Source organism: Fringilla coelebs (genome assembly GCF_963513975.1).
Source record: "Fringilla coelebs genome assembly, chromosome: 27".
NCBI classification, from domain to species: domain Eukaryota; kingdom Metazoa; phylum Chordata; class Aves; order Passeriformes; family Fringillidae; genus Fringilla; species Fringilla coelebs.
Window position 1 is genome coordinate 3,987,016 of NC_140053.1, and position 70,102 is coordinate 4,057,117.

The following is a 70,102-nucleotide window of genomic DNA, read 5'->3' on the forward strand; positions in this document are numbered from 1 at the left end:
CTGTTCCATCACTCCCTCTCCTCAGCTGGACAGAGGAGAAAAAATACAAGAGGCTTCTGGGTCTAAATAAGGACAGGAAAGATCTCTCAACAATTACCCTCATGGGAAAACACAACTCAGATTGGGGAAATTAATTTGATTTATTGCAATCCACTCAGCATAGGGTAATGAGAAGTAAACCTAAAATCTAAAACCACCTTCCCCTCCACTACTCCCTTCTTCTTCAGCTCAACTTCACTGCTAATTTTCTCCTCTTAAATGATAGGGATTTGGAGTTGTGGTCAGTTCAACATGTCTCTGTGGAACGTTTGTCCTTAGGAGAAGCAACTCCCACACACTTCCCCTATGCCAGCATGGGCTCCCTCCCATGGGAAACAGTACCCCCAAAATTTCTCCAATGTGAGTTTTTCACATGGGCTACAGTTCTTCACAAGTCCTGCCTGCAAACCTGTGCTAGCATGGGCCTGTCACTCACATGGCCAGAGGTCCTGACATGACCCTGATCCAGCATGAGCTTTTATGGGGTCACCTGGAGCACCTACCTCCCCTCTTCACTGAGACTGGTGTCTGCAAGGGCTGTTTCTCCCACATTGTCTCTCCCCTACTTCTGGCTGCTGTTCCACAGTAGGTGTTTTCTCCCTTCCCAAACATGTTATCCCAGAGGTGCTTCCACCATCGCTGATGAGCTCAGCCTTGGCCAGTGGTGGATGAGTCTTAAATCCATCTGGTGTCGGCTCCCCCACAACCAAAACCTTGCCATGCAGCCCAAATCCAGAGGGTGCAAGGCAAACAGAGCCAGGCACTTCTCTGAGGTGCCCAGTGATGGGACCACAGGAAACAAGCACAGGCTGGAACAATGAAAGCTCTGTGTGAAACATAGGAAAGCCCTTCTTATTGTTGAGGGTGACCAAGCACTGGTTCACATTGCCCAAATGACTTGAGAATTCTCCTTCCTTGGGAGGACAAAAGGAGAGCTTTAGGGGCAAGAAAATGAAACCCAACAGTGCAGCCCAAATGCCTGAGATTCTGAACACAAACGAACACTGGAGCAAGTTGGGAGGCATGGAGGAAAGAGACATGGCATATCATTTTGCAATGGTATCATGGCATATCTCTGGGTGACCAGTCAAGGCTTGAAGCCCTGGGAGCAGCTGTACCCCTTCCAATCAACAAGGCCACAGGCAACACCACCAGTGAGCTCCAGGCCAAATTCATTTCCCTGTATGCACCCATCCAGCACTTGAGCAGAGGATTCTGCAGACACTGACACATTCCTGCCCTGGAAATCCTGAGGCGTCTCAATCACCGCAGTCAGAAGAAGCCTCCATGAAGAAATGTCTATGACATAAGCCAGGAAATGAAAAGGTGGCAACACGGAAAACAAGCACCCAGCCCGTGTCATTAGCTGGGATGTTTTCCATACATCATGAGCACCTTAGGAAATTATCACTTTCATAGAAGCCACCTCTGGGCCTGGGGCAACTCAGAGTGACTATAAAAGCCTGCCTGAAGTTGTGCTCTCTCATCCACTTCTCCTGCCTCCTTCTCCTTGGGATCCAGGTGAGTCCAAAGCCCTTTCTCCTGTCCTTTTCTAGAGAAGCAGATGCGTGTTTCTATAGCCTGTGAGAGGTCTTAGTGCTGCTGCTGAGGGGTCAGAGAAGAACTAAGGTCTTAGTGTCAAGGGTTTGGCTGAGGGAGCTCTTTATTGTAGAAATAATGTAACGCTTTGCAGCACTGTGTCAGGATGAGGCTGAAAAGCCCTTTCTCTCACTGCCCAGTTTCTCCCTTCTGGCTTAAGCAGGTACCATTGCAATTCTTGCAGTGGAATGGATGATGGATTCATGGCTGATGGCTCCTCACATGTGCCTGTGCTTTGCTTCCTTCCCTTCCCTGTCTCTCAGGTGCACCTGCAGCCCCAAGCCATGTCCTGCTACAGCCCGTGCCGGCCCTGCCAGCCCTGTGGCCCCACTCCTCTGGCCAACAGCTGCAATGAGCCCTGTGTCAGGCAGTGCCAGGACTCCACCGTGTTCATCCAGCCCTCTCCCGTGGTGGTGACCCTGCCTGGGCCCATCCTCAGCTCCTTCCCACAGAACACCGTGGTGGGATCCTCCACCTCTGCTGCTGTTGGCAACATCCTCAGCTCTGAGGGAGTGCCCATCAACTCTGGGGGCTTTGACCTCTCCTGCATCACCAACCGCTATGGTGGCAGCAGATGCCGTCCCTGCTAAAGCCACTGGTGCAGCCCTCACGAGGACCCCCAGGAACCCAGAAGCTGATGTTGGACTGAGGACAGAGCTCCTGGCCATCAAATTCAGAGTTGCTGAGGAACCAATGCTGCTCTTCTGAAGGAGGGCAGGCAGGGCTCTCTGAAACCATGGCCAGTGTTTGCTTTCCCTGCCTTACTCTTTCTTCCACCTCTCTCTTGTCTTCCATACTTCTGGACTGTAAGACTTTCAGAGCCTCTCTGGGGGATCTGCTAACCCCTGTAGGGCAGGTGGATGGATGCCCCGTTGGCTCTCCAGTGTCTGTGTCAAAGTGGGCCCAGACTTGCTGCAGTTGCATGTGGTCTCTCACCACCACCATCAGTAGCCTCCTCTATAAGGGAACTAATTTCCCACTTCAATGACAATAAAGCTTTCTGCATCTCATCCTCAGCCTCCATGTAATCCTTTTTTGGTGTCCTTGTCTCAAGTTGCTGAGACCAAAAGGTGTTGCCATGGGTGGTGGAGGAAAAGGTGGGGACAAAAGTAGACCATTGATTATTCCTAGAGGAAGGGGAGGGTGGGAAACACAGAAGTGAGGGCCATTCAGGCACTGTTCCTTGGAGCTGAGGAAGACATCCCTGACTTCTTCACAGACAGCAGGGATCAGGCTCAGCCTTCCAACATTTCTGCTCAGATATGACTCCTTGGTCTCAGAGCATGTCCTGCAGATGGGGAGTACAACTCATCTTCAGGAGACTCTGTAGACTCTTCCCAGTCAGTGATGGGACATCAGGTCACCCATGGGACTTAACCCATCCCAAAGCAAAGCAGGTGTGCCAGGAAATGGCAAGAATCATCTTTCTGGAGACACAAATCCTGCAGCTGACCAGTGGTGGCCTCTGAACTGCCCAAGTAGGACAAGCTCACAGCAGGGCTTACATTCCTGGTCACGTGTGCATGGCTTGCTTCATTAAGCGATCACAACTGAACCCACAGGCTCCAGCACCTCCATCCCATGGCTAAACCCCACCACCATTTCCATGGGTAAGACACATAAATAGCAGGGAGATGGCTTCATGGTCAGCAAATAGGCTCAAGCTGACAACTTTACTCCCATTAGCTGCATCTCCACCTCAAACCAAGTACAGGTCAGTTTTCTCTCAACCACACTGAAGCCTGGGACACAGAACTCGCAGAAAATATCTCTGCCAAGTCCAACACCTGTGTGGTGGTCCTGGACAGCGCAGACAGACTCTCTCTGGAGGTGAATCTAACTCAAGATGTCTAGAGGATGAGAAGTGTGTGTATGGTCTAAGCCAGCTGACTGGTGTCAGCTTGAGTGTCAACAGAAGAAAAATAGGTGTCTGTAAGACCTTTATTACCTCATCTGTAAGAGATCATTTTTTGTAAGGGTTGAACTAAGTCTTGAGAGTACCTATTTCTCTCAGCTGATGATGAATGGAGCAAAGATGAGTACCTCAATAGAAGACACCTTTTCTGGAGTCAGGGGAAATAAATTTTCCTCTACTAACGTCTTGTCTGATTTTGAACTTAGATCTTTACTTAGTTCTTCACTTCAGTCAAAACTGAGGACAGAGGCCTTAACTGCATTTAAAGGCTCTGAAATGAGGTAGGTGAGTCCTTTACCTTACTATCTCTGTCTTCATGTGCCCATAGTTGCCTTTACTTACTTCTCACCCTGGAGGTTTCACGACCTCCTTAGTACTCAGCAAAAAATGCTTGACACCAGTCTCTTGGAACATGACTATTTCAGACATTCCCATGTCAGCTGAGTTCCTGACAAGGTTCTCATACCACAGCTGCAGGTAGGAGGCAAACACCCAGCCTAGCAGCCACTTGGGGAATTGCTGTTCTTTAATTGGCCTGTGTGAAGAGAGAGTACTATTCATCTCTAACAAGCCCATAAGGCCTCCCAGAGGTCAGATTCCCTGGAGCACACCAGAGGGAAAACAGAAAACAGTCTCCAAGGTGTGGCCATCTGGAGCTTCATTGTGTTAATGAGGTGGGTGTGGGGATGTTCTTATGCTAATGATGCTGGCGACTCTCTGGTGCATGACCTCATTATATGAAGCTAAGCTGAAGAGAGTTTACACTTTTTGTGGGCACACAAATCTCCCTTTAGTGGAATTACAGTGGTGGCAGCGAGAGGGGGAAGATCCAGAGTGGAAGCTGTCAGATCCGACTGGATGGAGAAGAAACCAGGTCAGGCAGCTGCCATCAGCTCGAAGTGAGTCAGCAAGGGGAGAGCGGCTCATCCACACACCTTCACCTGAATCCAGAGTTCCCCACAATAAATCTTCCTCTTTCCAATGCTCTCCATTAGCAAAGGGGACCATGGCTACCTTGGGAGGACGGTGTATGAAAAAATGTCATTTGGATCATTTCCACTGGCAAATCTGGTGAGTGAAGCCTGCCCAAGATGTGTAGCACAGACTTCCAATGCCTTGCATGTTTAAGGGAGATTTCTTTATTCTTTAAGTACATGAGATTTCTGGTATGTATTGCTGTGGAGGGAGAGGAGAGTAAGGGATGATTCAGGTGGTGATTTAGTCCATTTGTCTTCCACATCCACCTGAAAATATGTTTTCTCTAGAGAACTAATTAAGAATTTTCCCTTGTCTGCAGGAACAGTACAGCAAAGCTACCTTTAATGGGATTCAACTCGGAGGATTTTGCCTTTAGTCTCTGAGGCTGAATATCCCTGCCCAAGTTGAGATGTCTAACACCCAGGTGCTTACTAGACTCCTGCCTTAGACCTCAGAGACAACCCGGCACTTCTAGAGAGCTTTTAGCCTTGCTTTTAAGACAAAATGAGCCATGTCTCCCTCATGCTTTTTCTCTGTCTGTGAAAAAAGAAGGGGGGTAAGCTGAGGAGCTGAGATAGGAGTATTTCACCATAGATATTTCAGCTTAGTCAAGCAGAAATCCTTCCTCTGACTCTGAAATGGCAAAATTGCAAAGAGGTGGATCACACCCCTAGTAGCTATGCTGAGAAGCAGACATCAGTGAGGGAAATGGAGGTATTTGCAAAAGCTTCCTGTTCTGAGGCTTAAAAGAAAGCAAGTATAGGAGACCTTGAGTAGTGACTGACATACCAACCTGCTGCCCTGTGTGGCTGCAGCTCAGTCTCGATCCCTTGTAATATACTGACATAGAAGAGGTGGGAAAATCTTTTGCAGTGTCACATTATCATGACAGTATTTGTATTCCTCAGTGGCATTTGATGATACCACACCTCAGTATTGCCTGCCTTGGAGACTACAGGATATGTTACTGCCTTCCTATTTGTAAGAGCTTTTTCCATAGCTGGAGTGCCTCAGCCATATTTTCCTAAGTGGGATTTTCATCTCACAGAAGTGGCTACATTCCCCATACTGTAAAGGAGATGCACAATCTGATAAACACTTCTCCAAGTGTTCATTTGTTGGGGTACTCCTGATTTTCAGGGTTAGATCTAGTTGTCCAAATGTGTTTCATCAGGGGAGGATTTCTGTGAAAATTTTAACATAGGAAAAATGCCATTTTCCCATACTGTGCACCAACTGCATTTTCAGGGATGGTGATTTTTTTTTTTACTACTTGTAGCATCTGAAGGACCAGCACAAGCATGCAAATTTTCACAGAAACTTCTCTTGCTTTGCAGACAGACCTCAACACTTGGAAGAACATGGCAAATGGGACAAGTGTAAAAGAATTCATCCTTCTTGGCTTCCCAGGGACATGGCAATTCCGAGTCTCCTTTGTGGTGGTGTTTGCACTGATGTACACCCTGACAGTGATAGGTAATGCCTCCATCATAGCCCTTGTGTGGAGAAGCAGCAACCTACACACCCCAATGTACTTTTTCCTCTGTAATCTCTCCTTTCTGGAGATCTGGTACACTACAGGTGTTGTTCCCAAAGCCATAGGAGTCATGCTGGGGACTAGCCAGACCATCTCCTTCAGGGTCTGCATCTTCCAGTTGTTTTTTCTTCTCTCTCTAGGCTCCAGTGAGTGTTTTCTCCTGTCTGTCATGGCCTATGACCGCTACTTAGCCATATGCTGCCCCCTGAGATACAGCTCCCTCATGAGCAGTGTCCTCTCTGTTCGCCTGGCACTCAGCTCTTGGCTGGGAGGCTTTTTGGCCATTTCCCTGCTGGCCTTTCTGACATCCAGGCAGACTTTCTGTGGGCCAGATGTCATCAATCATTTTCTATGTGATATAGATTCCTGCCTTGCCCTCTCCTGCAGTGATACATGGCCTGTGGAGCTGGCAACCTTCCTTGTCTCCATAATTGTTGTGGTGGCCTCCTGTGTGGTCACCCTGGTGTCCTACGTGTACATCATCGCTTCCATCCTGCGGATCCAGTCAGGCCATGGCCGGAAAAAGGCCTTTTCCACCTGCTCTGCCCATCTCAGTGTTGTCACCATCTGGTATGGCTCCACCATGTTCCTGTATGTCAAGCCATCAGCCCAGAACTCCCTGGATCTGAACAAAATCGTGAATACCTTTAACACAGTGGTAACTCCTTTGCTGAACCCCTTCATTTACACGCTCAGAAACCAAGAGGTGAAGCTCGCTCTGGGACGGGCTTTCCAGAAAAAGTAAAGTGACTTTTCACAGGGCATCAGTTGAACAAACAGATTCATCCCTGCCCTCCCATGACTTCTGCCCTGCAGAAGATCCCCTCTGAAGTGTAGGTCTGTGTGGACATCCCAGGCAGTGAGAAGCCACTAACTGTCCAATGAGCTCATATCACCTTACAGCCAACTCTGGCTGGGCTGAGCCTCAGTTCTGCTCTCCCACCACCCTCTGTTCATTCCCAGGTAATTCAGAATGCCTCCCAGTCCTTTAAAGTGGTGTGCTTGGAAAGGGTCACAAACCCTGCCCATAAATGGTTCTGGAACAGAGCTGGAGGAGTGGTACTTCCACAGATTTCTGCCCCAGTTTGCCAAGTGGTTAATTTTGTCAGGGTTTGTCTGAATCTCCTAAACAAATCCCAGCAACTTCAGGAAACATTGCTTTAGGAAGTAGACATGTGTTTTTCCATTTAGCCTGATGTTTTGTGATGTATCTATGCCACATTCTTGTAGCTATTTCACCCAATCATACTCTGATTCAAGATAAAATTTGGCAGTGTCTGATATCTCAACTTACAGCCATTATTCCTAGCATAAGACTGCAAACAAAATTTGCATAATTCCTCTTCTTTCCTCTCCTTGGTATCTGAATATACTCTCTTATTTTTAATTAAAATTATGCAAAATTGTGTGCTTCATACTAGACGTGTCAGGGCATTTCCACATCTAAAACCCCACATAATTTTTAGCAGTACATTGTTCCACCCATTTTGGGCTTTGTTGTGGAAAAACTTTAATGTGATTGGCAAAGCACTCAAAGTGCAGAGCTGTGGAAGGCTGGCTGGGAAGCAAGCCTCTCTTTACACTCATTGGGAGAACATTAGGACTTCCAAACAGCACTTGCTTTTCCCCTCCCAATCTTAATTTCAGAACAGATTAACCATGTTCTCAAAGCTTTTCTTTTTTTTTTTTTTTTGTACACTGACAGTGAGGACAGTCCATGTAACCACTTCATAATGAGGAGGCATCAGCTCCTCATCATGGTAAACACATCTTTATGGAGGGTGTGGGATTCATTTCACCTGAGTGTAGAGCTCTCCAGTTGAGATGATTGAGTCTGAACTGAACATCTACTCCTCCCTTCTAGAAGCAATGGCACTTTTGGAGGAGATTCCCAAACCTCCTGCATCCACCTGGACACTTGGCACTTATTCCTGTATCCAGGCCCAGGCACCACTGCCCAAGGTGGTGCCTTGCTGATTCCCACCCTTTGTCAGCTGTGCTCCTTTTCAATGGCATTTGGGAAAATGCCTGGGACAGCTGAAAGAGTCTAAGACTGGATTTCTCCTCAGACAGACATTACTGCTTGACATTTCTGCCTAGGAATGATGCATTTTGGAAAGAATTGTGTATTTGGAGTGTCGAATCCCTCTACAGTCCTAGAAAGTAATAAAAAGCACGATTTGAAATGTCCAAGAAATCCAAGACACAACAGAGTGTCTGAGACCTGCTGTGAATTCCTCATCATCACTGCTTAGAGCCCTCTGAGATAAAGAGCAGCATGCAAAGCCTCACACAGGGCTGTCAGAGCAGTTCCTTGTCACTTGAGAGAGGCAGGCTATGCTGGAACAGCAGCAGAAAAACAAATTAGTACCCTGAGATTTCTTGGGCAAAAGGGGATGATGCTTCATGAGCAACAGATTCCAATTCAAAGGGTGGGATCCATCTGGAAACTCAGCACCCTTGAGCTGAGTTTCCAGAAGAAGTGCTGTAGTGGGGTTGCCCAAAAATAGCCCCCTACAACCCTTTCTTTAGCTCATGGGAGGAGAGGAGATCACTGAGATGTTACCAGCTGTTGGACAGAGAAACTGGTCCAGTCTCAAGAACATGGGAGCTCCCTCCAGAACTGGTGATTTCCCTGAAAAGGAGAGACATGAAAAAGAGTGGGACTACTCTCTGGCAGTGGATGAGTGCAGGAAGAATCTTGTCCAGAGTCTGGCTGGTAGCTGTTTTCCACTTGCTGATGCAGGGTAAGGAAGAGCCCTTCCCATCTTGTGCTTCTGTGACCATAGTGTCAAAACCATAAGAGCAATTGTGCTTCCTACCAAAGGCCTCATTCTCCAGCTGTGGCCATCAGTGAAAGCCCATGGAGATGAAACAGGAAGAAGAGCCAGTAGGCTACTTGCTCTGAGAATTGCAGTGCTATTATAAGCAGAGAGCATTGACAAGGCTCATTTGGCTTCTTTAGCCTCCAATAGATCTGCCCCAAGTGTGGTTTATTGGACAGTTTTTACCATCAAAATCCTTGGGTCTAGAAGCACCTGTGAAAGTCACATGAGAATGTGCTTCACAGCACCACAGCATCCACTTCCAGGGATGGAGCAGCCACAGCTTCTCTGGACAACCTGTGCCAGGGCCTCACCACCCTCAGAGGGAAGAATTTTTTCTTAGTAAGTAGTACAAATCTATCCTGTTTCAGTGGGAAACCATTCCCCCTTGTCCTATCACTCAATGACCTTGTAAAAAATAGAGAGTTCATCTCTCTTGTATCGTCTTTGGGCACTGGAATTTAAGGTATCCCCAAAACCATCTTCAGGCTAAACACATTCATCTCTCCCAACTCTGTCTCCATAGCAGAAGGGCTGCAGCCCTCTGAGCAACTTTGTGACCTCATCTAGACCTACTTCAGCACCTTCACACTGGGGACCCCAGAACTGGACACAGCACTCCAGCTGGGGTGTCACAGGAGCAGAGCATTGGGGGAGAACCACTTCTCTATACCTGGTAGTCAGTCTTCTTCTGAGGCAATACAATTCTGGGATACAATTCCAGGGCTGCATGTGAACATTGCAGGCCATGTCCAACCTCTCATTCACCAGCACACCCAAGTCTTTCTTGGCTGGGCTGTTCTCAATTTACTCATTACCCAGTCTGTGTCCATCCTTGGGAATGACCCAACCCAAATTCAGAACCTTACACTTGGCCTTCTTGAGCTTCAGGAGGATTCCATGGGCCCACCTCTCTGTCCTGATGAAGCCTAGGTTGTAGGAGCACAACACACTGTGGTCTCTGCTGGGGACACCTGGGGACAACTGCAGCAGTGTTGGAGCACTGTGAGGAAGGACAAGGAGCCAGACAAGGCCATGACATTTCCTGTGCTGCACAAAGAGGGCATGAGTTAAAACAAGCCAGAATTTTCTCCTGATAGCAGAGTTAGGCATTTTGGGGTAAAAAACAGTTGCAGAGTCCATGGACACAGGGAGGGAAGAAGTGACCATAGGGAGAGAAAGAGAAGGATAGGACATATCCTCATGCACAGGAGTCCTTGGCCATCCAGCTGAGGATGGCTGGAACTCAAACAGCCCCACCAGAGTTATACAGACTGTAATATTACTTGCCCAGCCTGGGCCCATGCAGTACATAAACTGAGTTTTCTGCCTGCACTGCTGCATTCCTGCCTTAGAAATCCTGGGGCCTTTAATCCCAGGGATCAGAAGAAGCCTTCACTGGGGAACAGGCATGGAACAAACCTGGAAATGAAAAGGCAGCAGTGAAGGAAATGAAAGCACAGCCCATATCATTAGGTGTGCTGGTTTGCATTCAAGATGAGCTTGCTGGGAAATTGTTACCTCTGCAAAGGCTGCCCCTGGTCCTGCGGCAGTGAAGGGCAGGTATAAAAGGCAGCCCGTGTCTCTGCTCTCTCATCCACTTCTCTTGCTTCCTTCTGCTTGGGAACCAGGTGAGTCTGAAGCCCCTTCTCTTTCCCTGCCAAAGTGAAATCTCCTCTTGGTGGACATCTCAAGTGGTGTTAGCTATCTCTTATTTGGGGATTGGAGCATCTGTTCGTGAGAGAGGAAAGCGGGGAGGAGGCTGGCATAGAGAGAGGCTGGTGATGGTGGTGCCTTTTGCTTTATGCCCTGGCAGAGAACTTCCTGAGTCAGGCTGCTCTTTGTAGGGCTTCTGGCCCAGTCTCCAGCTGGCCCTGGCTCTTTTGTGATGGGGTAACCAGGCTGCTCCTCACCCACCCACCCACCCACCCACTCAGCCTTGTGCTCTGTTTCTTCTCTGCTCTCTCTGCCAGGTGCACCTGCAGCCTCAAGACATGTCCTGCAACACCCAGTGCCGTCCCTGCCAGCCCTGTGGCCCCACTCCACTGGCCAACAGCTGCAATGAGTGCTGTGTCAGGCAGTGCCAGGACTCCACCGTTGTCATTGAGCCGCCTGCTGTGGTGGTGACCCTGCCTGGCCCCATCCTCAGCTCCTTCCCACAGAACACCGTGGTGGGATCCTCCACCTCTGCTGCTGTTGGCAACATCCTCAGCTCTGAGGGAGTGCCCATCAACTCTGGGGGCTTTGACATCTCCTGCATCACCAGGCGCTATGGTGGAAGGAGGGGCCTCCCCTGCTAATGCTGCTGGGCATATGTAGGTCTTGGGAAGTGTCCCCAGGATCTCCAGGCATGGTGCTGGACGAAGGAAGAATCTTCAGGTCATTTCTTTCAGAGGAACTGACCATCTTTAATTCCTCCTGAAAATTCTGGAAAGAAGGGCCCAGCTCAAGCACTTCAAAAGCCCTATGTCTTTCCAATGTACCTCCTTGTTTCTATTTTCATTGTGTCCTTCTGCTCCCCTCAGCTGCAAGGCTCCTCCAAGCCAGCCTGTGCTCTACAGGCAAGGCAAGTGGATGCCCTGCATGGACTTCACCATGGCCAAGAGGTGAAGTGTCTTGCTTGTCCCTCCAGTTCCCTGCACTGAGGGCCTGTGCTTGTAAAAACCTTGATTCCTTCTTTAAACTCAATAAAGATTTTTGCATCTCAGGCTGGGTCTCCAGGTTGTCTTTCCCTCCCCATATGCCCTTGCAAGCTGCTGGGGTTGAATGGTGTTGATCCTGGCAGGGGATAAGGTGACAATGTAGGAGGTCCTTCATCCAGAAAAATGTGAGGTTGGGATACACTTAAGAGGGTCCTATGTGGAGAACAAGCCTGGGGCAGGATGCAAAACATCCCCAGCTACCCCATGGTGATCAGCCCATTCCTTCAATGTCTCTGCCCAGATATATGCCAAACACCTCCTGCAAAAACCTCATGTAACATCTAGAATTCCTGGGGAGGTCCTGGAAACAAACCAACCTGCAGGATCATGGGAATGCAGCACCCCTTGCTCTGGTCAGTGCTGGGATAGGCAGAAAATGTTCCCAAAGGATGTCAGAAGTGTGGTTGTGTGGAATAGCCTCAGGCCTCATCTTCATCTTGACTCCACTGCCCGGTCTCAGACCATGGCCAGCACAAATGGGCAGCTGGGATCTGTTCCTCATTGCATCCCTACTGCCACACAAAAGGTCCATGGCAGGGCCCGGGTTTTGGCAGGCACGCAGGCCTGGCACCATTCCCAAGTCAGTGCTGGGATTAACCACTCTGGGCCTCACACTGGAGTCCCTGTGAACCCTCATGGGCCAGGGCAGTCCAAGGACAGTAATGGAAGCCCACAGACCTTTCACTGCTCGGGGGTACCTTGTCTCTCCCAACCACAGATGGAGCAGCTCTGCTAAGGGTCAGGGCCTCAAAGGCCCTGCTGTGTAAGGTCCTTTTCTGGACCAGTGCTGCTCCAGAAAAGCTCTGTGCAAAGTCATTCTAGACACACTTAGCAGTATCTGTGAGCTGTCTGTGGCAGACTAGTTTTTTTCACAAACGTCCCTCTTGCTCAGTCTGATGCTCTTGGGCACTGTTTTGATCAAAAGCACATCAGAGGCCTCAGTCAGGAAGGGCTGGATAAACAGCATCCATCCATCCATCCATCCATCCATCCATCCATCCATCCATCCATCCATCCATCCATCCATCCATCCATCCACCCATCCACAATGGAGAATGTGTAAATTGCCATTCCCCTATCTGGGAGTCTGGAATACAGACAGGTGTCCTTTTCTTCCAGAAAGGGAGGTTGTGAAGTCCTTTGATGGCATTGCCTCCTCTAGCCTGTTTGACCAACAGTCGGTCAGGATGACAGAGGTATCAGGGCACTGAACACATCTCTCTTGGCATCCAGGTTGATGGGGACTGGCTAAGCCAAGTTCTGCAGGCTGCAGTTCTAATGAATGTCTGTTGGAAATCCCCACATTTTAGCCATCCCTTCACTGTTTATAGATGGTGGGTAACAGGGCTGACGACAGCATGGCATGGAGTGTCCCCAGAGAAAGTTGGGCCTACTAGTGTACAATGTTCTTCTTCCTTTCCATGATGTGGCCATGGCAGTAATCTCTGAGTTTCTGTGAAGAACATCTGGCTTCATTATTAATGCAGACATTTGGGGTTTTTTTCTGGGATACTCCAAAATTTCTTTTTCAATATCCACCCTCACTTAAGTGAGTGATTAAAAGGTTGGGACATCTCAGATGTCTACAGTTCCCTGAATGTAAGGAAGGAGCTGATGAGGGCAAAGCTAAGCTCAAATAACAGCTGAAGCGTGAAGGGAACAACAGGAAAAGTTCCCTGCACATTAGTCCTGCTGGAGCTTTAGGGAAGAATCTCTGAACTCCTCCATCTCTTTGGCCAATGTTCTTGTGATGCCCAGCCTCAGCTTTTCACCCACTAGACCTGCACTGCTGTCACTGGGTAAATTGCTAATATAGGGGTGATCCAGCTCCTTGCTCTACCTGGCACCCCTGGAGTCCCCCATTCTCTCTCTGCTCCACAGGCAGACCCAGGGCACAAGCACCACTCCTACCTGGGGACACTGTGACATCTGCACCACAGAGTGACTGCTGGGGCATCCCATCTGCCCAATAACCCTGTTTATTGGCTTCCCCTGTGCAACACACAGTGTCTCTGTCCTTCCAGTGCAGTGCACACCAATAACATGTACTGTGATTCTTTAATTCAGTATTTGGGCCAAGATCTCAGCCTGACACAGCACCAGGCTGGGGGTCTGGATGAATACATTTGACATTGGCTTAGGCATGAAGGAAGGCTGTGTCCCACACCTAGAAGCACCAACAATTCACTGGAAGCAGATCCATTTGGACACGGCCTGAACAAAGAGAGTAAGTAGGATTCCTTATTCTTTCTCCAGGATAAACCAAACTTCATCCTTTTGAACTCTCTAGCAGCTATGTCCTGACCTGGTGAGGCAGGCAGAGGGGGGCTGCCCATCATGCAGGATCTAAATCAGTAGTCCTTGTTGGGGCTTGGCATCACCACCAGTAGAGTATGAGCTCTGGAGGATCAGGACAAGCAGGGTTCAGGAAATGGATTGATTACAGTGCCTCTTTTTGGAGAGATTTCCATGAGTTTGATGTCATTACCTTTCAGCTGCACTTGAGCTGGTGCTGCTTTGCAAAGCTCTTGCACAGAGCCATGGAGAGTGTCCCTGCCATGAGGAACACAATCTATTTGTGAGGAGAGACACAAAAGGACATGGGTTCATATACACCTGTCAAATATGCACCTGTGCTACATTCACATTAGTCTGGTTGCACATAAGAGCACCAAAGACATGAATAGATGAAGGAACACACCCTGCTGTGAACTCTGCTGAGGACACCAGGAGACAGCCACAGCAGGGATGGAGCCTTGTGGGGAAGGGCAAGGCCCCAGGCAAGCTCACAGCATTGTTTGTGTACTCACAGACTGCTCAGAGAGTGGACAAGTCAAAACAAGCCAGAAGTTTTTCCTGAGGGCAGGGTTAGGTAGGATGGGGTCAGAGCCTGCAGCCCAATGCACACAAATGGGGAGACAACAACAAAAAACCATCAGGAGCTGAGGAGGGAGGGATAGGGAAGGACATGGTCCATCCTCATGCACAGGAATCCTTCAGCATCCAGCAGCAGACTGGATTTTTAAAGAGGCAATACAAAGGACCCAGGGAATCACAGACTACTAGACCTCACCTCTGTGCCTGGGGAGATCATGGAACAGATCCTCATGAAAGCAACCATAAGTCATACTCAGACAAGGAGGTGATCCAAAACAGACAGCAAGGCTGCTCTTAGGGCAAGTCATGTCTGAGCAATCTGGTGGCCTTCAAGGATGGAGTGACTGAAACAGTCAGCAAGGGAAGACTGGCCAGTGTCATCTACCTAAACTTCTGTCAGGCCTTCAACACAGTCCACAAAAAATCCTTATCTCCAAATTGGAGAAATGGTGTAGTTGGTTGACCCTGGCTGGTTGCCAGGCACCCACCAAAGCCACTCTATCACTCTCCTCTACAAGTGGACAGGGGAGACAAAATATAACAATGGTTCATGAGTTAAGGACTGGAAGAGACCTCTCACCAAATACTGTCACAGGCAAAACTGCCTCAACTAAGGCATATTAATTGAATTTATTACCAACAAAATCAGAGGGGGATAATGAGAAGTAAAATAAGTCTTATAAAAATAACCCAAAAACCTGAACATCTGCCCCCTACCTCCCCCTCCTTCCCAGCTTCATCTCCTCCTCCCCCCAGCAGAGCAGGGAGACAAGAATGGGGCTCATGGTCAATTCATCATAGGTTGTTCCTGCTGCTGCTCAAGGAGACGAGTGGGAATCCTTCCCCTGCTCCAGGGTGGAGTCCCTCCCATGGGAGAAGTTCTCCACAAACTTCTCCAAAATGAGAAGGAGGCTAGGAACCATATCCCACAGGTTATGGTTGCCCAAGAACTGCTACAATGTGGGGCACTCTTCCATGGGGTCAGTCCTTCAGGAACCCTCACAAAGTAATTCCAGCAAACCTGTCCCAGCATGGGCTCCTCTCTTCACAGGTCTCTGCCAGGACTCTGCTGCAGCACAGGCCTCCCTCAGGGTCATGGCCTCAGGCATTCACCTGCTCCTCCAGGGGCTGCAGGTGCATCTCTGCACTCCCATGTCCTCTGTGGGCTTCAGGGGCACAGCTGTCTCACCATGGTCTTCACTATCTCAGCTCTGGAGCCTGGAGCAGCTCCTGCTCCTCCTCCTCCACTGGTGTCTGCAGAGCTGTTTCTCTCACATATTCTCACTCCGCTTTTCTCTGGCCCCAACTACACCTGTGCAATAATTTTTTCCCTTTTTTCATGTGTTATCCTGAGGCATCACTTCCATTTCTGATGGCTCAGCCTTGGTCAGTGGTGGGTCTGTCTTGGAGCCCGCTGGTCTTGGCTCTGCTGGACACTGAGGAAGCTTCCAGCAACTTATCACAGAAGCCACCCCTGTAGCAATCCTGCTACCAAAACCAGGCCATGCAAACCCAATACACGTGTATTTGAAGGGTGTACTATTGTGAATATGAAAATGGCTGGATGGACACAGCTTCAGTCTGTGGCTCTATAACCACATGGAGGTAAGGGAAGAGGGGCATGTCTCAAGGCTCTGTCTTGGGACTGGTGCTTTTTAGTATAATATTCAATCACAGGGATATTCAATCGAATGTCCCCTTGGCATGTTTGCAGATGACACAAAGCTGAGCCATGCAGCTGACACTACAGAAGGAGATTTCCATCCAAGGAGACCTGGAGAAACTTGAGAAGTGGGCCCATGAGAACCTGATGAAGTTTAAGAAGTTCAAGTGCAGGGTGCAGTATCTGCATTAGGAAATCCCAGACATGAGGACAGACTGGGAGAGGAACTCATTGAGAGCAGACCTGTGAAGAAGGAATTGGGAGTTCTGGTGGATGAAAACCTGGACATGAGCCAAGTTTGCACTTGCAGTCCAGAAAGCCATCCTGGGCTGCATCACAAGAGGCCTGACTGGCAGGTTGAGGGCAGTGATTCTCCTCATCTACTCTGATCTTGTGAGACTCCAGTGGGTTCAGATATGGAGTGTTCAGCACGAGAAAGACGTGGAACTGTTAGAGAAGGTCCAAAGGAAGCCACAAAGATGCTCAGAGGGCTGGAGCAGCTCTGCTATGAAGACAGGCTGAGAGAGTTGGGTTTGTTCTGCATGGAGAAGAGAAGGCTTTGAGGACACCTCATTGAGGCCTCAGTCAGTATATGAAGGGGACTCACAAAAAGATGCATGCTATCTGACTTTTAACACAGGCAGATACTGATAGGACAAAGTGGAATGGTTTAAACTGAAAGAGGAAAGAGGTAGATTTGATGTTAGGAACAAATTCCTTACTCAAAGGGTGGTGAGGCAATGGAACTTCACATAGAAGCTGAGGCTGCCACCTCCCTGGAAGTGTTCAAGGACAGCTTGGATGGGGCTTGGAACAATCTCATCTAGTAAGTGTCACTGCTTCTCTTTATGAAAGAGTTCCATCCAGACCAAGCCATTCTGTGATTATATGATTCTATGAGTGCTGCAGCTTCTTCCTGAAAACAACACTTCAAACAACCCCAGAAGAGTGATCAGGATAGCATCACTTTCCTGGTCTGGGCCCATGCAGTACATAAACTGAGTTTTCTGCCTGCACTGCTGCATTCCTGCCTTAGAAATCCTGGGGCCTTTAATCCCAGGGATCAGAAGAAGCCTTCACTGGGGAACAGGCATGGAACAAACCTGGAAATGAAAAGGCAGCAGTGAAGGAAATGAAAGCACAGCCCATATCATTAGGTGTGCTGGTTTGCATTCAAGATGAGCTTGCTGGGAAATTGTTACCTCTGCAAAGGCTGCCCCTGGTCCTGCGGCAGTGAAGGGCAGGTATAAAAGGCAGCCTGTGTCTCTGCTCTCTCATCCACTTCTCTTGCTTCCTTCTGCTTGGGAACCAGGTGAGTCTGAGGCCCCTTCTCTTTCCCTGCCAAAGTGAAATCTCCTCTTGGTGGACATCTCAAGTGGTGTTAGCTTTCTCATATTTGGGGATTGGAGCATCTGTTCGTGAGAGAGGAAAGCGGGGAGGAGGCTGGCATAGAGAGTGGCTGGTGATGGTGGTGCCTTTTGCTTTATGCCCTGGCAGAGAACTTCCTGAGTCAGGCTGCTCTTTGTAGGGCTCCTGGCCCAGTCTCCAGCTTCCCACTCATGATGGCCCTGGCTCTTTTGTGATGGGGTAACCAGGCTGCTCCTCACCCACCCACCCAACCACCCACCCAGCCTTGTGCTCTGTTTCTTCTCTGCTCTCTCTGCCAGGTCCACCTGCAGCCTCAAGCCATGTCCTGCAACACCCAGTGCCGTCCCTGCCAGCCCTGTGGCCCCACTCCACTGGCCAACAGCTGCAACGAGCCCTGTGTCAGGCAGTGCCAGAACTCCACTGTTGTCATTGAGCCACCTGCTGTGGTGGTGACCCTGCCTGGGCCCATCCTCAGCTCCTTCCCACAGAACACCGTGGTGGGATCCTCTACCTCTGCTGCTGTTGGCAACATCCTCAGCTCTGATGGAGTGCCCATCAACTCTGGGGGCTTTGACATCTCCTGCATCACCAGGCGCTACGGTGGCAACAGATATCGTCCCTGCTAAAGGTGCTGAGAGAGCCCCAACGAGACATCTTGAGGAACTCAGAACCCAGCAGAAGATCTAGGTTTTGAGTGCTGTTTGCACAATAGCTGACCGAACTTGCCTTTCTCTCCCTTTTCAATGTTTGCATTGGTTCCTATGTGCTCCTACATTCCCCAAAGGCCAGCTTGATAGGGACCATTTGGTTTCTCCCCTTTGTGGGACAGGTAGACCAATCTTATGCAGGAACTATTCCAGAGCCAAGGAGCGCAGACTCTCTGCTGCCCGTGGTGCTGCCTGTGCTGCTGACCTCCGCTTTCAGTGGCTTTGTTTCCTTCTTTCATTTCATTAAAGTTCTGCTGCATTCTAGTCTGGCATCTGTGTGGTCCTTCTCTCCGTTGCACTTCTGAATGCCAAAGGAGAAAGGTGCTTCTTAGTCATGGAAGTGGGTGAGGGCATAAGGAGACCTTTTTCCATTCACAGAGGAATGGAATTTTGAGGCACCATGGAGGTGCAGCTATTAAGGGTACAATCTCTTGGAGCTGAGGAAGACATCCCCTGGTTGCTCTGCTTCCAGACACCATCAAGCCTTGTCGTGATGTATCTTTGCCCACAAATACCCAGAAAGCTGGGAGTCCTTGAAGCAATAGCAGCCCCATGATTTCCTGAGGAAAGGTGCTCCTGTCAGTATGGTCAGACCTTCACTGAGGTTGGTGATATGAGGGTCCTGGATATAATTTCTGTTGCCGAATAATGGGAGCTTGAATGCAGAAAACAACCTTTGCATTCAATCATGGTTTCTACTTCATTTTCCTCTCCCCTTCATGACTCAGTAAAAACTGAGGACAAATACCCATTGAGCACTTTGTTTTTCCTATGCCATGGTCCTTTAGATCAGAACATGTTGAATCTGAGGTCTCAGCCTCTGCCTGGCACAGAACCAATGCCATTGGCACATTTGGCATTGGCTTAAACACAAGGCAGAGCTGTATCTCACAGTAGACAGCACTGACACTGCAATGCAAACAGACTCACTTGAGCATAGCCTGGATGAAACTCGCAGGACTTTTTAGCCTTTCTGCTGTTCATAAAGCAAGCCTCATCCTTTTGAACTCCCTAGATCATGTGAGAGCTGTGTCCTGGGCTGGAGAAGCAGGGAATGAGGACTGCAAGCCATGTTTAGGCATTCCCAATATTGTTTACAATGAATTAAACTAAGGATCTAAACTGGTATAAAATCATCCTAACTTGGACCAGGAATCATCATCAGCAGAGTGTGAGCTTTGAAGAAGTAGGAAAAAGAGGATTGAAGATAGAGAACACTATCATTTCAGTGCCTGAGGTGAGAGTAATTCTCTGCCAGACTCGTTCTGCTACGCTGAAGTTCTTTCAGACTCTGGGCGCTCTGTGGAACTTATTGGCAGAGCAGTGAAGAACATCATTGCTGTAAGCAGTGTGCGTGTGTGTGTGTGTGTGTGTGTGTGTGTGTCCCTCCTGAGAAGCAACACACACACACACACACACACACACACACACACACACACACTCTCTTAAGCATTCAGGAAGGAAAAATGCACAAATTTTTTTGTACCTACGTATATTCACACATTCCCAGTTGCACACAAGTGCACATGAGATAAGAACATGCAAAGTCACAGCCAGCACAGCTTCATGAGAGGGAAGTCCTGCTTTGTCAGATCTGATTTCCTTTTATGACAAGATAACCCACCTGCTTAATCAAGGGAAGGCAGTTGATACAATCTTTTTGGACTTCAGTGAAGCTTTTGATATTGTCTCCTGCAGGAGACAAAAATGTCCTTCTGGACAAAATGTCAGGCCCACAGCTGGACAAAGACATCATGAGATGGGTGAGCAACTGGCTCACAGGTCAGGCACGAAGCACGATGGTGACTGGGATGACATCAGACTGGTGATCTGTCACTCTTGGAGGTCTGTAGTGCTTCATCCTCAGCCCTGTGCTTTTCATCACCCACATAAATGACTGGAATGCAGGACTGGAAGGGAAACTAAGCAAGTTCATGGATGATACAAAACTGGGAGGAGCTGTCAACTCCCTCAAAGGCAGGGACAACCTGCAGAGAAACCTGGACAAATTAAAGAGCTCGGCAATCACCAACCACATGAAGCTCAATAAGGACAAATGCTGGATTCTGCACCTGGAATGGGGCAACCCTGGATGTACAGACTGGGGAACAAGAGCCTGGAAAGCAGTGTCATGGAAAGGGACCTGGGGGTGCTGGTTGATGGCTAGTTGGATATGAGTCAGCAGTGCCCTGGCAGCCAGGAAGGCCAAGAGTGTCCTGGGGGGCGTCAGGCCCAACATTGCCAGCTGGGCAAGGAAGGGGATTATCAGCACTGTCAGAACCTCACCCTGAGTTCTGGATGCAGGTGTGGGCATCACAATTTAAAAGGAGGCATTAAGCTATTTGAGAGTGTCCAAAGGAGGCCACAAGGGTTGGGAATAGCCTTGAAGGGAAGCTTTATGAGAAGCATCTGAGGTCACTTGGTCTGTTCAGCCTGGGGAGGAAGAGATTGAGGTCAGACCTCATTTCAGTCTACAACTTCCTTGTGAGGGGAAGAAGAGGAGAAGGCACTGATCTCTGCTCTGTGGTGACAGGACTAGAAAGAATAGGCTGAAGTTGTGTCAGAAGAAGTTTATGCTGGATATTAAAAAAACATTCTTTGTCCAAAGGGTGGTTGGGTACTGGACTAGGTTCCCCAGGACAGTGGGCACAGCACCAAGCCTGACAGAGTTCAACAAAAGTTTAAATAACATTCTCAGGCACATAGGGTGACTTTTGGCAGCGTCCTGTGCAGGGCTAAGAGTTGGACTCGATGATGCTTGTGGGTCTTATCCAACTCAGCATACTCTGTGGTTCTGTGAAAGAATGAAGCGTGGCCTCTGCTGTGGACATGTGGAGATGATGGTGACTGGGCTGGAGCATTCTGGAGAGGAGCAAGGCCCCAGACATGGGCTCCGCACACTTCTTTCTGGAAGAGAAGGAGGAGCAGAATTTGTCTTGGTTCATCGTTAGGCAGAACAACATAAAATTGAGGAGCTGAGTCATTCCTTGGCAAGAGGGCCACCAAAGACCCCCAAAGCAGTGATCCAGACTGACATAATTTGCTTTAGCTACACTTGTCCAGCATGTCACATGAGTCCTCTGCCCCAGCTGATGTGTTTCGATCCAGAATTGCTTGGGCATCTCATCTTGTCACAAAAAAAAAAAAAAAAAAAAAGATGTTCACTGGGAAATGTGCCTGAAATAAAGAATAAAACAGGAAATAAAACCACAGCTATTCTGGAAGCCAAGCCACAGCCCATAGCATTAAATGGTATGTTTTGCATTTCAAATGTGATATTTTGTATTTAAGATGAGTCTGACAGAAAATAACTCAGGGCCTGGGCAGTGGCTGCATAGGAGCTGGTAGCTCTCTGGGGCCTGGCAGGATGAGGCCAATGAGCCCTCATACATCTCTGCAGAGCCTCCACCTCCTGGCCAGCATGTTCTTTGACTCACTCCTGATGTGGTGCTCCTCATATATCCTTATATTTTTCTTACTCCCTGTCCTCTTTCCAAGTGCCCCTCGTGCCCCAAGACATGTCCTGCACATAGCAGTGCCAGATTTGCACCCCTTGCTGCCAGCCTTGTGGACCCACCCCACCCCTCCCCACTAGCCCCCACCTCACTGGCCTCAACAGCTGCAGTGAGTGATGGGGTTTTGAGAAAAGCTCAGGAGACCAAATGAAGACTTTTTATTTAAAAAGAAAACAAACACAAAAACCCCAGACCTTTTTCATAGAAACAGACGAAGAGGCTCAGGTGAGTCTCTGATTGGTTCCTGCCAGTCCTTGGTGCTGTGCAGAGCACAGAGAGAGGAGAATGGACAAGTGTTCCCTGCACAGCACACAGCAAATACTTTCCTGTTCTAGGATGCACAGGGAAACCAGTTCCAAAGCAAGGTTCCAAGGTTTTTTCGACCACCCTTCTCAAGCCGCTGACATTGACTCCTTCTGGAGGAATGTAATGGCCTGAAGGTCCCAGGGTGCACCAAGGAAATAGTGCTCCAAAAGAAGAGCTTACCTTTCCCCAAGCTCAGGCTTGCACTAACATATCCCCTCCATGCCCTGGGTTGTTGCACAGCTGAGGAAGCTCCCTACATCAGAGTGTCTTGCAGAGCACAGAGGTACAAGGCAGTGTCAGAGAGTTCCACTTCCTCCAGCTGCAGGACACTGGATTTGCCCGTGGTGTTCAGATATGTGGTGATTCGGCTGCTGGGCCTGGGGCCAGTACCTGACTGAGACCAGCTGTGGGGCTTGGCCTTTCCTCAGCTGGTACCATAACAGGCACTAAATTTATTGGTCTGGTAGGCACAAATAGAATGAAAGGTTCTCTTCTCTTCTCTTCTCTTCTCTTCTCTTCTCTTCTCTTCTCTTCTCTTCTCTTCTCTTCTCTTCTCTTCTCTTCTCTTCTCTTCTCTTCTCTTCTCTTCTCTTCTCTTCTCTTCTCTTCTCTTCATAGCTGGGGAACAGTGATATGCCCAATGGCTCTTGTTAAGTGGTTCATTCTGTTGTACCCCCATGCTCTCCCTGAGTTGGTTTACTCCTGGGTTTTACCTTCCCTCAAAGCTGTCCCTCTTGCCATTCCCCACCCCTTGTTCTGGCTCTTTCCCTGCCTGTCAAGGCAACCCAGCCCCTTATTCCCAAACCTTGCCCGCCACTCTTACCTTGGGCCAACCCCAGACTGCGACACCCCTTTGGAATTCCCGTAAACTTTGAAGCCCCATTGGCCCATGTGACTTACCCTCTCCTCCCACATACTCTGATTGGTTCCAATCTGTTGATGTAATCCCATCACTCCTCCCCTGATAGTGCTCCATTGGTTGTTCATTTGTACCCACCCCTGATTTGTAACTGTATAAAACCCAAGCACAGCAGTACTTGAGGTTGTTTTTTCTGGATCTCTTAGCTTGGAATAAACTATTCCCTGTTGGAACCTCAAGACCAGAGAGCCTTCTCTGTTGCCTGATCCCTACTGTGGCTGTGACATTCTGCACCATAGAGTAAAGAGCTCTTTAGGTTCAGTTGCAGATAAAATCCAAACTTTAGTTGTTTCCCACCCATCGTGTGGCGCTAGAATTTCTCCAGAGGTAGCCCAGGCTCCAGTGGCTGCATCGCTAGACTACGTAAGGGAGTGGAGGAGAAGGAACAGATGAAGCTGTTGGCTGGAGCCAGGAATTCTTGTTTCCCTTCACAACTGTTGCCTGATGTGTTCCTGATAGCCTTTAGCTGCTGAGTAGCCAGGGGAGACTTTGTCACCTCAAAGGAAAAGGGCTGGAAGAAAGATCCACTGCAGGGAATTCCATTCTCTGCTTCCTCCAACTATTTTCTCTGAGTGGAGGGGAAGATTTTTCAAGAGAACAAGGAAGGACTTAGAGGCCCAGGCTTGGATGCAAAATGACTTTATTTAGTATAAAGAAAAAAAGGAGGTGGCTCACAGAGAGCATCAGATGCAGACGCTAGGATGCAGTAAAGCTCCTGCAGAGTGTGCATCTGCTTGCCCAAAAGAGGGAGGGAGGGTCACATGTCCCCAGAGGAGACATGGACAGCAAAGAAAAGAGGAAAAAAAGGTAGAAGAAGGGAACAATGGCTTGATGCTGTAAAGACAATGTTCCAAATCTTCATCTACTGCCCAGATCTGTCTTCTGAGGTCTTGGAAGCTCTTGCCTAAAGACTTTGCCAGCAGATTTAGCAGGGACGGCACCTGCTGCCACCAAAGCAGTTGGTGATGGAGGAGATGTCAAAGCCCCCAGAGCTGATGGGCACTCCCTGAGAGCTGAGGATGCTGCCAACAGCAGCAGAGGTGGAGGATCCCACGGCGGTGTTCTGTGGGAAGGAGCTGAGGATGGGGCCGGGCAGGGTCACCAGCACAGCAGGCGGCTCAATGACAACGTGGGAGCTCTGGCACTGCCTGACACAGCACTCATTGCAGCTGTTGGCCAGCGGGCAGGGGCCACAGGGCTGGCAGCAAGGGTCACAGGGCTTGCAGCAGGACATGGCTCAAGGTCACAGGTGCACCTAGGATGGAAGACAGGGAGAGGGACAAAGTGAGGATAAATGAGAACCAGCACTACCACCAAACACCCTGCAGCCAAGGCACCTCCTGGCCCACATTGCAGTGCCCAGCTCAAAGCCCAGGAGCCACCTCAGCCAAGTCCCAGCCCGTCTCTGTCTGCACAAGACCTTCTCTCCCCTGCCCTCTCCCAGCAGAAGCAATTCTCAGCATTGGGCTCTTTTACTCCATCTCAGCTGAGACCTCCAGCCAGGCAAGAACTCCTCTTGAAGCAGCAGCAGCAGGAGGAGAAGAGGTTTCCCACTCACCTGATTCTTGAACAGGAGGAGGTGAGAGAAGTGGATGAGAGAGCAGACACTTGGGCTGCCTTTTATAGCAGTCTTGCCCTGCCTCAGGCCCAGAGGCACCTTTGTGGAAGTCATAATTTTCTGACCAGCTCATGTCAAATGTGCGCCATTCCAGGTAATGGTATGAGCTGTGTCCTGGTTTCCTGTACTGCTGCCTTTTCATTTCCTGGCTTCTGCCACGTGCTTGTCTATGTAAGGATCTTATTCTGTAAGTGCTGGGATGAGAGTCTCAAGGATTTCTGAGGTAGAAGTCTCAGATCAAGGTCTGTTGGCATTCCTCGTGGGTATGTGATGTTCACTTGGGTCATTTCTGAGTGGTTTGGTTTTGTCCAAGTTGTCAGGAAATGGGCACCTCTTCTGTGCGTCTTGCCCACACACCCAAGGACTGCCACGTGAGGGGACATGACAAAGCTTCCTCCCCTCTGCTCTTTCTTAGCACTTGTTTTCCAACTCTTTGCTTTTCTTTGACACAAACAATGGGGTGGGAGCAGCTGCTGGATCAGGATCAGAGGACTTGGATTAAGCAATGGCTTTCCTGGGTGCAGGTGGGCCAGTCAGCAGAACCACCTGGGTGAAGATGAGCACAAACCCAATGTACACGTGACCAGGGCTTGCAGAAAACAATGGTTTTCCTGGTGACAAGGAAAGTCTCCATCAGCTTTGATGCAGCAATGGAGGACTGCCAGATCTTTGCAAAGGAAACACGGTAAGGAAGAACAATTGCAGTAAGGTCTGCAGGTACTGATTGCTCCATGCAGGGCCATTTTTCACCAGGGTTAGCAGATACGTGGAGAAGAAAAGGTTCATTGTATATGTGGTAATTCCTGATTGCACTGACCTTTTGATAGTCTCATTCTTAATTGTCTAATTCAAATGCCCAAGACTCATGATAGCTGCAAAGTCACAGAATCATGAAAATGCCTTCAAGATCAACAAGTCCAACCATAAATCTAACACTGCCCTCTCTACCACTAACCCATGCTCCCATGTGCCACATCTACACTTCTTTGAAATCACCTCCAGGAGTGGTGACTCAACCACCTCCCTCAACAGTGTGTTCCAATGCTTGATATGAATTTTTCCCTAATATCCAATCTAAAGCTCCCCTGGTGCAACTTGAGGCCAATTCCTGCTGTCTTGTTACTTGGGAGCAGAGACTGACACCCACCTCACTACAGCCTCCTTTCAGGTAGTGTTAAAGTGATAAACTTTCCCCCTGGCCTCCTTTTCTCCAGACCAAATAAATCCAGTTCTCTCTAAAAGATAGCTCATAGGTGGAGCTTTTATCACATGTCACTGGGAAGAGGAGAGAACACATTTTTTCTGACTCCTCTTAGTACAGCACTAGGGTCAAACCCTCCCAGCAGAAGCCCACCTGAGTATAACACTGATCACAGAGTAATGAAGGAAGCAAAAGAAAAAATGTCTCATGTCACATGCAGATCTTGGTCATGTGTACAAGAAGCATGAGAGCAGGGTTGATTTCTGGCCACCAGAGGAGTCCAGGGGAATTACACAAGTACAAATCACCTGGATGCCACTGGCCCTTAATCTAAACCTTCTTTGTCCACTGATGTCTTTCTGCCCTGAAATTCTTGATGCTGTCATCCTTTGAGAAATGACCCTTCATATAGGAAAGCACGTGGCAGAAGCCAGGAAATGGAAAAGCCACAGTGCAGGAAACTGGGACACAGCCCCTACCATTAGCTGGGATGGTGCACATTTGACATGAACTGGTCAGAAAATTATGACTTCCACTTAAGATGCCTCTGGGCCTGAGGCAGGGCAGGACTGCTATAAAAGGCAGCCCAAGTCTCTGCTCTCTCATCCACTTCTCTCACCTCCTCCTCTTCAGGAATCAGGTGAGTGCAAAGCCTCTTCTCCTCTTCCTGCTTCAAGAGCAGCACTTGTCTGGCTGGAGGTCTCAGCTGAGAGGGGCTGTCATAGTGCAGGGCTGGGAGCTGCTTGTGCTGGGAGAGGGCAGGGGAGGGAAGGTCTTGTGCAGACAGAGAGGCTGGGACTTGGCTGAGGTGGCTCCTGGGCTTTGAGCTGGGCACTGCAATGTGGGCCAGGAGGTGCCTTGGCTGCAGGCTGTTTGGTGGTAGTGCTGGTTCTCATTTATCCTCACTTTGTCCCTCTCCCTGTCTTCCATCCTAGGTGCACCTGTGACCTTGAGCCATGTCCTGCTGCCAGCCCTGCAACCCCTGCGGCCAGTCCTGTGGCCCCTGCCCGCTGGCCAGCAGCTGCAATGAGTGCTGTGTCAGGCAGTGCCAGAGCTCCCACGTTGTCATTGAGCCGCCTGCTGTGCTGGTGACCCTGCCCGGCCCCATCCTCAGCTCCTTCCCACAGAACACCGCCGTGGGATCCTCCACCTCTGCTGCTGTGGGCAACATCCTCAGCTGTGGCGGAGTGCCCATCAGCTCTGGGGGCTTTGACATCTCCTGCATCACCAACTGCTTTGGTGGCAGCAGGTGCCGTCCCTGCTAAAGCTGCTGACAAAGTCCTCAGCCAAGAACCTCCAAGACCTCAGAACATGGTTCTGGGTAGAACATGATTCTGGGCAGGAGATAGAGCTTCTGGACATTCTATTTACAGCTTTAGGATGATTTCTTTCTCCTACTATTCCATCTTCTTTCTGTGCTGTCCATGTGTCCCCAGGCCAGCCCAGGGGACCTGTTTGCCTCTCTTCCTCTTTTGGGCAGGCAGATGGACACCCTGCACGAGCTCCACTGGATCTTAGTGGCTGCTTCTGGTGCTCTCTGTGAGCCATGTCCTTTCTTTTACACTCAATAAAGTACTTTTGCATCCAAGCCTTTGCCTCTTAGTCATTCTTCATTTTCTGGCAAACCTTCCATATTACTTAGGGAAAATGGTGGAGGAAGAGGGTTCAACTCCCTTGAAGCTGACAAAATCATAGCTGGCTACTCAACAGCCAAAGTTCATCAGGAAGAGCATGGCTCCAAAGTTTGCAAAAGTTGTGTTGGGAAACAGCAGTGTTTGGGGACAGCCTATAACCTCACTTCTTCCTTCTCGTCCCCTCCATTACCTGGTCTGCAGTCCATGGCCTGCACACAGGAGTGTTGGTAGATGAGATACACTCCCTCAGCACAGGCAGGACTCAGCTGGTAACCCAGACATGCAGGGCTAAGGTAACTCACAATTTTCCTATCAGCCATACTCAGGCTAGTGCAGTGGTAAATGAATTTCAGCTGAATTTGTGGAAATGTCTCATGGCTTTATTATTAATTTGTAATATTTCTTACCTGTGTGAATGTATGTAATTTGTGTTTTTCCTGGATGAGGCCTTTGATGAAACCAGTGCCCACTGCTGTCCTTTGGTTGACAGTCCATGCTCACTTTGTGACCTCATTCCTGTGTTTGTACTGCACTGTGCTGTGCTTTTCTCCAGGAGAAAAAACAAGGATGTTTGTTGCAAAAATTGGTTGCCTACCTCTGTATGGCGTCTTCTCCAGCCACAGCCTGTTTCTCATAGTGCCTTCTTGCCAACAGTCCTTGGTTGGGTCCCTGGCTGTTACTGGTGTTTGAGACACATCCTCTGGGCTTCTGCACCACCTGTAGCTCAAACATCCATATGGACTTGGACTGAAGAAGGAGAAGTAGAGAAAGAGAGAAACGGAGAAAGCTACATAAGCGATCTCTGAATTTGGGGGTTAATTTCTTTATAATCCCCCACATTTTAATATACAATCTGATTATGAAAATAAAAGACAGAAAAGTTAACATCAGAAGGACAGTCACAGCATACAACATTTTATTAAGAGCTTCAGTTGCTCTTGGTGATCATCTAAATAAAATGTCCCAACAGTTGTGTTCCCTGTCCTTCTTTGGTTGCTCCATCACCCTGTGGATTTTTCTACATCAGGATGAATGGTAATCAATTTTCTGTCCCTTTTCTCGAGCTTCCTTCAATAGCATTTTTCACATCCAAGTGAAGTTAATTCAGTAGGAATAGGCTGCTGCTCTAAAGTCAATGCATAATTAAATCATAACAATTGGTAAGATATAAGAGGAGCTAAATAACTGAAATCACATCCAGTAATGTCAACAAAGTTACAAGCACAAATATTAGGGTACTTGTATGTACAATAATGTTGTCTGCAAATACAGACTCACATGGGGTTCTCACACAAGCATATCCATTCCATCAGGCCCATCTCCATTGGGATTTAATCCTGACACAATGATTTTGTATATGGTATATACTGAAGCACCATGCACTGTTACAACAAAAACTGTGGCTTACGATTAGAGAGGTCATAAAGGAAAATTAAGAGTTGCTACTATTATCTAGTTGCCAGGAGTGAAATTCCCTTTTGTATTATCCCAGCTTACCTTTTGAATGCCACCTTCCTCTGTAATTGCTGCTCCAGTAAATTGCACCCACAGGAGAGAAGTGGGTGTAGTGCAGAATGCATATGGTTACCATATTGATTAACATAAACAAAAGAAGCCAGGGTTTCAACCTGTGGGTTGAGCTTGTTGTTGTGTTGACCAAATTTGGTTCCTGCTGGCAATGATTGCTCCTACAAAGATGATAAGCAGTTCTTTGATAAGTAACTCAATCTTCAGTGGGATGTGCTGGCACAATTCCCAGTAATGTTCCTGGAAAGATAAAAGAGTACAAGTCTCAGCAGAGCTGGCTTAGACAGGTTACCCCTTAATTGCTCAAGGTGTATAACAGCTTGAAGTAATGACAAAAGTACCTTCTCCCACTCAGAGTACCGCTGTTCTTTCTCTTAAAAAGCAGTTGAGTTGAATAATAAAAATGACTTTATTACAAATAACACACTTGGCATGGAAATAGGTGTAAATTATCTTCCACTGTAAAAACAGGGTAGTGCACCATTGTTGGAGGTTAGGATTTTTCCATTTTTTTTTCTTTCTCCTAGGGAATTTTTCTCCCATTTGTTGCCTAAGATATAGGAACAATGATACTTCGTAGAGAAAAGATGTGGCTGGGATGGGGAGGAGGGGGAAGGGTGCAGTTGGCGGCAGTCCCTTAGCTGGGGAGTGAGCTTGGTGGCTAGGGAGGTTTTCTCTTAGGAAGTGCAGAGACACTATGGGACTTGGCTGGGGGTCAGGGCCTGAGCTCAGCCTTCTCTCACTTTCTCTCTTGGGGGATCAGAGGGGAGACGGTTGTGGTCTTTGTGCTGGACTGCTGCTGTGGGGAGAATCTGATGCCACTGCAGAGTTTTGTCCTTCACTGCTTCTCCTTACCATGGGTGAATCTCTGCTCACAACAGCGGCTGTTGCACTGGGACATTTCCTACACTGATCTCACTGGAAGGGACCCTCACCATCTGCTTGGGTTCCTCAGGAAAAGCCTGGGACCCCAGTGTGCTCCCTGTCTCTGGAAGTTGCATCTCCTGGCTGCTTGCAGGAGTCCTGATGCCGCTGCCATCCCCAGGACATCACATGGGAGACCTGAGAACCTGCCTCCCCACCTTCTCTCTCCTTTTGGGCTGCCCAGATCAGCTGTTTTCTGCCCCTGCTCTGGTGATTTTTGCCACATTTTAATTCTACACCCCATCTCCGCCTGGACATCCGCTGCTCCTGCCATGGCTTCAGGGTTTTTTGCAACACTTTGTTTGCCTCCAAAAGCCTGCTCACCTCTGTTGTTCCAGCTTGCCACTCGGAGGTTCCTCCTACAGCACATTTCACCACCCGCAGGGGCACTGAGACCGGCTGCTCCCCGTCAGTTTTGCCAAGGGAGCCGCCTCCCCTCTCCTCCACCGCCTCAGCCGCCATCGCCTCATGAGGGAGCCGAGCTCGCGCCACAGCGCCCCCTGCTGGCGCGGGGCAATCACCGCACCCGCCCTGCCCGGCCGGGAGCCAGCAGCGCCCCTGCTGGCTGTGCCCGGAACTGCAGCAAAGGGAGAGCCCGGGACCGGGTGTGCGCTTCTGTTGGGTGCTGCTGCTGGTGTTGTTGTTGGTTTGCCTTGTTATATATGTTCTAGTAAAGAACTGCTGTTCCTTTTCCCACATCTTTGTCTGACAACCCTGTAATTTCAAAGTTATAATAATTTGGAGGGAAGGGTGTAATATTTTCCATTCCCTGAAGGTTCTTGCCTCCCTTGGCAGACGCCTGTCTTTTAAACAGAGACAATTGTCATTATATGGTAGACTGAAAGAGAAGCAAGAGAGACACATTAAATGAGAGGGAGGGAGGGAGGGAGGGAGGGAGGGAGGGAGGGAGGGAGGGAGGGAGGGAGGGAGGGAGGGAGGGAGGGAGGGAGGGAGGGAGGAAGGAAGGAAGGAAGGAAGGAAGGAAGGAAGGAAGGAAGGAAGGAAGGAAGGAAGGAAGGAAGGAAGGAAGGAAGGAAGGAAGGAAGGAAGGAAGGAAGGAAGGAAGGAAGGAAGGAAGGAAGGAAGGAAGGAAGGAAGGAAGGAAGGAAGGAAGGAAGGAAGGAAGGAAGGAAGGAAGGAAGGAAGGAAGGAAGGAAGGAAGGGAGGGAGGGAGGGAGGGAGGGAGGGAGGGAGGGAGGGAGGGAGGAAGGAGGGAAGGAGGGAGGGAAGGAGGGAAGGAGGGAAGGAAGGAGGGAAGGAAGGAGGGAAGGAAGGTGGGAAGAAGGAAGGAAGGAAGACAGGTCATCAGTCCTGGCTCGAGCATTGATTCAACTGATGGAGTATCCAGGCAGAACAAAGCCATTTGTCTCAGAACAGTGCTGTCCTGCCTCCACATGGCCCCTTGTCCAGCCACATCCCATTTGTTCTCACAGCTTCTTAGCAAGAACCCTAAGGTGGCTGCACAGCCATCAGGCTTTGGCTTTGAGACATGCACAGGAATCCCTCTTCTTCTGTGCTCCTACTTCAGTGCTCAGTGAGATGGACACAGATGGTGTCTGTGCCATGGCAGGAAAAGCATGGGGGGAGCCAAACAAGATCCATGGGGGCATTGTATGCCTGAGCTGTTACTTTGAGCCCAGCTGTGCCTTCAGGAGTTTCTGAAGATGCTGGGAGAAAAAACAGAATGTGACTGGAGAAGGGGCCACGCAAAGGTAGAACAGCACTTTCCTGGAACAACCAACCTTGCTGTAGTTCCTGAATAGAAGCAAAACATGGGAAAATACAAGGAGATTAATGAGGCCACCAAGTGCACATGGGCTGTAGGGGAGGTATCAAGGTCACCAAAGACCCCTGAAACTTGTGACCCGTTTCCAGAAAAGTCTGAAAGAACAGACTGTGTATGAACACTCATTTGCATACAAAGCAAGAAACCTATAATTGGGGCAGACAAACCTATCCATGAAAAGATATCCCCCCAAATCTGGGCACTGCCCTCAGGACCTTGGACATCCAATGGACTGGACTAGCACAGGTGGATGGATGCTGGTACCAGAACTGACATCTCACCCATTGGGTGGATGCTGGTACCAGGACTTTTTTTTCTCTCTGGTTCTCTCTTTATCTCTATCTTTCCCTCCATTTCTTTATGTCTGTCTCTCATTAATTAATCTCTCCCTCTTTAATTTATCTCTTCTTTTTCACCAAGCTACTTAATCAAAAACCCACTGCCATGTGCTTATATAGTGGGCCTGGGACTGCTATAACATGCCAAGATCCACACTAACTGTGTGATTTACTAATAAGACATTCTTTTTTTTATGCAGACCCTCTGACTTTTGCCATTCCTTTTGACTGTGAGCATTTATGAATTTTGAGTGCTTTCTACACCATAAGGGTGGGACCCCATGGCCTATGTAACTTGATTGGCAGATGCTGATCCCATCTTCTGCATCACCTCAGCCCTGCATGTCTGGATAGCATCTGGGTCCTGCCAGGTGCTGAAGGACTCTTTGAGGTACCTGTCTCATCTGTCTTTGACCACACGTGCTGCTCATGGGCCCTAGACTGGGTAATACAGGGGAGGAGAAGGAAGAGATGAGCCGTGGGCTGGTCTCACAGACATTGCTGTTTCCCTTCCCCTTTCCTGTCACCCTTTGGAGCTATCTTTTCTCTGTTGGCCATTGGCTGTGGAATAGCCAGGGATTTTCTTCATCAACTCCAATGGAAAAAGCAGAAAGAAAAATCCACTACAGGGAGACTGACGCTCTGCCCATCCACCTTCTACCCTGAGCAGACTGGAACAGTTGCCACAGAAAGAAGGACAACATAGAGGCAAAGGCTTGGATGCAAAACAACTTTAATGAATGTAAGGTAGAAACAGAGGTGGCTCACAGACAGCACCAGGAGCAGCCACTAAGATGCAGTGGAGTTCCTTCAGGGTGTGCATCTGCCTGCCCGAAAGAGGGAGGGAGGGCAACACGTCCCCATAGGCTGGCCTGAGGAGACATGGAGAGCAAGGGAAAGACAAAAAAAAAGTTGAAGGGAGCAAAGGCTCAGACACGAGATACCATGTCTTAAAGCTCTATCTCCTGCCCAGATCCAGCTTCTGAGGTCTTGGAGATTCTTGCCTAAAGACTTTAGGCAGCTTTAGCAGGGACGGCACCTGCTGCCACCATAGCAGTTGGTGATGCAGGAGAGGTCAAAGCCACCAGAGTTGATGGGCACTCCGCCACAGCTGAGGATGTTGCCAACAGCAGCAGAGGTGGAGGATCCCACGGCGGTGTTCTGTGGGAAGGAGCTGAGGATGGGGCCAGGCAGGGTCACCACCACGGGCGAGGGCTGGATGGCCACGTGGGAGTCCTGGCACTGCCTGACACAGCACTCATTGCAGCTGTTGGCCAGAGGAGTGGGGCCACAGGACTGGCCACAGGGGTTGCAGGGCTGGCAGCAGGACATGGCTTGAGGTCACAGGTACACCTAGGATGGAAGGAAGGCAGAAGCAGAATGTGAGGACACATGAGAACCAGTGCTACCACCAAACACCCTGCAGTCAAGGCACCTCCTGGCCCACATTGCAGTGCCCAGCTCAAAGCCCAGGAGCCACCTCAGCCAAGTCCCAGCCTCTCTCTGTCTGCACAAGACCTTCTCTCCTCTGCCCTCTCCCAGCACAAGCAGCTCCCAGCCCTGGGTTCCTATAGCCCCTCTCAGCTGAGACCTCCAGCCAGGCAAGGGCTGATCTGGAAGCAGGAAGAGGAGAAGAGGCTTTGCACTCACCTGATTCCTGAAGAGGAGGAGGTGAGAGAAGTGGATGAGAGAGCAGAGATTTGGGCTGCCTTTTATAGCAGTCCTGCCCTGCCTCAGGCCCAGAGACACCTTAGTGGAAACCATAATTTTCTGACCAGCTCATGTCAAATGCAAACTATCCCAGCTAATAATGGGGCTGTGTCCTGTTTTCCTGCACTGCTGCCTTTTCATTTCCTGCCTAATTCCGCGTGCTTTCCTCTATGAAGATCTCTTTCTGTAAGTGTCAAGATGAGAGCATCAATGATTTCCAAGGCACAAAGACGTCAGCACAGGCAGAAGTCTCAGATTAATTGCTATTGGCATCCCCTGTGGGCAGGTGATGTTTACCTCTGTCATTCCTGTGGTCTTGGTGGTGACAAAGTTGTCAGAAAGTGGTCACTGCTATTGTACTTCTTTCCCACGTGCCCAAGGACTCTGCTGTGAGGGGACATACTGCGTTTTCACAACACAGATCTCAGCTAATGACGTTTCCTGACCTTATTTGAATGCACATTTTTTTGTTTGTTCCATGAGGACATGTGTGAGCACACGTGTGTTAAGCCTAGGCTTGTAGCAAAATCTCTGGTCAAATTAGTGAGAAGATAATTCTAGGAGGAATTCAAAAACATGATTAACAAGGCAGTAATTTTTCACAAACAGTGTGAGTTCATGAGAGGAAAGCCCTGCTTGTCAAATCTATTTCCTTTCACAACAAGGTAACCCACCTAGCTGATGAATGGTAGCCAACTGGTGCAATCTTTTATTCAATTCTCTGAAGTTTTTGATACTATTTCTCACAGAATCCTTCTGGACAAAATATTCAGGACACAGCTAGATAAATACATTGTGTGATGGGTGAACAACTGGCTCATGGGTCAGGCACAAAGGATGACAGTGGAGGGGTCACACAGAGTGAAGAGGACCTGGAGATGATTTGAGTGCTTGGGTCTCACTATGAGCAGATGAAGCCTTGGTTCCTGGACATAGGAAGAGCCAATCACTAGCGGCTCTGAAGATCAACATGCTGCTGGCCAAGACTGGGCCAATGAGAGAGGTCAGTAATGCCTCTGTGATGACATATTTAAGAAGAAAATCAAAACAAAGTCACACAGTTTTTCTCCTCATAGGGAGGAGGAGGAGGTGACAACATGCAAGGGAAACAACATGGCAACACCAAGGTCAGCAGAGAAGGAGGGGCAGGAGGTGCTCCAGGTGCCAGAGCCAAGATTCCTCTGCAGGCTGTGGTGATGACCATGGTGAAGCAGCTGTGCCACTGCAGCCATGGGGATCCACAGGGAATGCAGAGATCCACCCACAGCCTGTGAATCCATAGGGGATGCAGAGATCCACCCGCAGCCTGTGGGGATCCCCACGGGAGGCAGAGATCCACCCACAGCCCATGGATCCATGGGGGATGCAGAGATCCACCCGCAGCCCATGGGAATCCCCACGGGAGGCAGAGATCCATCTACAGCCCATGAATCCATGGGGGATGCAGAGATCCACCCGCAGCCCATGGGGATCCACAGGGAATGCAGAGATCCACCCTCAGCTCATGGCGAAGGTGCCCTTGCCAGAGTGGGTGGATGCCTGGAGGAGGCTGTGATCCAATGGTAGAGAGAGGGGCGCTGCTTCCAGGCTGGAGCAGTCTGTCCTTGGAGAAGTGCACCCTGTGGAAAGACAGACCCATACTGCAGCAGTTTTGGGAGGACTGTCTGCCCATGGGAGGGCTCCCATTGCAGCTGGTGTGGTAGGGCTGCTGCTCATGAGAGTGGACCCATGCCGGAGAAGTTCACAGAGAATTGTCTCCCATGGAAGGGGCCCCATGGCCTCACACAGGAAGGACTCCTCTCCAGGAGCAGCAGAAGAAAATCTCAATGATGAAGTGACCCAAAAACCCCCATGCCCTATCTCCCTGTGCTGTCAGTAGGAAGGAGGGAGGGTCTGAGGGGGAAAAAAAGTGTATAAAGGGATTATTTTTCTTCTCATTATCCTCCTCTGATTACGGTAGTAATAAAGTCACTCTGAAACTTTAAGTTGAGCCTGTTTTGCCCTTGAAGTGTTTTCTCCTCATTTTTATCTCACTCATAAATGCTTTGTTATATTTTTTTCCCTCTCCACTGCCCCACTGTAGCAGGGGAGGGTGAGTGAGCGACTCTTCTGGGTGCCAAGTGTCAAACCACAACACTTGCATAGCTTGAGCATGCTTGATACCAATTCCAACTTGTGAAATATCTGAGAACTGAATATAACAACAGCAGCTGGGCCCTTTAGCCATGAGGTACATATCTGTCCCTGTGTGCTGGCCATGTACACCAGGCAACAGAACAGAGGAAAAGGAGGAGATGAAGCTGTGAACTGTTCCCAGGCACTGTTGTTTTCTGTCTCCACTACCAGTATATTTTGGATTGGTGGTCCAATCACCATTGGCTGTAGAGTAGCAGGGGATGTCTTCATCAGCTCCAGGGGAAAGGACACAAAGTAAAATCCTGCAGGCACTCCCATCCTCTTCTTCCTCTATCTATTTTCCTGAGCACACTGGAATAGTTCCTACAGGGAATATGAGGGGCAGGCACTAAGATGCAATGGAGATCCTGCAGGTTGTTCATCAGCCTCTCCTGTGGAAGGGTGGAGGGCAACATGTCCTCACTAGACTAGGCCAAGGAGATAAAGGCAACAAAAGAAAGAGAAAAGTGGAAGAAGAAAACAGCAACCTGAAGCTCTGTCATGTGCCGAAACAATGGAGACCTTGGGCATGAAGGTGAGAAACACAAGAATGGTGCCCCTTTCCTGACAACTTTGCCATAAACAAATCCACAGGCACGAAACAGGTTCACATCACCTGCCCACAGGGGATGCTGCCAGCCCTTGATCTGAGCATTGTACCTGTGCCGATGTCTTTCTGCCCTAAAGTTCTTGAACCACTCATCTTGACACTTACAGAAGTTTGCATAAAAGAAAGCACGTGGAATGCACTAGGAAATGAAAAGGCAGCAGTGCAGGAAAACAGGACACAGCCCCATTATTAGCTGGGATAGTTTGCATTTGACATGAGCTGGTCAGAAAATTATGGCTTCTACTAATGTGCCTCTGGGCCTGAGGCAAGGTAGGACTGCTATAAAAGGCAGCCCAAGTCTCTGCTCTCTCATCCACTTCTCTCACCTCCACTTCCTCAGGAATCAGGTGAGTGCAAAGCCTCTTCTCCTCTTCCTGCTTCAAGAGCAGCTCTTCCCTGGCTGGAGGTCTCAGCTGAGAGGGGCTGTCATAGTGCAGGGCTGGGAGCTGCTTGTGCTGGGAGAGGGCAGGGGAGAGAAGGTCTTGTGCAGACAGAGAGAGGCTGGGACTTGGCTGAGGTGGCTCCTGGGCTTTGAGCTGGGCACTGCAGTGTGGGCCAGGAGGTGCCTTGGCTGCAGGGTGTTTGGGTGCAGTGCTGCTTCTCACATGTCCCCACTTTTTGCTTCTCCCTGCCTTCCATCCTAGGTGTACCTGTGACCTCAAGCCATGTCCTGCTGCCAGCCCTGCAACCCCTGTGGCCAGTCCTGTGGCCCCACTCCTCTGGCCAACAGCTGCAATGAGTGCTGTGTCAGGCAGTGCCAGGACTCCCACGTCGTCATTGAGCCCTCTCCCGTGGTGGTGACCCTGCCCGGCCCCATCCTCAGCTCCTTCCCACAGAACACTGTGGTGGGATCCTCTACCTCTGCTGCTGTTGGCAGCATCCTCAGCTGTGATGGAGTGCCCATCAACTCTGGTGGCTTTGACCTCTCCTGCATCACCAACCGCTACGGTGGCAGCAGGTGCCGTCCCTGCTAAAGCTGCTGGCAGCATCCTTGGGGAAGAACCTCCATGACCTCAGCACCTGGTCTTGGTCAGGAGATAGAGCTTTGGGACATTGTAATTTGAATTTCAAGCTGTTGTCCCATTCTTCTGTCTCTTTTTGCTCTTTTCTTTGCTGTCCATGTCTCCTCAAGCCAATCTAGTGGACACCTACTGCCATCCCCTCCCTCTTTCAGGCAAGCAGAGAGACACCTCCACTGCATCTTAGTGGCTGCTCCTGGTGCCCTCTCTGAGCCACTCTGAGCATTTTTTTCTCTACACTCAATAAAGCTTTTTTGCATTTATGTTTGTGCCTCTGAGTCCTCCTTCGTTCTGTAACAACTCTTTCAACCTGCTCAGGGAAAATAGCTGGAGAAGGAAAATGGTGGGATTCCCTGTAGTAGATTTTCCTTTGTGCCTTTTCCCTTGGAGCTGACTAAGTCACCCATAGCTTCCCAGCAGCCAAAGGCTGGGAGACTCCCTCTAAAGGGTGGCAGGAATGGGGAAGGGAAAAACAATTCCTGGGACCAGCCCACAACCTCATCTCTTCCTTCTCCACCACTCCCTTACTTGATGGAGGCTCCATGGTGTGCAAACAGAAGCACAGGCAGGTGAGATGCATTCCCTCAGTACAGGCAGGCAAAGCTGCTGTCCAGACAATGCAGGGCTAAGACAATTCACAAGTTGGGATTGGTATCAGCCATACTCAGGGTACGAAGTGGTAAATGACTTTTGGTTGAGTTTGTGCAAATGACTTACTGCTTCACTAAAGGTTCCCATTTCTTCCACTTATGGATGGATGTTACCTGAACATCGTCTTCCCTTTTGACCAAACCAGTGCCCAAGAGTATCAGTTAAAGATGATGGACCCTGGTTTTTGTATGCAGTATGTAGCTTATATATAGTTTAGGCTTTTGCAAAGTATTTAAACAATCTATGTGTTGATGTTAAATGCCTTTATTTATGTTAAGAGCTACATTGGTTCAATGTACTTGTGGAGTATCTTATCTGAATGATAACAGTGAAAAGAACCAGGAGAATAAACATCATGAGAAAAATGCAAGGAGAGATTTAATACTGACTTTCCAGGTTATCAGAAAGTGTCAAGCAATGGAACAGATTGTCAAGAAGAAATTAAATATATGAATTTTATCTACAGGATGGCATGAAGACAAGTCAAAAGTTGAGCCAAGCAAAACAATTCCTGGAATATGTTAACCCACAGGAATGTTCAAATATGTATAATCCTCATGAATATGCATTTAACCAAAGTAATGAAAAAGTGTGTAAGAAAATTGTTTTAAGCTAAAGGGCTGCTCCTGGCAGTTTGCCAAGCACTGCAGCGCTGGGTACTGTCCCTTTTATTCCTTACTAAACTTTTAAAAATTTTAAAGAGTAAACCTTGTTTCTCACATCCACTAATAGAACTGCTAAAAGCTTATAAACGTTGTACAACTTCAGAAAGCGCGATGTGGGCTAAGGAAAATTGGCAAAATCTACAGTTAGTTGCCGAAAAAACTTGAACTTTGGCAAAAGATGGGGGGGAACCCCAACAAGGGAGACGACCTGGTATCCATTACAGTGGAGGCTGAATTCAAAGAGAAGTATGTTGTGGAGCAACAACAGAAAGATCTGATTGAGTTGCAAATAGCCTTGGGGGCTGAAACAATAGCCCACCTCAGGGCAGATTGGCAATGGAATGCCCGGAAGAAGCTAGCCCAAAACCTGAAAAACCAGTTAAACAGACTTGTCCAAAGCCAAAGAGCTTTGGAGTTGCAAATTAACACTGTTGGGGAAGGTGTGAAGAATTAATTAGAGTTTTTCAGCCCTGAGGAAAAGGTGGACCTCCCTAAACATGATGTCATAGACCTCAGCCCTTGTGAGTTTAATGCAGCAAAACCAAACCCTCCCTGCACCCTTAACTCCACCCACCTGTAAAAACTGAGGAGGCGGAGAGGGAGGCAGGACTCCCTGAGTCTGGTATAGCTTTACTCCTTGAGTCAGCAAAGCCAACCCTCCTTCACTTCCCATCACCCCAGGCTCTGCCTGCTTGTAAAGACAAAATTCATTTTTCAGGAGGCAGAGTACACAGCAATATTATCTCACTGCTATAGAACTGCTTAAGTTACAAGGGAAAATTTGCAATTGTCCCAAAGAAAATGGAACAGAGAAGGTTTTTAAAATTTCACTGATGGGGGTTGTCTTTGTTTGAGATAATTTAAAGAGCTGGGCAATCTATAATGAATAATCTTCCCTTAATTTCAATCAACCTCTTTCCACCAATAAAGAACAAAATATAAGTATATATAAGTGAAAAAAATAACAGTTTACTAATGAACAGAACAGGCAAAAAATAACGGTAAATTACTGCTAGGTACAAAATTGCTGAACCTCAAAACACCCATGGGAACTAAGAGAGACATGAAATTCCAGAAATATCCTTCCCAAGGTGTCTGCATGGCTTGAGGAACAAGGGGAAGACGGCATCACACCCTTTCTTTCCAAGATGGCAGGTGATGATGCGGTCCTGGGAAAAAAGGGACAAGATAACGGTAAATCCTACCGGGAGAGGCAAGAACCTGTAGAGTAGTTCTAGTGGCTGATGAAGATTTGCCAGCTCATGTGGGGTCTGCACTGCTGCCACTTTCTCCGGCCATTCTTGGGGCTCCTCTGGTGCTGCTGCTGTGCTCTGCACTGTGCCTGTGGTGGAGGGGAAAGGACAGGTCTGCCCACAGCAGCATAGGGGGGTCTGACCCCAGGAACTTGCTCGCTTTTTCGCTGCTGGCAAAGTTTTGAAGGTCATTTCAAAACAGCTTCTAATTGTGAAATGCAGTCTTTACAAGTGGCTACAGTTGTAAATCCAAAGTAACTACCTTCAAAGCCAAGATCCCACCTTCACCAAAAGGTGAAGAAAAAGAGAAAAGAAGGTGAAGAAAAGAAAAATGTGCCATGAAAGAGTCTCTGTTTCCATATTCTTCTTTCCTGGAGTGGGCGCTAATCCATCTTGACCAGCTTGCTGGAGCATGGCTGCCTGCAGTGACAGGCAGCACTTGTGTGATTCACCTCCAGGCAGCTCAAAACCGCTACCTGTAGTCTCTCTGAGACAATGGAACAAAACCAAAAAGAGAACCCAAAAATGAAGAAGCCTTTCCTGAAGCAAGACCAAGAGCCCATCCAGGCAGTAGCCCATGTGGTGTTTGGTTCACAGGAATGGGGACTGCAACTGCGTAGCCTGAATACAGCAGATATTGATATCAGCTTGTGATTCACCTCAGCCTCGCATGTCTGGAAGGCAGCCAGGCCTTGCTAGGTGATGAAGAAGTGTATGGGTTGCATACTTCATCTGTCTTTGACTGTCTGTGCTGACCACAGACCTGTAGACCGTATGATGGGAGGAGAAGGCAGAGGTGAAGTTGTGGGCTGTCCCCAGAATTTTGTTTCCCATCTCTATTGCTGCGACCCTTCAAAGACAGGGTTTCCCTGAAGACCATTCTCTGTGGGCTAGGCAGGGAAGATTTTGACAGCTCCAAAAGAAAAGGCATGAAGTAAAATTCACTACAGGGAGCCCGACGCTTGCTGTCTCCAGCTTTTCCCTTGAGTTGACTGGAAGACTTGCCGTGGAAAGAAGGAGGATTTGGAGGCCATGGCTTGGTTGCAAATCAGCTTTATTAAGTCTGAAGAAGAAAAGGAGGTGCCCCAGAGAGAGCACATGGAAGACGAATAGGATGCAGTAGAGTTTCTGCAGGTTGTCCATCTGCCCACTCTAAAGCTGGAGGAAGAGAAGGGGCAACAAGTTCTCCCATGTTGGTCTGGGTAGACACAAATAGCAAAAGAAAGAGATGAAGTGGAGAGAGGAGAAGAAAGGGACAGCGGTTTGAAACTCTAATTTCAATGTCCCAAAGCTCTATCTTCTTCCCAGAACCAGGTCCTGATGTTGTAGAGGTTCTCGCCCGAGGAAGTTGCCAGCAGATTTAGCAGGGACGGCACCTGCTGCCACCATAGCAGTTGGTGATGCAGGAGATGTCAAAGCCCCCAGAGCTGATGGGCACTCCGCCACAGCTGAGGATGTTGCCCACAGCAGCAGAGGTGGAGGATCCCACGGCGGTGTTCTGTGGGGAGGAGCTGAGGATGGGGCCGGGCAGGGTCACCAGCACAGCAGGCGGCTCAATGACAACGTGGGAGCTCTGGCACTGCCTGACACAGCACTCATTGCAGCTGCTGGCCAGCGGGCAGGGGCCGCAGGGCTGGCAGCAAGGGTCACAGGGCTTGCAGCAGGACATGGCTTGGGATCACAGGTGCACCTAGGATGGAAGGAAGGGAGAAGCACAAAGTGAGGACACGTGAGAAGCAGCACTGCACCCAAACACCCTGCAGCCAAGGCACCTCCTAGCCCCCATTGCAGTGCCCAGCTCAAAGCCCAGGAGCCACCTCAGCTAAGTCCCAGCCTCTCTCTGTCTGCACAAGACCTTCTCTCCCCTGCCCTCTCCCAGCACATCAGCTCCCAGCCCTGGGCTCTTGTAGCCCCTCTCAGCTGAGACCTCCCGTCAGGCAAGAGCTGCTCTTGGAACAGCAGCAGCAGGAGGAGAAGAGGCTTTGCACTCACCTGATTCCTGAAGAGGAGGAGGTGAGAGAAATGGATGAGAGACTGGAGACTTGGGCTGCCTTTTATAGCAGTCCTACCTTGCCTCAGGCCCAGAGGTCCTTTGTGGAAGTGGTTATTTTGTGACCAGCTCATGGCAAATACTAACCATCCTAGCTAATAATGGGGCCATGTACATGTTTCCTGCATTGCTGCCTTTTCATTTCCTAGCTTCTGCCATATGGTTTCCTATATGAATGTCTCCTTCTGTAATTGCTGTGATGAGATGGTCAGTGATTTCCGGGGCAGAAAATGTCAGCACAGGCAGAATGCTCTGATCAAGGGCTGGTGGCATCCCTTGTGGTCAGGTGATGTTCACTTGGGTCATTTCTGATTGGATTGTTCATGGCAAAGTTGTCAGGAAATGGGTACCGCTGTTGTGCCTCTTGCTCACCTGCCTAATAACTGCAACATCAGGGGACATGACAGAGCTTTTGATGTTCTTTCCGTCTTCTACTCTGCTCCTTCTTACCTCCTGCTCTCTATGTGTCCACAGGCCAGTGTAGCAGGGATGTGTTGCCCTCTCTCCCTCAACATGAGTCTGATGGACACCCTGCAGGAGCTCCACTGCATCTTAGTGGCTGCTCTTGGTTCCTTCTGTGAGCCACCTCCACTTCTTCCTTAGATTCACTAATGTTGTGCATCCAAACCTGGGCCTCCAAGTCATACTTTGTTCTGTGGCAACACTTCCAGTCTGCTCAGTGAAAAAGGTAGAGAAGCTGGGGATTTTCTATGGAACAAGTTCTATTTCTTCAAGAAGTTTTTACAGCAGTGGGAGAAGATGTTGGAAAATTCTTTTGACCTTAACACCTAGTGTATGATCCTTATATTCTTGGTTAATTGCTTAGTTTTTTAGCAGGCAGTGCTTAGTACAAATACCAGAGATTTATGTGGCCTAATGCTTCCTCATTTACTTGTATCAGCGATTAATATGGATTAGCCAATATCCTAGTTTTGAGTACAAGGTTTGTGTGTCAGAGTGAAGAATGATGGAGTAGTACTTTAGGACCTGACCACATATTTAGGATACTCTCAAAAAGAAAAGATTCATCAGAAGATCTGGAATCATATCCAAACAAGTCCATGGACATAATTAACATATGTGCATGTATTCAAAAAAGTGGTTAATCTATATTAATTTTTGGAATACAGCCTGGTCTGTTAGGTTAGTGGGCATGCTTAGAGGAGACATCCCCATGCATCCAGCTCTCTAATAGAGTAACGTCAGCTTTCTGACACAGGAAATTGGTTGGAGCGTTTATTTCCCGGTTTTTGGTGACAGCGGGGCTTTGAGCAGCCTGGTCTGGTGGAAGGTGTCCCTGCCCATGGCAGTGGGTGGGACAAGATTGTCTAACCTAAACCCTTTGATGCCTCTGTGATCTGTGGGCTGTCCTTGACAGGCCCTGTCTTCACCAGGGTCCATGTCTTGCAGGTTCCTTTGTCTTGCAGTTCCTCTTGGGCACAGGTTTGGTCAAAGGCTTCTGTTGGGAAGGCATTGATGGACAGATTACATCTATCCATACATGGCAGAAATGTGAATTAACAGTGCAGCCATAAGTCTTCTGCACAAACTCAGCCTAAAGTCACTTCCCACAGCATATCCTGAGTATGGCTGATTCCAATTCTAACTTCTCAAATATCTCAGCACTGCAACTTAGGACAGAGGTGGGCACTGCAAGAGCTGAGGGCCCCCATGAGACTGAGATGTGTTCCTCATCTGCCGGTGCTGATGTGTGCAGGCCGTGGACCTAGATTGGGTAATGGAGGGGAGGAGAAGGTAGGGATGAGGTTGTGGGCTGTTTCCACACATTGCTGTTTCCCAGCTGTTGGGAGGAAAAGGTTAAAACTGAAAGACTTGGAGAGCAGGGTTATAGATTTGCACAAAGTGACCTTGTAGGTGGGGAGGCTGAGAACATCCATGTGGGAAACTTCACATATTTACTGCTGATTATCCTGTTTCTCTTTTGCGAGATAGTATAAAAGCTATCAGAACCTTAGGAGGCATCTCTCACATGTAGTCTTGAGCCTCCTGCTGGGAGAGTGAGAGATCAAAAAACTGAAAGAACTTAAAAGCACAGCATTGTGATAAACTGCATGTGCAAGAGGTCCCTTGAGATACTGGGGCAGGCAGTGACCCACCAGGATTGGACTGACCCTAATGGTGCCCCTGTTCCTCTCTTACGTGTCTCTGCAGCCTGGCAGTGTGCCTTGGGACCCTTGAGTTAATGAGGTAATGAAATAAATCTACTCTTTGCATTTCAGCTGTGCTTTGGTGAGCTGGACATATCATTTCACACACCAACCCCCTCCTGCGACCCTTTAGAGCCTCACCGCTCCTGATGGCCATTGACTGTGAAGTACCCAGGTACATTTTCCTCAGCTCCAAGACAAAAGGGCAAAAATAAAATTAACTGCAGGAACTCCCACCCTCTGCTTCTCCACCTTTTATATTGAGAAGACTGGAAGAGTTGCCACGGAAGGAAAGAAAACTTGGAGGACAAGGCTTGGATGCAAAACGTATTTATTGAGTCGAAAGAAGAAAAGGGGGTGGCTCACAGAGAGCACCAGTAGTAGCCACTAAGGAGCAGTGGAGTTTCTGCAGGGTGTCTATCAGCCAGTCCTAAGGAAGGAGGGAGGACAACACATCTGCACTAAGATGGCCTGAGAAGATATGGGGAGTGAAGGAAAGAAAAAGAAAAGTAAAAGAAGGAAACAATGCCACAATGCCATGAATCTGTAAAGAAAACATCCCAAAGCTCTATGATCTGGCCAGAGCCAGGTTCTGAAGTCTTCAAGAATGTTTCCAGAGGATGCTATCAGCAGCTTTAGCAGGGACGGCACCTGCTGCCACCATAGCAGTTGGTGATGCAGGAGATGTCAAAGCCCCCAGAGCTGATGGGCACTCCGCCACAGCTGAGGATGTTGCCCACAGCAGCAGAGGTGGAGGATCCCACGGCGGTGTTCTGTGGGGAGGAGCTGAGGATGGGGCCGGGCAGGGTCACCAGCACAGCAGGCGGCTCAATGACAACGTGGGAGCTCTGGCACTGCCTGACACAGCACTCATTGCAGCTGCTGGCCAGCGGGCAGGGGCCGCAGGGCTGGCAGCAAGAGTCACAGGGCTTGCAGCAGGACATGGCTTGGGATCACAGGTGCACCTAGGATGGAAGGAAGGGAGAAGCACAAAGTGAGGACACGTGAGAAGCAGCACTGCACCCAAACAGCCTGCAGCCAAGGCACCTCCTGGCCCACATTGCAGTGCCCAGCTCAAAGCCCAGGAGCCACCTCAGCCAAGTCCCAGCCTCTCTCTGTCTGCACAAGACCTTCTCTCCCCTGCCCTCTCCCAGCACAAGCAGCTCCCAGCCCTGGGCTCTTGTAGCCCCTCTCAGCTGAGACCTCCAGCCATGCAAGAGCTGCTCTTGGAACAGTAGCAGCAGGAGGAGGAGGAGAAGGGGCTTCCCACTCACCTGATTCCTGAAGAGGAGGAGGTGAGAGAAGTGGATGAGAGAGCAGAGACTTGGGCCGCCTTTTATAGCAGTCCTGCATTGCCTTTGGCCCTTTGGCTCCTTAGTGGAAGTCATAATTTTCTGACGAGCTCATTTCGTGTGCACCATCCCCGCTAATGTTAGGGGTTCTGTCCTGGTTTCCTGCACTGCTGCCTTTTCATTTCCTGGCTAATTCTCTGTGCTTTCCTACATGAAAGGTTATTTCTCTAAATGCTGCCATGAGAGATTCCAGTATTTCCTGGGCAAAAACAATGCTGGGTGCATTTAGAGTGCTCAGACCATCAGCTGGCCGCATCTTCTGTGGACAAATATGTTCTCCTCTGTCATTCCTGTGGGTTTGGTTTTGTCCAAGTTATCCGGAAACGGGCGTCAGTCTCGTGTTTCTTGCCCACATGCCCAAGGACTGCCATGTGAGGGCTGATGACACATCCTTTTCTTTTGCTTTTCCCCTCTCTCCATGATGGTCACTCACTCTTGCACGCAGGTCTGCATCTGCTGGGAGGGTGAGACCCTATTCCTTCTTTAACAATGCTCAGGGAAAAATTGTGTGGGCCTCATTTGGCTCATCATCTTTCTGTGCACTCTCTGTGGGTCCTCTGGGAATACCAGGAGTTGTTTGAGGCCTGATCCTTGTCAAGGATACCTGAGTAATTTTCTGCCACACTTGTCCCCTGTATCTCATCAACAGAGATCCCAGAGCTGCACATCTTTTCTGTCTTTTCTTGTGGTTTTGCTGACTCTGTGTGAGCATACAGATCTTTGGAATATTCCATGCTGGAGTGTTGGAGCACACGTGCATCATTCTATGCTTGGGTGACCCTCCTGAGGGCATGTGCAGGTCAGAGCAGCAGGACTCTTCCCTGGAGTGTTCATGACCTCAGAGAGAAAGATGTTTCCTTTGCCATCAGGAATGGCACTTTATATGGAATCTCCAGCTGAATGGTCACGGCTTCAGGCTGGCGGCGAACTGGCACTGAAATGAGCTTCTGCCTCCTGCACTCTCCATTTCTTGTTTTATTGAGGGGGAGAGCAAGGCAACCTGCCCACTTCTGCAGGTTGTTATCATTCAGTGGATTCCCTTCTGTTGGAACATTGCTGGTGGCCAGGGTGGGACACAGGCTCCTCCTTTCCAGGCCAATGCCAGCTACACTTCTACATCTCAGCAGCCTGGTGCTGACTGAGCAGGGCTGAGACCCCCCCAGCAAATGGTTCTTGGACCAGAGGAGCCCATATTCAGGTGTTGCTCTGATGTGTGAGATTGGACAGTTGGATCTACCCACCTATTATAACTGAGTGCTGCCCCCTCCCTTTTAGAGGCTTTTGAGGGTTCGAATCATTCCTTTTGATTCTTCTTCCTCAAGGAATTTTGTCCCATAACTTGCTCTGAAACATTAATGCCTGTGTACTTAAGAAAGAGAAAAGTAGTGGCCAAGCTTTAGGGAGGAGGGCATCTGGCAGAACGTCTTCTATCAGAGGGTTTCAACTAGAAGTCAGAGATGCTGAGATATTTGTACTGGTGAAATGGGATTGGGTGCAGCTCCTGGCTCTCTTTCTCTCTCAGCTTTCAGAGGGGAAAGAGACTGCAGCACTGTGGGGAGCATTTGTCACCACTTCAGGGTTCTGCCTCCTGCTGCCTTTCTTCTACTGTGAACAGAGCTCTGCTCCTAGGAGCAGGTGTTGCAGTGGGACCTTGTTAACACTCTACCTCAGTAAAAGAGGGACTTTTCACCATATATTCAGGTGCTCAGAACCCCCACTGCACCTTTCCTTGCACTGCTTGGAGCGTGTCTGCCACTGTATGGCCCCTGCTGCTTCTTTGGCACTGCTCTGGGTTTTGCTGCACTGTAGCCCCCTGCCTGCTGAGACATCCCACAGTTCCATTTACAGCTGCAGAGCTTTGTGTAGATCTTGTCCACTACCCAGGGATTTTTACTCATTCCTGCCATTCAGGCTTGCAGCTCTTGACAGGCCAGCTCAGGTGTTGGGATCAGCAGTCCCTTTGGCTTTGTAAAGCCAAGCCTTTGTTCCATCCCTTCTTGTGTCGGCCAAGCCGCCGTTCCCGCGTGACCCCCAAGCTCCCGCCACAGCGCCCTCTGCTGCCATGGGGGAATCATCGCACGCGCCCTGCCCGGCCAGGAGCCTGCAGCGCCCCTGCTGGCTGTGCCTGGAGGTGCGGTCTCCTCAGCCCTGCCTGTCTGGGCAGCAGCTGGGCCCTGCCGAGAGCAGAGAGACTGTGAAAAGTTTGGATCTCATCTCCTTGTTCTCGGGAGTGCTGGCCACAAGCCCCAGGCCAGGGAATGAAGGAAGGAGAAGAAGAGCTAAGTTGTGGGCAGTCCAAGTGCTTTGTTGTATCCCATCCCTACTCCTTTGGAGCCAAATTCTCCATGATGGCCTTTGGCTGCCGAGTAGCCAAGGATGATCTTCATCAGCTCCAAGGCAAAGGGCACAAAATAAAATCCAGTGCAGCGATCCCCAAACATTGCTTTCTCCACCTTATTGCTGAGCAGACTTGAAAAGTTGTCCGAGCACTAGAGACGACTCAGAGACCAAGGTTTGAATGCAACACAATTTTAATAGGTTGAAAGAAGAAAAGCAGATGGCTCACAGAGAGCACCAGGAGCAACCACTAAGCTGGAGCTCCCATGTGGTGTTCCTTGCAGTGCTCTGCAGAGGTAGGAAGGATGGCAGGTCGACACTAGACCGCCTTGGGGAGGAAGGGACAGAAAATGAGAGCAGAATAGAACAAGGAAGCAATGATCCAAAGCTCTAAATAGAATTCTCTGGAGCTCTATGCTCTGCCCAAAACCATGCTATGAAGTCTTGGGCGTCCTTGCTGGAAGACATTGCCAGCAGCTTTAGCAGGGACGGCACCTGCTGCCACCATAGCAGTTGGTGATGCAGGAGATGTCAAAGCCCCCAGAGCTGATGGGCACTCCGCCACAGCTGAGGATGTTGCCCACAGCAGCAGAGGTGGAGGATCCCACGGCGGTGTTCTGTGGGAAGGAGCTGAGGATGGGGCCGGGCAGGGTCACCAGCACAGCAGGCGGCTCAATGACAACGTGGGAGCTCTGGCACTGCCTGACACAGCACTCATTGCAGCTGCTGGCCAGCGGGCAGGGGCCGCAGGGCTGGCAGCAAGGGTCACAGGGCTTGCAGCAGGACATGGCTTGGGGTCACAGGTGCACCTAGGATGGAAGGCAGGGAGAAGCACAAAGTGAGGACACGTGAGAAGCAGCACTGCACCCAAGCACCCTGCAGCCAAGGCACCTCCTGGCCCACATTGCAGTGCCCAGCTCAAAGCCCAGGAGCCACCTCAGCCAAGTCCCAACCTCTCTCTCTCTGCACAAGACCTTCTCTCCCCTGCCCTCTCCCAGCACAAGCAGCTCCCATCAATGCTCTATGACAGCCCCTCTCAGCTGAGACCTCCAGCCAGGCAAGAGCTGATCTGGAAGCAGCTGCAACATGAGGATAAGAACGGGCTACCCACTCACCTGATTCCTGAAGAGGAGGAGGTGAGAGAAGTGGATGAGAGAGCAGAGACTTGGGCTGCCTTTTATAGCAGTCCTGCATTGCCTCAGGCCCACAGGGGAAGCCATAATTTTCTGACCAGCTCATGTCAAGTGTGCACCATCCCAGCTAATGGTAGGGGTTCTGTCCTGGTTTCCTGCACTGCTGCCTTTTCATTTCCTGGCTAATTCAGTGGGGTTTCCTACATGAAAGGTTATTTCTCTAAATGCTTCCATGAGAGATTCCAGTATTTCCTGGGCAAAAATAATGCCGAGTGCATTTAGAATGCTCACACCATCAGCTGGCAGCAACCTCTGTGTCAAATATGTTCTCCTCTGTCATTCCTGTGGGTTTGGTTTTGTCCAAGTTGTCCGGAAATGGGCATCGGTCTCCTGCTTTTTGCCCTCATGCCCAAGGACTGCGATATGAGGGCTGATGACACATCCTTTTCTGTTGCTTTTCCCATCTTTCCATGATGGTCACTCACTGTTGCATGCAGGTCTCCCTCTTATGGGAGGGTGCAACCCTTTTCCTTCTTTAACAGTGCTCAGGGAAAAATTGTGTGGGCCTCATTTGTCTCATCATCTTTCTGTGCATTATCTGTGGGTCGTCTGGGAATACCAGGAGTTGTCTGGGGCCTGATCCTTGTCAAGGATACCTGAGTAATTTTTTGCCACACTTTTCCCCATTATCTCGTCAGCAGAATTCTCCGAACTGCACATCTTTTCTGCCTGTTCTTGACGCTTTGCTGACTCTGTGTAAGCATACAGATCTTTGGAATATTCCATGCTGGAGTGTTTGAGCACACGTGCATCATTCTGTGCTTGGGTGACCCTCCTGAGGGCATGTGCAGGTCAGAGCAGCAGGACTCTTCCCTGGAGTGTTCATGATCTCAGAGAGAAAGATGTTTCCTTTGCCATCAGGAATGGCACTTTATATGGAATCTCCAGCTGAATGGTCACGGCTTCAGGCTGGCGGCGAACTGGCACTGAAATGAGCTTCTGCCTCCTGCACTCTCCATTTCTTGTTTTATGGAGAGGGAGAAACAGCAAGGCAACCTGCCCACTTCAGCAGGTTGTTATCATTCAGTGGATTCCCTTCTGTTGGAACATTGCTGGTGGCCAGGGTAGGACACAGGCTCCTCCTTTCCAGGCCAATGCCAGCTACACTTCTACATCTCAGCAGCCTGGTGCTGACTGAACAGGGCTGAGAGCCCCCAGCAAATGGTTCTTGGACCAGAGGAGCCCATATTCAGGTGTTGCTCTGCTGTGTGAGATATAGGACCGTTGGATCTATCCAGATATCAGAGTTGAAGGTTGCTCCATGCCTTTTAGAGGCTTTTCATTTTTAGAATCATTCCTTTTGATTCTTCTTCCTCAAGGAATTTTGTCCCATAACTTGCTCTGAAACATTAATGCCTGTGTACTTAAGAAAGAGAAAAGTAGTGGCCAAACTTTGGAGAGGAGTGCATCGGGCTGCACATCTCTTATCTGTGGGTTTATAAAGGAGGTCAGAGATGCTGAGATATTTGGACTGGGGAGACGGGGTTGGGTGCAGCCCCTAGCTCTTTCTCTCTCAGCTTTCAGAGGGGAGAGAGTCTGCAACGCTATGGGGAGAATTTGTCACCACTTCAGGGTTTTGCCTCCTGCTGTCTTTCTTCTACTGTAAGCGGAGCTCTGCTCATGAGAGTAGCCATTGCACTGGGACCTTGATTACACTCTACCTCAGTAAACAAGGGACTGTTCACATATGTTCATGTGCTTGGAATCCTCCAACTGCCTTTCTTCCACTCTTTGGAGCCGGGCTGCAATTTTTGGGCCCCTGCTGCTTCTTTGGCACTGCTCTGGGTTTTGCTGCACTGTAGCCCCCTGCCTGCTGAGACATCCCACAGTTTCATTTACAGCTGCAGAGCTTTGTATAGATCTCGTCCACTACCCCGGGATTTTTAGTTATTCCTGCCATTCAGGCTTGCAGATCTAGACAGGCCAGCTCAGGATTTGGGATCAGCTGTCCCTTGGGCTTTGTAAAGCCAAGTCTTTGTTCCATCCCTTCCTGTCTCAATCAAGTAACCATTACCGCATCACCTCTGAGCTCTCGCCACAGCGCCTTCTGCTGCCATGGGGGAATCATCACACGCGCCCTGCCCGGCCGGGAGCCTGCAGCGCCCCTGCTGGCTGTGCTGAGAACTGCACCAAAGGGGAAAGTGCCTCTGGCCGAGCAAGGCCAGGACAGGGTGTGTGCTTCTGTTTGCTGTTAATGCCAGTGTTGTTGTTTGTTTGCCTTATTATTCCTACTAGGAAAGAACTGCTCTTCCTAGTCTTGTATATTTCCCTGAATGCTGCCTAATTTCAATATTTTGATAATTTGGAGGGATGGGTTTTACATTTTTCATTCCAAATGAGTGTCCGTCCTTCCTTAGCAGACACCGGTCTTTTAAACCAAGACTCTGACCTTGCTGGGAACCTTGACATATGGTGCTGCAAGGAAGCTTCAGCTCTGTCAGGTCCAACTTAAGTTCCCACAGGAGGAGGTCACAAGCTAAATTTCTAGTACTTTGAGCTGAACAGAGTCACAGCTCCAGCTGTTATACATCTGTTCCCGTGCCTGGCCATGGACCTCAGCAAGCTCCATTTGGACTCTGAACTATGTGTGACTTCCCAGCTTGCCTTGGGATTTCCCTTACCTCTACAAACAATCCTGGGGAATCGCTGGATATTGCTGGACCTTGAATACTGCCATGAGACCTCATCCTGACCTTGACTCTCTGACTCTGACTCACTGAATTGTCTTTCCAGCTTGACTCCAGACATGTGTAAGACAGAAGATCAAGGCAGAACATGAGCAGGACATCATAAAGTTTGTGCATGCATGCAGACCCGGGAGGCTACAGGGATTTTGGAGAAAGCTGGGGTAACTCTCCGGTCTGTGATGTGCATTGGTTGTGTAGAACAAAAGGCAAAATTGGAGGTATTTGGTTACCTATCCTTACTTGTGAATCCCCTCAGCCCTGCATGTTTGGGCAGCAGCTGGGCTATGCTGAGTGCCAAGTGACTGTGAGAATTTTGGACCTTATCTCCTTGTTCCCAGGTGTCCTGGCCACAGGCCCTAGGCCAGGCAATGAAGGAAGGATAAGAAGAGATGAGTTGTGGGCTGTCCCCAGGCATTGTGGCTTCCCATCCCCACTCCTTTGGAGCTAAAGTCTCCATGATGGCCTTTGGATGCCAGGTAGCCAAGGATGCTCATCAGCTCCAAAGGAAAAGGGCACAAAATAAAATCCACTGTAGTGAGCCCCAAACATTGCTTTCTCCTCCTTTTTCCTGAGAAAACTGGAGTTGTTGTCCAAGAATGACAGATGATTCAGAGGCAAAGGCTTGAATGCAACAAAAGTTTATTAAGTTGAAAGAAGAAAAGCAGATGGCTCACAGAGAGCACCAGGAGCAACCACTAAGATGGAGCTCCCATGTGGTGTTCCTTGCAGTGCTCTGCAGAGGTAGGAAGGATGGCAGATCCACACTAGACTGCCTTGGGGAGGAAGGGACAGAAAATGAGAGCAGAATAGAACAAGGAAGCGATGATCCAAAGCTCTAAATAGAATACTCTGGAGCTCTATGTACTGCCCAATTCCATGCTATGAAGTCTTGGGCGTCCTTGCCGGAAGACATTGCCTGCAGCTTTAGCAGGGACGGCATCTGCTGCCACCATAGCAGTTGGTGATGCAGGAGATGTCAAAGCCCCCAGAGCTGATGGGCACTCCGCCACAGCTGAGGATGTTGCCCACAGCAGCAGAGGTGGAGGATCCCACGGCGGTGTTCTGTGGGAAGGAGCTGAGGATGGGGCCGGGCAGGGTCACCAGCACAGCAGGCGGCTCAATGACAACGTGGGAGCTCTGGCACTGCCTGACACAGCACTCATTGCAGCTGCTGGCCAGCGGGCAGGGGCCGCAGGGCTGGCAGCAAGGGTCACAGGGCTTGCAGCAGGACATGGCTCGGGGTCACAGGTGCACCTGGCACAGAGGGCAGGGAGAAGCACAAAGTGAGGACATGTGAGAAGCAGCACTGCACCCAAGCACCCTGCAGCCAAGGCACCTCCTGGCCCACATTGCAGTGCCCAGCTCAAAGCCCAGGAGCCACCTCAGCCAAGTCCCAACCTCTCTCTGTCTGCACAAGACCTTCTCTCCCCTGCCCTCTCCCAGCACAAGCAGCTCCCATCAATGCTCTATGACAGCCTCTCTCAGCTGAGACCTCCAGCCAGGCAAGAGCTGATCTGGAAGCAGCAGCAATACGAGGAGAAGAAGGGGCTTCCCACTCACCTGATTCCTGAAGAGGAGGAGGTGAGAGAAGTGGATGAGGGAGCAGAGACTTGGGCTGCCTTTTATAGCAGTCCTGCATTGCCTCAGGCCCAGAGTGGGAGTCATTATTTTCTGACCAGCTGCTGTCAAGTGTGCACCATCCCAGCTAATGGTAGGGGTTCTGTCCTGGTTTCCTGCTCTGCTGCCTTTTCATTTCCTGGCTAATTCAGTGGGGTTTCCTACATGAAAGGTTATTTCTCTAAATGCTGCCATGAGGGATTCCAGTATTTCCTGGGCAAAAACAATGCTGGGTGCATTTAGAATGCTCAGACCATCATCTGGCCGCATCCTCTGTGGACAAATATGTTCTCCTGTGTCATTCCTGTGGGTTTGGTTTTGTCCAAGTTATCCGGAAATGGGCGTCAGTCTCGTGCTTCTTGCCCTCATGCCCAAGGACTGCGATATGAGGGCTGATGACACATCCTTTTCTTTTGCTTTTCCCATCTCTCCATGATGGTCACTCACTTTTGCTTGCAGGTCTGCATCTGCTGGGAGGGGTTGGACCCTGTTGCTTCTTTATCAGTGCTTAGACAAAAATTGTGTGGGCCCCATTTGGCTCATCATCTTTCTGTGCACTCTCTGTGGGTCGTCTGGGAATACCAGGAGTTGTATGGGGCCTGATCCTTGTCAAGGATACCTGAGTAATTTTTTGCCACACTTGTCCCCAGTAACTTGTCAGCAGAATTCTCCGAACTGCACATCTTTTCTGCCTGTTCTTGAGGTTTTGCTGACTCTGTGTGAGCATACAGATCTTTGCATTATTCCATGCTGTAGTGTTGGAGCACACGTGCGTTATTCTATGCTTGGGGGACCCTCCTGAGGGCATGTGCAGGTCAGAGCAGCAGGACTCTTCCCTGGAGTGTTCATGATCTCAGAGAGAAAGATGTTTCCTTTGCCATCAGGCATGGCACTTTATATGGAATCTCCAGATAAATGGTTGTGTCTTCAAGCTGGCGGCGAAGTGGCACTGAAATGATCTTCTGCCTCCTGCACTCTCCATTTCTTGTTTTATGGAGAGGTAGAAACAGCAAGGCAGCCTGCCCACTTCTGCAGGTTTTTAATATTCAGTGGATTTCCTTCTGTTGGAACCTTGCTGGTGGCCAGGGTGGGACACAGGCTCCTCCTTTCCAGGCCAATGCCAGCTTTACTTCTACATCTCAGCAGCCTGCTGCTGGCTGAGCAAGGCTGAGCCCCCCCAATAAATGTTTCTTGGACCAGAGGAGCCCATATTCAGGTGTTGCTCTGCTGTCTGATATAGGATAGTGGGATTTACCCACACATCATTGTTTAGTGCTGCTCCCTCCCTTTTAGAGGCGGTGGAGGGTTAGAATAATTCCTTTTAAATTCTTCTTCCACGAGGAATTTTGTCCCATAACTTGCAATGTCATTAATGCTTGGGTACTTAAAAAGAGAAAGAAGTGGCTAAGCTCAGGGGAGGAGGGCATCGGGCTGCACATCTCTTATCTGTGGGTGTCTAATGGATGTTAGAGGTGCTGAGATATTTGGACTGGGGAGATGGGGTTGGGTGCAGCTCCCGGCTCTCTTTCTCAGCTTTCAGAGGGGAGAGAGTCTGCAGCGCTATGGGGAGAATTTGTCACCACGGCAGGGTTCTGCCTTCTGCTGTCTTTCTTTTACTGTGCGTGGAGCTCTGCTCATGAGAGTAGCCATTGCCCTGGGACATTGTTAACACTATACCCCAGTAAACAAGGGACTGTTCACAGATGTTCATGTGCTTGGAATCCCCGCACCGCCTTTCTTCCACTCTTTGGAGCCGGGCTGCAAATTTGGGCCCCTGCTGCTTCTTTGGCACTGCTCTGGGTTTTGCTGCACTGTAGCCCCCTGCCTGCTGAGACATCCCACAGTTTCATTTACAGCTGCAGAGCTTTGTATAGATCTCGTCTACTACCCTGGGATTTTTACTTATTCCTGCCTTTCAGCCTTGCAGCTCTTGAGAGTCCAGCTCGAGCATTGGGATCAGCTGTCCCTTGGGCTTTGTAAAGCCAAGCCTTTGTCCCATCACTTCCCATCTCAGTCAAGCCACCATTACCGCATGACCTCCGAGCTCTCCCCACAGCGCCCTCTGCTGCCATGGGGGAATCATCGCATGCGCCCTGCCCAGCCGGGAGCCTGCAGCGCCCCTGCTGGCTGTGCCTGGAACTGCACCAAAGGGAAAAGCGCCTCTGGCCAAGCAAGGCCAGGACAGGGTGTGTGCTTCTGTTTGCTGTTAATGCCAGTGTTGTTGTTTGTTTGTCTTATTATTCCTACTAGGAAAGAACTGCTCTTCCTAGTCTTGTATATTTCCCTGAATGCTGCCTAATTTCAATATTTTGATAATTTGGAGGGATGGGTTTTACATTTTTCATTCCAAATGAATGACCGTCCTTCCTTAGCAGACACCGGTCTTTTAAACCAAGACCCTGGCCTTGCTGGGAACCTTGACAAATGGTGCTGCTAGGAAGCTTCAACCCTGTCAGGTCCAACTTAAGTTCCCACAGGAGGAGGTCTCAAGCTAAATTTCTAGTACTTTGAGCTGAACAGAGTCACAGCTCCAGCTGTTACACATGTGTGTCTGTACCTGGCCATGGACCTCACCAAGCTCTGTTTGGACTCTGAACTATGTGTGACTTCCCAGCTTGCCTTGGGACTTCCCTTACCTCTACAAACACTCCTGGGAAATTGCTGGATATTGCTGGACCTTGAATACTGCCACGAGACCTCATCCTGACCTTGACTCTCTGACTCTGACTCACTGAATTGTCTTTCCAACTTGACTCCAGACACGTGTAAGACAGAAGATCAAGGCAGAACATGAGCAGGACATCATAAAATTTGTGCATGCATGCAGACCCGGGAGGCTACAGGGATTTTGGAGAAAGCTGGGGTAACTCTCCAGTCTGTGATGAGCACTGGTTGTGTAGAACAAAAGGCAAAATTGGAGGTATTTGGTTACCAATCCTTACTTGTAAATCCCCTCAGCCCTGCATGTCTGGGCAGCAGCTGGGCCCTGCCGAGTGCTGAGGGACTGTGAGAATTTTGGACCTTATCTCCTTGTTCCCAGGTGTCCTGGCCACAGGCCCTAGGCCAGGCAATGAAGGAAGGATAAGAAGAGATGAGTTGTGGGCTGTCCCCAGGCATTGTGGCTTCCCATCCCCACTCCTTTGGAGCTAAAGTCTCCATGATGGCCTTTGGATGCCAGATAGCCAAGGATGTTCATCAGCTCCAAAGGAAAAGGGCACAAAATAAAATCCACTGTAGTGAGCCCCAAACATTGCTTTCTCCTCCTTTTTCCTGAGAAAACTGGAGTTGTTGCCCAAAACCAACAGATGATTCAAAGGCGAAGGCTTGAATGCAACAAAAGTTTATTAAGTTGAAAGAAGAAAAGCAGATGGCTCACAGAGAGCACCAGGAGCAACCACTAAGATGGAGCTCCCATGTGGTCTTCCTTGCAGTGCTCTGCAGAGGAAGGAAGGATGGCAGGTCCACACTAGACCGCCTTGGGGAGGAAGGGACAGAAAATGAGAGCAGAATAGAACAAGGAAGCGATGATCCAAAGATCTAAAAAGAATTCTCTTGAGCTCTATGTACTGCCCAAAACCATGCTATGAAGTCTTGGGCGTCCTTGCCGGAAGACATTGCCTGCAGCTTTAGCAGGGACGGCACCTGCTGCCACCATAGCAGTTGGTGATGCAGGAGATGTCAAAGCCCCCAGAGCTGATGGGCACTCCGCCACAGCTGAGGATGTTGCCAACAGCAGCAGAGGTGGAGGATCCCACGGCGGTGTTCTGTGGGGAGGAGCTGAGGATGGGGCCGGGCAGGGTCACCAGCACAGCAGGCGGCTCAATGACAACGTGGGAGCTCTGGCACTGCCTGACACAGCACTCATTGCAGCTGCTGGCCAGCGGGCAGGGGCCGCAGGGCTGGCAGCAAGGGTCACAGGGCTTGCAGCAGGACATGGCTCGGGGTCACAGGTGCACCTGGCACAGAGGGCAGGGAGAAGCACAAAGTGAGGACACGTGAGAAGCAGCACTGCACCCAAACACCCTGCAGCCAAGGCACCTCCTGGTCCCCACATTGCAGTGCCCAGCTCAAAGCCCAGGAGCCACCTCAGGCAAGTCCCAGCCTCTCTCTGTCTGCACAAGACCTTATCTACTCTCTGTTCTCTCAGCAGAAGCAGCTCCCAGGCCTCCACTACGACCACCCCTTTCTGCTGAAACCTCCAGCCAGGCAAGAGCCACTTGTGAAGCAGCAGGAGGAGGAGGAGAAGGGGCTTCCCACTCACCTGATTCCTGAGGAGAAGGTGGTGAGAGAGGTGGATGAGAGAGCAGAGACTTGGGCTGCCTTTTATAGCAGTCCTGCAGTGCCTCAGGCCCACAGTGGCATCTTAGTGTAAGCCATAATTTTCTGACCAGCTCATGTCAAGTGTGCACCATCCCAGCTAATGGTAGGTGTTCTGTCCTGGTTTCCTGCTCTGCTGCCTTTTCATTTCCTGGCTAATTCAGTGGGGTTTCCTACATGAAAGGTTATTTCTCTAAATGCTTCCATGAGAGATTCCAGTATTTCCTGGGCAAAAACAATGCTGGGTGCATTTAGAATGCTCACACCATCATCTGGCCGCATCCTCTGTGTCAAATATGTTCTCCTGTGTCATTCCTGTGGGTTTGGTTTTGTCCAATTTGTCCGGAAATGGGTGTCAGTCTCATGTTTCTTGCCCTCATGTCCAAGGACTGCCATGTGAGGGCTGATGACACATCAATTTCTTTTGCTTTTCCCATCTCTCCATGATGGTCACTCACTGTTGCACACAGGTCTGCATCTGCTGGGAGGGGTTGGACCCTGTTGCTTCTTTATCAGTGCTTAGAGAAAAATGGTGTGGGCCCCATTTGTCTCATCATCTTTCTTTGCACTCTCTGTGGGTCCTCTAGGAATACCAGGAGTTGTCTGGGGCCTGATCCTTGTCAAGGATACCTGAGTAATTTTCTGGCACACTTGTCCCCAGTAACTCGCCAGCAGAGTTCCCAGCACTGCACATCGTTTCTGTCTGTTCTTGAATCTTGCTGCCTCTGTGTGAGCATACAGATCTTTGGATTATTCCATGCTGTAGTGTTGGAGCACACGTGCATCATTCTGTGCTTGGGGGACCCTCCTGCGGGCATGTGCAGGTCAGAGCAGCAGGACTTTTTCCAGGAGTGTTAATGATCTCAGAGAGAAAGATGTTTCCTTTGCCATCTGGAATGGCACTTTATATGGAATCTCCAGATAAATGGTTGTGGCTTCAAGCTGGCGGCGAACTGGCACTGAAATGAGCTTCTGCCTCCTGCACTCTCCATTTCTTGTTTTATGGAGAGGGAGAAACAGCGAGGCAGCCTGCCCACTTCTGCAGGTTGTTATCATTCAATGGATTCCATTCTGGTGGAACCCTGCTGGTGGCCAGGGTGGGACACAGGCTCCTCCTTTCCAGGCCAATGCCAGCTTTACTTCTACATCTCAACAGCCTGCTGCTGGCTGAGCCAGGCTGAGCCCCCCCCCAGCAAATGGTTCTTGGACCAGAGGAGCCCATATTCAGGTGTTGCTCTGCATTCTGATATAGGATAGTGGGATCTACCCACACATCATTGTTTAGAGCTGCTCGCTATGTTTTAGAGGCGGTGGAGGGTTAGAATCATCCATTTTGATTCTTCTTCCTCAAGGAATTTTGTCTCATAAGTTGCAATGTCATTAATGAATGGGTACTTAAGAAAGAGAAAGGAAGTGACCAAGCTTTAGGGAGGAGGGCATCGGGCTGCACATCTCTTATCTGTGGGTTTCTAATGGATGTTAGAGGTGCTGAGATATTTGGACTGGGGAGATGGGGTTGGGTGCAGCTCCCGGCTCTCTTTCTCAGCTTTCAGAGGGGAGAGAGTCTGCAGCGCTATGGGGAGAATTTCTTACCACTTCAGGGTTCTGCCTCCTGCTGTCTTTCTTCTACTGTGAGTAGAGCTCTGCTCATGAGAGTAGCCATTGCCCTGGGACATTGTTAACACTATACCCCAGTAAACAAGGGACTGTTCACATATGTTCAGGTGCTTGGAATCCCCGCACCGCCTTTCTTCCACTCTTTGGAGCCGGGCTGCAAATTTGGGCCCCTGCTGCTTCTTTGGCACTGCTCTGGGTTTTGCTGCACTGTAGCCCCCTGCCTGCTGAGACATCCCACAGTTTCATTTACAGCTGCAGAGCTTTGTATAGATCTTGTCCACTACCCCGGGATTTTTACTTATTCCTGCCTTTCAGCCTTGCAGCTCTTGAGAGTCCAGCTCGAGCATTGGGATCAGCTGTCCCTCGGGCTTTGTAAAGCCAAGCCTTTGTTCCATCCCTTCCCGTCTCAGTCAAGCCACCATTACCGCATGACCTCCGAGCTCTCGCCACAGCGCCCTCTGCTGCCATGGGGGAATCATCGCATGCGCCCTGCCCAGCCGGGAGCCTGCAGCGCCCCTGCTGGCTGTGCTCGGAACTGCACCAAAGGGAAAAGCGCCTCTGGCCGAGCAAGGCCAGGACAGGGTGTGTGCTTCTGTTTGCTGTTAATGCCAGTGTTGTTGTTTGTTTGCCTTATTATTCCTACTAGGAAAGAACTGCTCTTCCTAGTCTTGTATATTTCCCTGAATGCTGCCTAATTTCAATATTTTGATAATTTTAAGGGATTGGTTTTACATTTTTCAATCCAAATGAATGTCCGTCCTTCCTTAGCAGACGCCTGTCTTTTAAACCAAGACCCTGGCCTTGCTGGGAACCTTGACATATGGTGCTGCAAGGAAGCTTCAGCCCTGTCAGGTCCAACTTATGTTCCCACAGGAGGAGGTCTCAAGCTAAATTTCTAGTACTTGGAGCTGAACAGAGTCACAGCTCCAGCTGTTACACATCTGTGCCTGGACCTGGCCATGGGCCTCAGCAAGCTCCATTTGGACTCTGAACTATGTGTGACTTCCCAGCTTGCCTTGGGACTTCCCTTACCTCTACAAACACTCCTGGGAAATCGCTGGATATTGCTGGACCTTGAATACTGCCATGAGACCTCATCCTGACCTTGACTCTCTGACTCTGACTCACAGAATTGTCTTTCCAGCTTGACTCCAGACACGTGTAAGACAGAAGATCAAGGCAGAACATGAGCAGGACATCATAAAGTTTGTGCATGCATGCAGACCCGGGAGGTTGCAGGGACTTTGGAGAAAGCTGGTTTAGCTCTCCAGTCTGTGATGTGCATTGGTTGTGTAGAACAAAAGGCAAAATTGGAGGTATTTGGTTACCTACCCTTACTTGTAAATCCCCTCAGCCCTGCATGTCTGGGCAGCAGCTGGGCTATGCCGAGTGCCAAGAGACTGTGAGAATTTTGGACCTTATCTCCTTGTTCCCAGGTGTCCTGGCCACAGGCCCTAGGCCAGGGAATGAAGTACGGAGAAGAAGAGATGAGTTGTGGGCTGTCCCCAGGCATTGTGGTTTTCCATCCCCACTCCTTTGGAGCTAAAGTCTCCATGATGGCCTTTGGATGCCAGGTAGACAAGGATGTTCATCAGCTCCAAAGGAAAAGGGCACAAAATAAAATCCACTGCAGCAAGCCCCAAACATTGCTTTCTCCACCTTTTTCCTGAGATACCAGGAGGTGTTGCCCAAAACCAACAGATGATTCAGAGGCGAAGGCTTGAATGCAACACAATTTTAATAGGTTGAAAGAAGAAAAGACGATGGCTCACAGAGAGCACCAGGAGCAGCCACTAAGATGGAGCTCCCATGTGGTGTACCTTGCAGTGCTCTGCAGAGGAAGGAAGGAAGGATGGCAGGTCCACACTAGACTGCCTTGGGGAGGGAGGGACAGAAAATGAGAACAGAATAGAACAAGGAAGCGATGATCCAAAGCTCTAGATAAAATTCTCTGTAGCTCTATGTTCTGCCCAAAACCATGTTATGAAGTCTTGGGCGTCCTTGCTGGAAGACATTGCCAGCAGCTTTAGCAGGGACGGCACCTGCTGCCACCATAGCAGTTGGTGATGCAGGAGATGTCAAAGCCCCCAGAGCTGATGGGCACTCCGCCACAGCTGAGGATGCTGCCCACAGCAGCAGAGGTGGAGGATCCCACGGCGGTGTTCTGTGGGGAGGAGCTGAGGATGGGGCCGGGCAGGGTCACCAGCACAGCAGGCGGCTCAATGACAACGTGGGAGCTCTGGCACTGCCTGACACAGCACTCATTGCAGCTGCTGGCCAGCGGGCAGGGGCCGCAGGGCTGGCAGCAAGGGTCACAGGGCTTGCAGCAGGACATGGCTCGGGGTCACAGGTGCACCTGGCACAGAGGGCAGGGAGAAGCACAAAGTGAGGACACGTGAGAAGCAGCACTGCACCCAAACTCCCTGCAGCCAAGGCACCTCCTAGCCCCCATTGCATTGCTCCGCTCAAAGCCCAAGAGCCACCTCAGGCAAGTCCCAGCCTCTCTCTTTCTGCACAAGACCTTCTTTCCCCTCTGTTCTCCCAGCAGAAGCAGCTCCCAGGCCTCCACTATGACAGCCCCTCTCAGCTGAGACCTCCAGCCAGGCAAGAGCCACTCTTAAAGCAGTAGAAATAGGGGGAGTAGGGGCTTCCCACTCACCTGATTCCTGAAGAGGAATAGGTGAGAGAAGTGGATGAGAGAGCAGAGACTTGGGCTGCCTTTTATAGCAGTCCTGCATTGCCTCAGGCCCACAGGGGAAGCCATAATTTTCTGACCAGCTGCTGTCAAGTGTGCACCATCCCAGCTAATGGTAGGGGTTCTGTCCTGGTTTCCTGCTCTGCTGCCTTTTCATTTCCTGGCTAATTCAGTGGGGTTTCCTACATGAAAGGTTATTTCTCTAAATGCTTCCATGAGTGATTCCAGTATTTCCTGGGCAAAAACAATGCTGAGTGCATTTAGAGTGCTTAGACCATCATCTGGCCGCATCCTCTGTGGACAAATATGTTCTCCTGTGTCATTCCTGTGGGTTTGGTTTTGTCCAAGTTGTCTGGAAATGGGCGTCAGTCTCATGGTTCTTACCCACATGTCGAAGGACCTCCATGTGAGGGCTGATGACACATCCTTTTCTTTTGCTTTTCCCATCTCTCCATGATGGTCACTCACTTTTGCTTGCAGGTCTGCATCTGCTGGGAGGGGTTGGACCCTGTTCCTTCTTTAACAGTGCTCAGGGAAAAATTGTGTGGGCCTCATTTTGCTCATCATCTTTCTGTGCACTCTCTGTGTTTCCTCTGGGAATACCAGGAGTTGTTTGAGGCCTGATCCTTGTCAAGGATACCTGAGTAATTTTCTGCCACACTTTTCCCCAGTATCTCGTCAGCAGAATTCTCCGAACTACACATCTTTTCTGTCTGTTCTTGACGCTTTGCTGACTCTGTGTGAGCATACAGATCTTCGGATTATTCCATGCTGGAGTGTTTGAGCACACATGCATCATTTTTTGCTTGGGGGACCCTCTGGAGGACATGTGCAGGTCAGAGCAGCAGGACTCTTCCCTGGAGTGTTCATGATCTCAGAGAGAAAGATGTTTCCTTTGCCATCAGGAATGGCACTTTATATGCAATCTCCAGCTGAATGGTCAAGGCTTCAAGCTGGCAGCGAATTGGCACTGAAATGAGCTTCTGCCTCCTGCACTCTCCATTTCTTGTTTTATGGAGAGGGAGAAACAGCAAGGCAGCCTGCCCACTTCTGAAGGTTATTATCATTCAGTGGATTCCATTCTGGTGGAACATTGCTGGTGGCCAGGGTGGGACACAGGCTCCTCCTTTCCAGGCCAATGCCAGCTACACTTCTACATCTCAGCAGCCTGGTGCTGACTGAGCAGGGCTGAGACCCCCCCAGCAAATGGTTCGTGGACAAAAGGGGCACGTATTCAGGTGTTGCTCTGCTGTGTGAGATAGGACAGTTGGATCTACACACATATCATAGTTGAATACTGCCCTCTTCCTTTTAGAGGTGGTGTAGGGTTAGAATCATTCCTTTTAACTATTCTTCCTCAAGGAATTTTGTCCCATAACTTGCTCTGAAACATTAATACCTGTGTACTTAAGAAAGAGAAAAGTAGTGGCCAAGCTCTGGGGAGGAGGGCATCTGGCTGCGCTTCTCATATCTGAGAGTTTCTACGAGAGGTCAGAGATGCTGAGGTATTTGGACTGGTGAAACGGCATTGGGTGCAGCTCCTGGCTCTCTTTCTCTCTCAGCTTTCTGATAGGAGAGAGACTGAAGTAATATGGGGAGAATTTGTCACCACTTCAGGGTTCTGCCTCCTGCTGCCTTTCTTCTACTGTGAGTAGAGCTCTGCTCATAGGAGTAGCCATTGCACTGGGACATTGTTAACACTCTACCTCAGTAAAAGAGGGACTTTTCACCATATATTCAGGTGCTCAGAACCCCCACTGCACCTTTCCTTGCACTGCTTGGAGCGTGTCTGCCACTGTTAGGCCCCTGCTGATTCTTTGGCACTGCTCTGGGTTTTGCTGCACTGTAGCCCCCTGCCTGCTGAGACATCCCTCAGTTTTATTTACAGCTTCAGAGCTTCTGATAGATCTTGTCTACTACCCTGGGATTTTTACTTATTCCAGCCATTCGGGCTTACAGCTCTAGACAGGCCAGCCTGGGTGTTGGGATCAGCAGTCCCTCGGGCTTTGTAAAGCCAAGCCTTTGTTCCATCCCTTCCCGTGTCGGCCAAGCCGCCATTACCGCATGAGCCCCGATCTCTCGCCACAGCGCCCTCTGCTGCCATGGGGGAATCATCGCACGCGCCCTGCCCGGCCAGGAGCCTGCAGCGCCCCTGCTGGCTGTGCCTGGAGGTGCGGTCCCCTCAGCCCTGCCTGTCTGGGCAGCAGCTTGGCCCTGCTGAGGGCTGAGGGACTGTGAGAAGTTTGGATCTCATCTCCTTGTTCTCGGGAGTGCTGGCCACAAGCCCTAGGCCAGGGAATGAAGGAAAGAGAAGTAGAGATGAGTTGTGGGCTGTCCAAAGGCTTTGTTGTTTCCCATCCCTACTCCTTTGGAGCCAAATTCCCCATGATTCTCTTTGGCTGCTGAGTAACCAAGGATGTTCTTCATCAGCTCCAAGGGAAAAGGGCACAAAATAAAATCCACTGCAGCAAGCCCCAAACATTGCTTTCTCCACCTTATTGTTGAGCAGACTTTAAATGTTGCCCGAGCACAAGAGACGACTCAGAGACCAAGGTTTGAATGCAACACAATTTTAATAGGTTGAAAGAAGAAAAGACGATGGTTCACAGAGAGCACCAGGAGCAACCACTAAGCTGGAGCTCGCATGTGGTGTTCCTTGCAGTGCTCTGCACAGGTAGGAAGGATGGCAGGTCCACACTAGACTGCCTTGGGGAGGGAGGGACAGAAAATGAGAGCAGAATAGAACAAGGAAGCGATGATCCAAAGCTCTAAATAGAATTCTTTGGAGCTCTATGTACTGCCCAAAACCATGCTATGAAGTCTTGGGCGTCCTTGCCGGAAGACATTGCCAGCAGCTTTAGCAGGGACGGCACCTGCTGCCACCATAGCAGTTGGTGATGCAGGAGATGTCAAAGCCCCCAGAGCTGATGGGCACTCCGCCACAGCTGAGGATGTTGCCCACAGCAGCAGAGGTGGAGGATCCCACGGCGGTGTTCTGTGGGGAGGAGCTGAGGATGGGGCCGGGCAGGGTCACCAGCACAGCAGGCGGCTCAATGACAACGTGGGAGCTCTGGCACTGCCTGACACAGCACTCATTGCAGCTGCTGGCCAGTGGGCAGGGGCCGCAGGGCTGGCAGCAAGGGTCACAGGGCTTGCAGCAGGACATGGCTCGGGGTCACAGGTGCACCTGGCACAGAGGGCAGGGAGAAGCACAAAGTGAGGACACGTGAGAAGCAGCACTGCACCCAAGCACCCTGCAGCCAAGGCACCTCCTGGCCCCCACTCCAGTGCCCAGCTCAAAGCCCAGGAGCCACCTCAGCCAAGTCCCAGCCTCTCTCTGTCTGCACATGACCTTCTCTCCTCAATGTTCTCTCAGCAGAAGCAGCTCCCAGGCCTCCACTATGACAGCCCCTCTCAGCTGAGACTTCCAGCTAGGCAGGAGCTATTCTTGAAGCAGCAGCAACACGAGAATAAGAAGGGGCTTTCCACTCACCTGAATCCTGAAGAGGAGGAGGTGAGAGAAGTGGATGAGAGAGCAGAGACTTGGGCTGCCTTTTATAGCAGTCCTGCCCTGCCTCAGGCCCAGAGTGGAAGTCATAATTTTCTGACCATCTCATGTCAAGTGTGCACCATCCCAGCTAATGGTAGGGGTTCTGTCCTGGTTTCCTGAACTGCTGCCTTTTCATTTCCTGGCTAATTCAGTGGGGTTTCCTACATGAAAGGTTATTTCTCTAAATGCTGCCATGAGTGATTCCAGTATTTCCTGGGCAAAAACAATCCTAAGTGCATTTAGAATGCTCCGACCATCAGCTGGCAGCATCTTCTGTGGACAAATATGTTCTCCTGCGTCATTCCTGTGGGTTTGGTTTTGTCCAAGTTGTCTGGAAATGGGCGTCAGTCTCATGCTTCTTACCCACATGTCGAAGGACCTCCATGTGAGGGCTCATGACACATAATTTTCTGTTGCTTTTCCCATCTCTCCATGATGGTCACTCACTGTTGCACACAGGTCTCCCTCTTATGGGAGGGTGAGACCCTGTTCCTTCTTTAACAGTGCTCAGGGAAAAATTGTGTGGGCCTCATTTTGCTCATCATCTTTCTGTGCACTCTCTGTGGGTCCTCTGGGAATACCAGGAGTTGTTTGAGGCCTGATCCTTGTCAAGGATACCTGAGTAATTTTCTGCCACACTTGTTCCTAGTATCTCATCAACAGAGATCCCAGCACTGCACATCTTTTCTGTCTGTTCTTGATGTTTTGCTGACTCTGTGTCACCATACACATCATTGCAATATTCCATGCTGGAGTGTTTGAGCACACATTTTTCATTGTATGGAGGACATGTGTATGTCAGAGCAGCAGGACTCTTCCCTGGAGTGTTCATGATCTCAGAGAGAAAGATGTTTCCTTTGCTATCAGGAATGGCACTTCATATGCAATCTCCATCTGAATGGTCACAGCTTCAAGCTGGCAGCGAATTGGCACTGAAATGAGCTTCTGCCTCCTGCACTCTCCATTTCTTGTTTTATGGAGACTGAGAAACAGCAAGGCAGCTGTTGTTATCAGGTTGTTATCATTCCCTTCTGGTGCAACATTGCTGGTGGCCAGGATGGGACACAGGTTCCTCCTTTCCCAGCCAATGCCAGCTTTACTTCTACATCTCAACAGCCTGCTGCTGACTGAGCAGGGCTGCACCCCCCCAGCAAATGGTTCTTGGACCAAAGAAGCCCATATTCAGGTGTTGCTCTGGTGTGAGATAGAGGACAGTTGGATCTACCCACATATCATAGTTGAGTGTTGCTCTCTCCATTATAGAGGCTTTTAAGGGTTAGAATCATTCCTTTTGAGTCTTCTTCCTCAAGGAATTGTGTCCCATAACTTGCTAGGAAACAACAATTACTAGGTTTTCGTAGCAGTGTGATGTCATAGTTGGTCTCAAGTGGCCCTCTCCTTTCCCTGGTGTCAATCACCTTCCATCTCCCCAATCCTGATCCCCGCTGGTGCCGTTGGTAAACCCTGGCATTCCATAGGAGTATCGAGAGATTGGCAGAGTTCAAAAGATCCCCTGCATCCCTGGGGGTCACTGGCCCACCCAATTGTCTCTTGCACCTGAGATCTGCTCACCTTGTACCTGGTTGGTGGGATCCCTACCCCTTCCCTCCCCCTCTCTTGAGCCTTAATAGTGCTGGCAGCCATGCGGTCGTGATTCTGTTAGTAAATGTTACTGGATTCAGATGCCTACCATTGGAATAAACTCTAGATCAAACTCTCTAGCAGAATCCATTCTTTTCCTTCAGTATTTGCCTTAAAGCATCTGCACAGAGGTAAAACTGGAGCTTTGCCTGTCTGGACATGTCCCTAGGGCCAGCTGCAGCTTCCAATGGCAAAAGGTGTCTCTGAGGTGAACCCACCGCAATTGCCGCCTTTCGGTCAAGCAGCAAGGTCAGACAAACCTGGGCCAGCGCCATCGGGACATATATTGGAAATTAATTTCAATAGGTACTTTAGAAAGAGAAAAGAATTTTCCAAGCTTTGGGGACGAGTACATCTGGCGGCACTTTTCTTATCTGTGGGTTTCTACTGGAGGCCAGAGATGACAAGATATTTGGACTGGTAAAACAGAATTGGGTGCAGCCCCCAGCTCTCTTTCTCTCACTGCATTTAGAGAGGAGAGAGCCTGCAGCAATGTGGAGAGAATTTGCCACCACTTCAGGGTTCTGCCTCCTGCTGCCTTTCTTCTACTGTGAGTAGAGCTCTGCTCATAGGAGTAGCCATTGCACTGTGAATTTGTTAACATTCTGCACAGTAAAAGAGGGAGTTTTAGCCATATGTTCAAGTGCTCAGAATCCCCGCACCAGCTTTCTTTCCACTGCTTGGAGCTGGGCTGCAATTTTTGGGCCCCTGCTGCTTCTTTGGCACTGCTCTGGGTTTTGCTGCACTGTAGCCCCCTGCCTGCTGAGACATCCCACAGTTCCATTTACAGCTGCAGAGCTTTGTATAGATCTCGTCTACTACCCTGGGATTTTTACTTATTCCTGCCATTCAGGCTTGCAGATCTAGACAGGCCAGCTCAGGATTTGGGATCAGCTGTCCCTTGGGCTTTGCAAAGCCAAGCCTTTGTTCCATCCCTTCCCGTGTCGGCCAAGCCGCCATTACTGCGTGACACCTGAGCTCTCGCCACAGCGCCCTCTGCTGCCATGGGGGAATCATCGCACGCGCCCTGCCCGGCCAGGAGCCTGCAGCGCCCCTGCTGGCTGTGCCTGGAGGTGCGGTCCCCTCAGCCCGGCCTGACTGGGCAGCAGCTGGGCCCTTCCGAGAGCTGAGGGACTGTGAGAAGTTTGGATCTCATCTCATTGTTCTCGGGAGTGCTGGCCACAAGCCCCAGGCCAGGGAAAGAAGGATGGAGAAGTAGAGATGAGTTGTGGGCTGTACAAAGGCTTTGTTGTTTCCTATCCCCACTCCTTTGGAGCCAAAGCCTCCATGATTGCCTTTGGCTGCCAAGTAGCCAAGGATGTTCTTCATCAGCTCCAAGGGAAAAGGGCACAAAATAAAATCCACTGCAGCGATCCCCAAACATTGCTTTCTCCACCTTATTGTTGAGCAAACTTGAGGAGTTGCCCAAGAATCAGTGACAACTCAGAGACCAAGGCTTGAATGCAACACAATTTTAATAGGTTGAAAGAAGAAAAGACGATGGCTCACCGAGAGCACCAGGAGCAGCCACTACGATGGAGCTCGCATGTGGTGTTCCTTGCAGTGCTCTGCAGAGGTAGGAAGGATGGCAGGTCCACACAAGACTGCCTTGGGGAGGGAGGGACAGAAAATGAGAGCAGAATAGAACAAGTAAGCGATGGTCTAAAGCTCTAAATAGAATTCTCTGGAGCTCTATGCCCTGCCCAAAACCATGTTATGAAGTCTTGGGCGTTCTTGCCGGAAGACATTGCCAGCAGCTTTAGCAGGGACGGCACCTGCTGCCACCATAGCAGTTGGTGATGCAGGAGATGTCAAAGCCCCCAGAGCTGATGGGCACTCCGCCACAGCTGAGGATGTTGCCCACAGCAGCAGAGGTGGAGGATCCCACGGCGGTGTTCTGTGGGGAGGAGCTGAGGATGGGGCCGGGCAGGGTCACCAGCACAGCAGGCGGCTCAATGACAACGTGGGAGCTCTGGCACTGCCTGACACAGCACTCATTGCAGCTGCTGGCCAGCGGGCAGGGGCCGCAGGGCTGGCAGCAAGGGTCACAGGGCTTGCAGCAGGACATGGCTCGGGGTCACAGGTGCACCTGGCACAGAGGGCAGGGAGAAGCACAAAGTGAGGACACGTGAGAAGCAGCACTGCACCCAAACTCCCTGCAGCCAAGGCACCTCCTGGTCCCCACTCCAGTGCCCAGCTCAAAGCTCAGGAGCCACCTCAGCTAAGTCCCAGCCTCTCTCTGTCTGCAGAAGACCTTCTCTCCTCTCTGTTCTCTCAGCAGAATCAGCTCCCAGGCCTCCACTACGACCACCCCTCTCAGCTGAGACCTCCAGCCAGGCAAGAGCTGATCTGGAAGCAGCAGCAATACGAGGAGGAGAAGGGGCTTCCAACTCACCTGATTCCTGAAGAGGAGGAGGTGAGAGAAGTGGATGAGGGAGCAGAGACTTGGGCTGCCTTTTATAGCAGTCCTGCATTGCCTCAGGCCCAGAGTGGGAGTCATTATTTTCTGACCAGCTCATGTCAAGTGTGCACCATCCCAGCTAATGGTAGGGGCTGTGTCCTTGTTTCCTGCACTGCTGCCTTTTCATTTCCTGGCTAATTCAGTGGGGTTTCCTACATGAAAGGTTATTTCTCTAAATGCTGCCATGAGTGATTCCAGTATTTCCTGGGCAAAAACAATCCTAAGTGCATTTAGAATGCTCAGACCATCATCTGGCCGCATCCTCTGTGGACAAATATGTTCTTCTGTGTCATTCTTGTGGGTTTGGATTTGTCCAAGTAGTCAGGAAATGGGCGTCAGTCTCCTGCTTCTTGCCC

At 49.9% G+C, this 70,102-nt stretch overlaps 4 protein-coding genes and 2 pseudogenes across 6 annotated transcripts; 5 read left to right on the forward strand and 1 right to left on the reverse strand.

Annotated features, from left to right (window-relative positions):
• Positions 1 to 1,523: 1,523 nt before the first annotated feature.
• On the forward strand, positions 1,524 to 2,228 carry LOC311163310 (feather keratin Cos1-2; the record flags this gene model as incomplete). Its single annotated transcript, XM_084222103.1, has 2 exons — positions 1,524 to 1,560; positions 1,902 to 2,228. Exon 2 carries the CDS (start codon positions 1,923 to 1,925, stop codon positions 2,226 to 2,228), a length of 306 nt encoding a protein of 101 aa, XP_084078229.1. The 5' UTR covers positions 1,524 to 1,560; positions 1,902 to 1,922.
• A 2,183-nt stretch (positions 2,229 to 4,411) lies between these two features.
• Positions 4,412 to 6,813, forward strand: LOC311163302 (olfactory receptor 6F1-like; the record flags this gene model as incomplete). Its single annotated transcript, XM_084222097.1, has 3 exons — positions 4,412 to 4,452; positions 4,549 to 4,624; positions 5,869 to 6,813. The coding sequence occupies 3 exons, from the start codon at positions 4,412 to 4,414 to the stop codon at positions 6,811 to 6,813; spliced, it is 1,062 nt and encodes a 353-aa protein (XP_084078223.1).
• Positions 6,814 to 10,390: 3,577 nt separating this feature from the next.
• Positions 10,391 to 11,193, forward strand: LOC311163363 (feather keratin Cos1-1/Cos1-3/Cos2-1-like; annotated as a pseudogene). Its single transcript has 2 exons — positions 10,391 to 10,524; positions 10,867 to 11,193. The product of its transcript is annotated as a feather keratin Cos1-1/Cos1-3/Cos2-1-like (transcript).
• Positions 11,194 to 17,313: 6,120 nt separating this feature from the next.
• On the forward strand, positions 17,314 to 18,129 carry LOC311163362 (feather keratin Cos1-1/Cos1-3/Cos2-1-like; annotated as a pseudogene). Its single transcript has 2 exons — positions 17,314 to 17,447; positions 17,803 to 18,129. The product of its transcript is annotated as a feather keratin Cos1-1/Cos1-3/Cos2-1-like (transcript).
• Positions 18,130 to 33,001: 14,872 nt separating this feature from the next.
• On the reverse strand, positions 33,002 to 33,310 carry LOC311163366 (feather keratin Cos1-2-like; the record flags this gene model as incomplete). The annotated part of the gene is made up of 1 exon (XM_084222196.1): positions 33,002 to 33,310. One exon carries the CDS (start codon positions 33,308 to 33,310, stop codon positions 33,002 to 33,004), a length of 309 nt encoding a protein of 102 aa, XP_084078322.1.
• Positions 33,311 to 37,138: 3,828 nt separating this feature from the next.
• LOC311163365 (feather keratin Cos1-1/Cos1-3/Cos2-1-like) lies at positions 37,139 to 37,447 on the forward strand (the record flags this gene model as incomplete). Its single annotated transcript, XM_084222195.1, has 1 exon — positions 37,139 to 37,447. The coding sequence occupies one exon, from the start codon at positions 37,139 to 37,141 to the stop codon at positions 37,445 to 37,447; it is 309 nt and encodes a 102-aa protein (XP_084078321.1).
• Between the last annotated feature and the right edge of the window lie 32,655 nt (positions 37,448 to 70,102).